General features: G+C 40.1%; 2 protein-coding genes across 2 annotated transcripts; both read right to left on the reverse strand.

The window, feature by feature from the left end:
- Positions 1-3,295: 3,295 nt before the first annotated feature.
- On the reverse strand, positions 3,296-3,907 carry LOC110907980 (uncharacterized mitochondrial protein AtMg00810-like). Its single transcript, XM_022152911.1, has 2 exons — positions 3,611-3,907; positions 3,296-3,559 (listed from the first exon to the last, which is right to left on the reverse strand). Exons 1-2 carry the CDS (start codon positions 3,905-3,907, stop codon positions 3,296-3,298), a joined length of 561 nt encoding a protein of 186 aa, XP_022008603.1.
- Positions 3,908-12,351: 8,444 nt separating this feature from the next.
- Positions 12,352-14,496, reverse strand: LOC110936967 (BTB/POZ domain-containing protein At5g03250). Its single transcript, XM_022179376.2, has 4 exons — positions 14,414-14,496; positions 14,259-14,328; positions 12,996-14,168; positions 12,352-12,763 (listed from the first exon to the last, which is right to left on the reverse strand). Exons 1-4 carry the CDS (start codon positions 14,470-14,472, stop codon positions 12,377-12,379), a joined length of 1,689 nt encoding a protein of 562 aa, XP_022035068.1. The 5' UTR covers positions 14,473-14,496; the 3' UTR covers positions 12,352-12,376.
- Positions 14,497-72,089: the final 57,593 nt, after the last annotated feature.

Raw genomic sequence — 72,089 nt, forward strand, 5'->3', positions numbered from 1 at the left:
TATTTGTATTATATTTATATTTATATTTATATTTATATTTATATTTATTAATATTCATACTAATATTAATATATATGAAAAATCTATTACTAATTTTTTATCATTAATATATTATTATTATTATTAAGTCAATTATATTTTTGTCGTTTTTAATACGGTTGTGTTTCGTTAATTCATCTTTTTTTGTTTATCAAATTGTACAAAGTAATAATTCATTCTATTCACATATGAGTAACCAAACATCACAAGGGAATGGAATGATCCATTTCATTCCGTTGTCCATTCCATTACCTCGTCCATTCCATTCTCTCATCTATTCCATTACCCCATACCAAACAGACCCTAACTAAATAGTTGGAGATTTTGTGTTATGATAAAACTCTTATGAGGATTAATCCTTATTTGTTCTCTGAATATTCTGAATTTTATAGTTCTTATATTGATTTTTGCTATTTTAAGGCATCATAACAACCTCAAAACCTAATTTTATTCAACTAAAATCATGATAAATATATTTGGACATAAAATAAATATTAAGATTACAAAAACTTTCTGTTTTAAAATTTATTATTTATTTTGAAAATTATTCATTTATATAGTATTTACCTATTATTATAAAAAGCTAGTTACAATGACGTAAAATAAATACTTAACACCTTATGCAACACGTGTCGTTTTCACCCTACCAACCTTTCATGTCGCCAATGCACCACTTGTGGAAGGTTTGGTCATCTTGCCCCTACTTGTCGTGGCATGGCAAGGCCTCAAGGCAACCTGATCCAAACTAGTACACAAAATCTGGTCACTCTTGTTAATGGCTGCCATGCTTTAATTGTGGCGACCCAAACAACATGCGCCCTTAGTGCCCTCGTTTTCTCAATGCTAATCAGGTAGCGAGAGGTCGAGCTTTTGTCCTCAATGCAACCGAAGCCCAAGCCAATAATGACTTGGTGAATGGTACGTTTCTGGTTAATAATCTTTTTGCTTCCATTCTTTTTTATACTAGTGCGGACAAAACTTTTGTGTCCCTTGCTTTTGAACCCATGAAGTTGCAGATGGGAAACCCATCTCCGTTGATTCTGTTATTCGCGATTGCACTCTCAATCTTAACGAGCATACTTTTCCTACCGACCTCATACCTATGCAGTTAGGTAGCTTTGACATCATAGTAGGCATGGATTGGCTTGCCCAACACCGTGCTGAAGTCGTTTGTTTCGAGAAGTATACACGTATCCCTCTTCCATCCGGCGATGTTTTGCAAATCTATGGCGAAAAGCCATCCAGTAGACTCAAGCTCTTGTCATGCACTCAATCTCAAAAGTACTTACGAAAGAGGTACATGGCCTTTTTATCCCACATAGTGGAGAAGAAGGACAAAGAGAAGAGTGTCAAAGACATCCCCATCATCCGTGATTTTCCTAAAGTTTTTCTAGAAGATCTGCCCGATCTTCCTCCTACTCATTCGGTCGAGTTCCGTATTGATCTTGTACCCAGTGCTACACCCGTTGCTAAAACCCCTTACCTTCCCGCTCCCTCTAAAATGCAAGAACTTTCCATCCAACTCCAAGAATTGGCCGACAAGGGATTCATTCGTGCTAGTTAATCCCCTTGGGGTGCTCCAGTCCTCTTTGTTAAAAAGAAGGACGGTTCTTTCCGAATGTGCATTAACTATCGTGAGCTCAACAAATTCACAATCAAGAATCGTTATCCTTTACTCCGTATCGATGACCTCTTTGATCAACTCCAAGGTGCAACTTGCTTCTCCAAGATTGACCTTCGTTCCGGTTACCATCAACTTCGAGTACACGAGGATGACATAGCGAAAACTGTTTTTCGCACTCGCTATGGATATTACGAATTCATGGTTATGCCCTTCGGATTAACCAATGCACCCGCTGTTTTCATGGATCTTATGAGCCGTGTGTGTAAACCATACCTCAACAAATTCGTCATTGTTTTCATTGACGACATCCTCATCTACTCGAAATCCATATCCAACCACGAACAACACCTTTGCTTGATTCTGGATCTATTAAGAAAAGAACAATTGTATGTCAAATTCTCTAAGTGTGAATTTTTGCGAAAAGAAGTTCAATTCTTAGGACACATTGTCTATGAGAAGGGAATCCATGTGGATCCAGCCAAAATTGTAGCCGTCCAAAATTGGATTGCTCCAAAGTCTAAAGTCTCCTACCAAGTTTGCTCGTTCCTCAGACTATCGATCTATTACCGTCGTTTCATTTCCAACTTTCAAAAATCGTCGTTCCTCTTATATCTTTGACTCAAAAGGGAAAACGCTACAGATATGCACAAAATACAACATATAAATCATATCAAATGAGGTATAAAAACAACCCCTTTTTTAGTACTAATGTTGGAAAAAGTGTGTTTCTTTGTTTACTTTTGATTTTCAGGATTAAAAGAGGTTAAACAGACAAAAGGAACAAATTAACGACGAAACCAACATAAATACGAAGAAAAGAAGTTGGCACACTATACCGACCCTCCAAGCTTCAGCCCAAAGACAAAAATAACAAGACCAGAAGCCAAGCACGGGGCCTTGCTAGCTGGGCATGGGCCGTGCCCCCATCTAAGATTCCCAGAGAATAAAGATAAACAGAAAACGACAAGGGACACGGGTCGTGCCTCCTAAGCACAGGTCATGGTTAACTCTCAGATTCGCAAATCTGGGTTCGTACAACAAGTACAGAGGACACAGGGCCGTGCCGTTGACACACGGGGCCATGTATGCAAAAGAACTGACACCAGCATTAAATGAAGACAGAGAAGGGAAGGACACGGGGCCGTGTGAAGCTACTCTTTTCAGCTATAAAAGGAGGTGCTTGGCTCATTTGCAAACCATCCCTTGGCTAGCCATCCCTTGGCAAACCACTTCTCTCACACCTACCACCACTCCACCACCACTCCACCACCACTCAAAATACTTGGGCTTGGGCCGGCCCTGGCTACAAATGAGTACATAATGCATTAAGGTTGTATAACATCCCCCCTCAAGCGGAACGATGGCGGGCGAAGACCTAGTCGATCACGAAAAAATTCAAACTGAGATCGATGAAGGCTTTTAGTAAAGATGTCCGCAACCTGAAGCTTGGTCGGAACAAACCGAGTATACAACTTTCCTGAGTAAACAAGCTCACGAACAAAGTGATAATCCAAGTCAACGTGTTTAGCACGTTTGTGAGAGACTGGATTTTGTGTCATAAATAAAGCACTTTCATTGTCACGTTGGGCGATCAGGAGGAAAGGGATGGAATTCACGAAGAAGGTGAGTTATCTAGATGATTTCAGCAGCGGTGTTAGCCATTGCACGATACTCAGATTCACAGCTTGCGCGAGCAACATTAGGTTGCTTCTTGGGACTCCAAGAAACAAGATTACCACCCCAGAATATTGAGTAACCGTATGTGGAACGACGAGTGTCAATGCAGCGAGCCCAGTCCACATCAGAAAAACCAAGAATGGTAGTGCAGACAAGTTTGGTAAGGGTGAGGCCGTATGCGCATGTTCTTTTAATATAGCAAAGAATACGCTTGACATGCTGAAAGTGCAAGACAACATGAGCCTATAAGAACTATCTGACTTGATTTACATCATAAGAGACGTCTGGTCTAGTAATTGTGAGATATTGAAGTGCTAATGACCTGTAGGTGGTAGGATCATGATAATGATCCCCTGTTAAAGTAAAAGATTCATTAGCAGTGAGAGGAGTGTGCACTGGTTTAGCATCAAGAAGATCAACACGAGCAAGAATGTCGTCTGCATACTTGGACTGACATAAGAAAAGACCATTAGTGGTGCGAGTGACTTCAAAACCAAGAAAGTAGTTGAGGTCGCCCAAGTCTTTGATGGCAAATTCGTTGTTGTGGTGAGTGATGAAGCTAGCCATGATACTTTCATCATTCCTTGTTAAGATTAAATCATCCACATAAACTAGAAGATATAAAACGTGAGAGTCACGTTTGAAGATGAACAGTGATGGGTTTGCCCTGCTGCATACAACACCATTATTTAGTAAAACGAGCTTAGTCTATGAAACCAAGCGCGAGGTGCCTTTTTAAGTCCATAGAGAGCTTTGTTTAAAAGACACACATGATCTGGAAAATGAGGGTTAGTGAACCAGGTGGTTGTTCCATGAACACCCTCTCAGAGATATGGCCATGTAAAAAGGCATTGTTCACATTGAGTTGGTGAAGTTTCCAGTTATATATTCCAACCAAGGAAAAGACCACATTAATGGTTAAAGTTTTCACAACCGGGCTAAAGGTATCAGAGTAGTCCAAGCCAGGCATTTGACTGAACCCCTGAGCCTACAAGGCGAGCTTTATATCTATCAATGATGCCATCGGATCGGTATTTGGTGCGATATAACCATTTGGACCCAACAACATTTTGATCTTGTGTACGCGAGACAAGAGTCCATGTTCTATTATTTTCAAGTGCTAATGGTTCTTTGTTCATAGCATCAAGCCAGTGAGGGTGTTTTATGGTAGATTTGAACCCTTTGGGTTTAGTATTGGAGAACTAGGCTAGGTAGAGCGAATGAGATTGAATATGGGAGAGGTTAGCCTGATGTTTGGGTTTTAAAATACCCGCTTTAGCACGAGTGACCATCGAATGGACATTGGAAGGTGGTGGAATGACATTTTGGGTTTGGGGTTTTGGGATTGGGTTCGTTGAGCAGATTGGGTTTGGGCCGAAGGGTTAATGGGGTGTGGTGGTTGGCCTGCTGAGTTGAGAGGAAGAGGCGAGGCAAGTGGGTTGGCTTGGGCTTACGTGGTACTGTCTAAGTGGGCCGAGGATACTGGTGTAAGATTAAATATATTACGTATTAATATTTAATCTATAGCCATTATAATCATTTACATGATAGAGATCAAAATATATTAGAACCTATTAAATAATTAGTTGGTAATTGTTGATGGGCCCAATTACCCTTATTAACTAATTAGGGTTTCCTCCTGGGTGCTTATATAAGGAGAATTATATAGAGGTTAAGGGGTTACACAATCAGACACCCTATTAGCCATAACATCATAATGTTCGACCTCCCTCTCCTACGGCCGATACCCTTTTCGGTTTTCTTAGCCACCATCATCAGTCAGCACCCTAAGGAGGAACCAGACCAAACTGACAACTATGTCAAACACTATTGCTGCATCTACATCTGGATTCTCTGCTGGCCAGGGCTGATGCAATCAAAGGTATGTTTTCATGTTTTCCATTATGTCTAAATAGAACTGATCCAACATGTGGTATCAGAGCATATGTTGATTAGTCAGTTCTGTTTTCGTATCCATAATTCTGGGATTGAAACTTGGAAAACGGATTTTTTGTAACTTTAAAACGGTGACAGCCGGTTTCGAGTCATGAAGATCGACTCGAGATCTCTGTTTTCGGGAAAAAGGATTAATTATATGTTCACTCGATTTCAACTGGGTTATGTTTTGACCGAAATCTGTTTAGAAAAACTATTAAAATTCAGGTTTCGGGTTCCAGAATTTATGTTTTATGTTTTTTAGGGTTCATCATGTTCTTAGGAAAATTCGAAAATTCTATTATGTTTTGGAATGTTTTAGGATTAATGAGTGTTTTTTCCATGTTTGATCCAATTTTATTTTTTAAGTTTATTCGAAAACTGTTATTAGATAAACAGTTATAATTTTCGAAATATGCTGATAAAATTAGATCATCTTAAAACAGGAAATAATATCTCATAATCCCTTAGAATTCGAATTTTCAGTTATGCTTTCACATTCACAGCTGTTAACAGGAAGCTTCGAGATCATCAGATTACGACTCGAGACCAACAGATCTCGACTCGAGACCATAAGGTCTCGACTCGAAATCATAAGGGCTCAAAGGTCTACAACTCGAGACAAAGGTCTCGACTCGAGACCATAACGTCATAACTCGAGACCATAAGGTTGTGACTCGAGACCATAACGTCATAACTCGAGACCATAAGGTTGCGACTCGAGACCGTGGTTGCGACTCGAGACCTCATCATGACTCGAGATCTCATAAGATATAGTAGTCGAGACCATGGTTCCGACTCGTGACAACAAGGTTGCGACTCGAGACCTCATAACTGACTCGAGATCTCATAACTCAGTCGAAACCTGACTCGAAACCTCATTATTTTAGGTTGTTTAATGTGAACTAAGATTTAGCTCGGGGCTCCGCCCCGAACCCCGTGCGGGGGCACGCTGTCCCCCTGCACCCCCCAGCGAACTCACCGCGGAGTTCGATCTGCGCTAACGGGTGGTTTGCTATTAAATGATTGGTTTTTGTAATTACTTAGTTAATTAATGAGGATCAAATTAATGTTTTACAAAACCAAAATGGCTTAACTTGAATGAGTTTTTGATATATCATTTCTGGCCAAAGCTGACTTGATACATCTACTTATCGTTCAAGTATTACGAAAGCTATGTTAAGTGTGCATCATAAGCATGAATGTTTTAATATCTGGCCAAAGCTGATTTAATTCCTTCATAGATGGCATACTTAACAAGTGCATAACTAAAGCGATTGTCTCAATTTCTGGCCAAAGCTGATTTGTTACAACCACTTTGCACATATGCTTAAAATGATTACACTTCTGGCCAAAGCTGTTTTGTCTTCGTTTAAGTAGAACTTTAAGTAGTCTATTATTTTGATGTTAGTAATAGACATATCACAACCTCTTCACATAATGATCCTTATATTAATGATCCTCAATTAATTTTTGTGATCATTTTGTCTGCCTTATTCTTAGTACCCATAATTTTTACTCACTATAATTTTCTTCTATAAATCTATATCTCATCCACTCTAATTCTTTTTGCTTTATTTAAAGTTTCTATAAGAATTAGCTCTTAAATTAAATCCTTGATTATCTCTTAAGACACGATAACCCTATTGCTCTCTTCTGATAAGGCACTACAGAAGAAAAGTAGAGCATGATGATTAGGATAAATCGAACATGATGTCTCTTATGATAATCAAGAACTCTCTAACATAATTGCTATCACTAAAGTTATTCCAGATTAAGTTTTTCCTAAGACTAATCTATAATTGTGGAATAATCACTAGAACTCCTAAGGTGCATGTCTTCATTTAAAATTATAAATTATAAGGTTAAGTGGTATATGTGAATATATTATAATGCACAATACCATGACCCATAAAGTTAAGGGCTTACGCATGGAAATAAGTACATTTTCCAGTACATTACATACTAAGTTTTCATTTGTACAATTTGATGCATTATAAATCAGCTATAACACTCAAAAGTACCAAAGTATAATGAGTGTGTTGATAAGCAACATATGTACAAAGAAATAAATGTTTGAAACTGGAAAATAAGATGTTATTCACCTTACAACCACTAAAACCTTAAGAGAGGATTGTTCTAAGGTCCATAGACAAATTACAAGTGCTAATCCCAACGTTAAGGTTCTTCAAGGGAAAATCTCACTGCATAATTATATCATTAGACTAGGCATAAGCAACGAGACTATCCATTATTCTAAAGAACAGTTGGATAAATTAATTAGATAGTAACTTACTAATGATATTTAAGTCTGATAATTTTAATATTCCAATTAACACATGATTAGTTGACTCTAGTTCCATACGTTTCCTTACCAGAATTCGACAAATAACTAACATGAGAGTTAGTGACAAAATTAATTGTTAAGGCTATAAGAGCCATAATAAGCAGTCTTCAAACAACGCTTTTCGATACCTTATATATTCTGATTAATCAGAATATAGTATCATAATTAAGCAAAGATATGAAGATTGTGAGGTTTGCATAGTCAACATAAAGTCACATTTACCGTAAACTCTCATTTTATTTGTTCTAAATATCTGGATAGAAACATTACTAAGATGAAACTAGATGATATCTTACTTTTCACAACTTTTGTCATCATGCAAATGAGAATTTGACAAAAGGAAAATGAGACTTATAAATTTCATCCATTAGAACCAAAATTCATGAGAAATCATAACATGGTTAATGAGGATGATTTTTTTTTCATCTAATCTCATTTTAAGTGATTTTAAATCATGACGTTAAAGCCCTAAAATATGACTTGGCTTAAGGAATAAGCATGGGTCCATCATAAGTTATTCATCGACATTCGTGGAACTTATTCCAAATGGAATATTCAGACATAATTCATTTATCATTTGAAAGACTATCAACTTGTATCCAAATTTTGTCGCATATGGCCCACGGTCTTAGAAGAACTCTATTCATATATGTAGTTAATCAGATTTCTATTAAATATGTCCCTAAAGTTTCTTATGATATCTGGACATTAAAGAAATCAAATAAAGTCTAACGTATATGTGATAGGTTCCCACGTCACGTAGCTCATTGAAACTTCTCTTGTAGCATTCTAGAGATATTAAGATCAGTGGGAGCATTAAGTGTCTTAATAATAACTTGCAATAGTTGCAAGAGGTGGGGGAGTGAAAATTTTAAATTTACACCTCTTGTACAAGACATCGCTCCATCACGACACTGTTCTATCAAACCTTATCTCCTTAAATCTAATGCTACTCTTACAAAAGTTTCATTGTTGCCTAATTGTGGGCGCACTTAGATTTCTTACCTAAAATAACATAATCCTCAACAAGAGAAACTACAACGACTAACGTCATTAATTTGTTTTCTCTATTAGAATTTGTTGGTCGTTACACATTGACCCTACGCATGCTGAGTTCCTAAAGATTTCTAAGCTCGGTGGGAGCAGTCAAAGTCCTTATCATGATTTGCAAGGAATACAAGAGGCGGGGGGAAGAGTGTCATTAAATTTCACTCCGAATTTAACTCCGATTACACATCTTGTACACCATACTGCACCAACCCTTACAAACTTAGAATGAAAACGATAGCAACCTAACCAAGAGCTAATCCATAAAACTGAAACTTCTAATGAACCCAATAATCAACTCAGGAGGTCATCTAGGTTTAAAAGCCTACTAACTTTGATGATTACATAACCTCCCTAATGAAGTTGAAATGGATTTTGGAAATGTTTAATGATCCTATCTCTTAAAATCAAGCCATTAGCGTAAATCAATCATCTGAATGGAATAAAACAGTTTTCTAGTAAAACTGATTTTATGTGTTTGTGTAACGTTTGGGATTTGATTGAATTACCTAAGAGTGTTCATAACTAAACCAAATCCTGATATAAGCGTTAAGACACTAAGAAGCATGATTGATTGTAAAAGGTTATACTCAGGAAGAGATAAATTATTAAAGAATCTTTATTACATATCTAACAAAAGATTTCTTTGAGGATCATCACTGTTCTAGTAGCTTATAATAGTTTTAAGCTACATTACATGAGCATTAAAACGATTTTCCCTAACAAATGGCTGACACACTTACATGTTCATTAGATAACAACCTAAAGTTTCAAACTGAAGGTTAAAGAACACTTTATTTGTAAGCCAATAATATCCATGTATGGGTTAATGCAAACATCATAATGTGATGAAAAGCTAACGTAATTATTTTCATCAAGAATCAAGTGGATTAATAAACCTACCTCAAAATAAGTGGGAGCAACTAAGATAAACTTGCCTATATGGATGATATTCTTTTGACAAGTATATGTTACATAAGTCAAAGCATTGTTAACACAAACTTTGATATAATAGTTCTCTGAGATATCTCTTACGTGATTGATATCATAACATACCGAGATAGACCCAATGGGACATTAGTTCTGTTCCATAAGTTTAACGTTAAATGGGTCCTTACATATGTAACAAACAATACTGCTCTTCTTTAAGAGGATAATAGGATAAATGAGATTGTTTTCCTTATGCTTCATTAATTGGAAGCCTTATGTGAGTTTAAGTCTATACTCGTTTAGATATTACTCACATTGCAACACACTAGATATGTCTAGATTAATGTGAAGCATCTAATGGAGTATTAGAATATCTTTAAAAGAAACGAGAGATTATACTTTAAAGAAGAAGTGAGAATTAAAACCGGTTTATTACTCTAACTTTGTGATATTCAAAGATTATAGAATGTAATTTCGGGTATATCTTTATGTCAGCAGACAAAACATATTTCATGGAGGAGTCATAATGCACTGATATTAACAACCTAAGTTATAACGACATAATATAGTCACTAATATTGTTGGAAATTTATCAGTGGACTCATAAGTTATATACTCCATATAATTAATGTTTTGAAGAATTAGTGTGATAAAGTCAGCTACCATAACTCCTTGAACAGTAACAGTTCAAGAGGTGCTGCATTAAGTTTCGATACGCAATTAATTATTCGTTTATGAACGAATTGAGGAAACTAAGTTTTGTATCGAATACATTCATGATATGCTTAAGGATCCTATAACTGAAGAGCTATTACCCATAAGTCTTATTAAGAGAGCTCATAGACGGGTATTAATTAATAGTCGTGCGCAATTGCATATCGTACTATGAATGACTAAGTATTAGTTAATTTTCCTCATCAGTTTGATTTTGTATGTCTCTAAGAATATGTCAAGCTAGCATAATGACATATAGACAAATATAGTCACAAATCAAACAAAGGGCTTACGCGTATTTTGATCATGACGATTAGGTCTTAAATTAAGGCTATAGTATGATTAATGGGGGTCCTGAGTCGCATAATGATTCAACGACTGTATTTTTCTGCTATAGTACTTGTTTAAGGCTAAAATGAGTGTTAACTCCTGATCAGGCTTATCTAATACTCATAGTAAATGATTACTCGGCTAAGTGGGAGAATGTAAGATTAAATATATTACGTATTAATATTTAATCTATAGCCATTATAATCATTTACATGATAGAGATCAAAATATATTAGAACCTATTAAATAATTAGTTGGTAATTGTTGATGAGCCCAATTACCCTTATTAACTAATTAGGGTTTCCTCCTGGGTGCTTATATAAGGAGAATTATATGGAGGTTAAGGGTTACTCAGTTACACAATCAGACACCCTATTAGCCATAACATCATAATGTTCGACCTCCCTCTCCTACGGCCGATACCCTTTTCGGTTTTCTTAGCCACCATCATCAGTCAGCACCCTAAGGAGGAACCAGACCAAACTGACAACTATGTCAAACACTATTGCTGCATCTACATCTGGATTCTCTGCTGGCCAGAGCTGATGCAATCAAATGTATGTTTTCATGTTTTCCATTATGTCTAAATAGAACTGATCCAACAACTGGGTCAGTGGATGAGGGACTGCAGGGAGGGGACAAGGTATGTTGGGTGGTTCGGGTGTGGGGCTGGGGTATGGGGGCAAGTGGCCTGGTTTGGGCTTGATGGAAGAGTTGATGGAGGGTCAGCAGTGTTTGGGGTGTGGGAAGGTGCTGGGGGAGTGGTGAAGAGCAGATCAAGGCATTTAGGGCAAGGGGTGTTATGTGATTGTGTTGGATTAGGATTTTTGCTGGATTGTTCTGAAATATGGGGGCTGGTGTCCCGTGTCCGAATATGTATGCCATGAGAGACTAGACAAATTGGATGGTGAACGGTCCCCCTTTAATCGTAAGGTGGTTTCGTCAAAATGAGCATGTCTCGTAATAAAGATACGAGAGATGGTTAGTTGAAGGTATTTAAAACCTTTATATTGGGTGCAATAACCAAGGAAGATGCATGGTAAGCTTCGCGGTGCCAACTTATGTGCCTAGCAGTCGCATAGATATCATATACAGCATGTTACAGTCTTCACTAAGATGGCAACCTACCTTTTAACAAACCCAGCTTTGAAATCTGAAAAAGGATCATGCATCAATCTTGGAATAATTAAAAAATGAAAAAAGCAAAAGCTGAATGGTGACTCCATAAATTCACAACAATCATGCTTCAATTTCATCACTTTGGTTCAAATACTTATCTTATTTTAAGAAATACTTATATAAATAGCCATTTCATAAATCTCTAGGCTTTAGAATATGAACTCCAAAGATGCTGCCATCAATTCATGTTCATAATTAGACGAAAATAGATAGTATACGACACATCGTCGATTTTGGGTGAAAGTTCCATCATCAGTTGTACTTTTTCCAAATCGCACGGACATCACCTCCATCGGATAGACACAGAGAAGAGATAGAGAGAGAGACGCGGTGGAAAGTCCAGAGAATCAGAATGAGAGGTTGTATTTAGACGTTGGTTGACACCATTTTTTGGTCCACACAAACAGCCCCCTCAAAACAACCTCCATTAGAAATCGACTCCTTTAGAAAGATCTTGTTAGTGCAAAAACAATTCAACAAAAGTTAGTTATCGTATAAATGAACAAAAAAAAAAACAAGAGCAAAACAAATTATCAAAAATGACGAAACTGAAACTAATAACGCCGATGCCTCCTCCGCTTGCAGAAAAAGATCCAACTCTTTTTGGTCTTCACTTCCCGAATCTCGAACTTCATCTTCTCACACTCCCTTTCAAGCTCAAGAACCCGCTCCCGCATCTCACTCATTCTCCGCGGCGCCTGTGCACGAACCACCTCACCCTCATTTTTGTTGCTCATTTGATCTTCATTTTCCGACACGAAAAACCACCCAGCAATCGATGTACGCAGCCTCAGCTGTTCAAAGAAAAGCACCTGAACAATGACCCTAAGCGGAAGCCTCTCGTTTTGAGCCGCATGTGTGCTCGCATCCAACGATAGCTTCTGAATATTCATTAATCTGCATATTTGCTCCCGCTCACAGTCTGCAAGCCATGGATGTGCCTGCAATATCATTGTCATTATTAGTATTATTAGTATTATTATTATTATCATTATTATCAAAACTACTATCGAGCTGGGGGTCCCACTGAAAACAACCTCTCTATTCCTATGGGGTAGAGGTAAGGCTGTCTACATCTTACCCTCCTCAGACCCTACCTTAGCTTTGCTATTGGAGGGATTTGCTGAGGATGATGATGACGATGATTATTATCAAAAGTTTGGACTAGTTTACCTTTAAAAAGATATCAATCGCACGATAAATGCCATCGGATTGAGGGCGAGCATAGTCGGGAACACCAGCAGCAACAGATTGAAATTTACTTAACTTTAAGTTAACATCAGCAGCCACATCAGCAAGAAACAAATCAACCAGATTGGCGACTGAAGTTACAGACGTCAAAGATTGGGGTACATCCTCCTCGAACGGCCCTTCTTCGACGATACAGGGAGAATTATGGATACTAGAAGACTCCATAGACATGAAATAATCAAGCATTCTTTGAAAACAATCGACATCATACAACGTATCTATCGAATTAAAACCTTGGTTGGGTATCAACACATCATCTACGTGGGCCGAGTCTAACTGGGCTCCAACGCGTCTCTCAAGATTTTCCTTACATGATGGGCTCACGTGTAACACCATGGCGGATCGAAGCAGCCTTATGAGAAACTTAGTGCCCACAATCTTTTTCCGGTTTGGAAGTAACCCGACGATTTCTTCCAGAAGTGCCCTTTGATCAGCTTCTGATGGTGTGTAGACCGGTTTAGAATGGCTTGCATCGTTAAAACTCGATTGTCGGTTCATTAATGGTATGTATTTCTTTGCATAGCCCACGATTGACCCGGATATTATCTCAGGTCTCATCCCGTTTGCTTCCATTGCTTGAATTACGCGTTTGTATAAATGTAGATTAAGAAACGATACATCTTTATACCACCAGTTGTCAGTTAAAGATTGTGGTTTAGCTGCTGATGCGGCACTCGTATTATGCATGATGTACGCACTAGGACCCGCGCAGGCTTTCACCGCTAAAGAATCTATGCACCTTGAGATAAGATCAAGTTCCTCTGCATCTGAATAAACTTCCTCGCAGCTTTCGAGAGCATTCATGGTGTCTGACCATGTGGTAAACGCTTCGTTAAGAAAGATCTCGGTTTGTGTAATTAGGTTTTCGTCTCCATAATCATCCGTCATTTGGAGGTACTCTGCAGCACACCGAAGGCTGATAACGTTGTGGGATGTGACCTCTAACTTTACATCATAACAGAATTTGGCTATAAGCTCGAATACTTTAGCTCCACCAGGTATGTCATTAAGATGTATAGCGCAAATCGGTCCATCTTCATTCGGGCTGTCACCTATTAGCTTTGACAATAGCCCACTTCTTGAAATCAAAGGAAACTGTATGTATGTATGTATGTATGTATAATGAGATCACTTCACAATATGAAACATATATTGTGGAGTTAAATAAACTAGACAATTACGCACCTTGTGGAGATTAAATGACGTTCCTCCAATCTCGATTGTGACATCGCTTGGAAGACCGCCTATACATTGCCTGATCAAAAGGAACACCAGTGAATGTTAGACTATGTGTAGTGGTTTTGACTACACGCATGCGTCTGTAAACAGGAATTTCGTACCAGGTATGGTCGTCAAGACGAAAGGCATCAGGTTTTGTACCCAGCTTCAAACAAGCCATGTATAAATGTCGATGTTATTCGTCTGAACTCGAAGAAATATACATGAAGGATTATTGTATGATTTTTCTGGTAACAATCTTCATGTAAACTATACAGTATTAATAAGGTTCCAAAGACGGGAAATAAAAGGAAACGTTCCAAGTTAGGTAAAAATGAATTGATGTATAATTCCTACTTTCATGTTCATAAATCATAACAATCTACAAGTGTTTTCTTCACTAAACGACAAGAGTATACAAACAGAATTGTGAAAAATACACAAAAGGCAGTTGTTGATTTGATTTGATCGATGATCTGAGGTTTTTTGTTCGTAATTTCACGTTTGAGAATATTATTGTTGTTTACTACATGCATGTGGATAGATAGAGATAGAGAGAGATGTATATGTATACCTGTGTGAATTGCAATTGGATGATTAGGGTTTATTATCAAATCAATTTTTGATAGCTCTGTTTGATCCAGTCGTTTGTGCTCCGAAGCAGTTTGTGATTTGTATCCTGAGTTCCAAAGTTTCTGTTATATTTTGTAATAAAATAATATTATTATATAATATATATATATATATAGAGAGAGAGAGAGAAGGTGTACTGTACAATTGACCTTAACATACGAGCGTACGCAATGAGAATTCCGCACGTTATAAACCTCAAAAACCACAAATCCGCATATTGGAAACCTTCCAAATTTGTGAGTTCACATGGTGAACCTTCTGAGTTTGTGAAGTTTCCAAGTTTGTACGTTAAAATCCGTATGTTTTTCATCGCGTACGCACCGTACGTTAAGACAAATTGTATATTAACTAACATATATATATATATATATATATATATATATATATATATAGGTAAAGAGTAAAATACAAATGCGCTTATCGTACGATACGTACGCGATCATCCCAGCCGTTCGATCAGGTGCAGATCTGGTGCGAATTCAATACATATCGCATGTGAAAAAATGGTTAGCATGGGGTAATGTGAAAAATGGCATGGGGTGTGTAGATGGACAAAATCGCATGTGGAAGATTTGAATATCGCATGTGAAAAAATGGCATGGGGTAATGTGAAAAATGGCATGGGGTGTGTAGAATCGCTTATGGAAGATTGAATATCGCATGTGAAAAAATGGCTAGCATGGGGTAATGTGAAAAATAGCATGGGGTGTGTAGAATCGCATGTGGAAAATTGAATATCGCATGTGAAAAAATGGCATGGGGTAATGTGAAAAATGGCATGGGGTGTGTAGAATCGCATGTGGAAAATTGAATATCGCATGTGAAAAAATGGCATGGGGTAATGTGAAAAATGGCATGGGGTGTGTAGAATCGCATGTGGAAAATTGAATATCGCATGTGAAAAAATGGCTAGCATGGGGTAATGTGAAAAATGGCATGGGGTGTGTAGAATCGCATGTGGAAAATTGAATATCGCATGTGAAAAATCTCTGTGTGTGTTACTGTTCATCTTCTTCGATTGTTGGTCGATCATTGTCAGTCTTCTTCCGTTTGACCCTTACAACTCCCAAATTAGTAGTTCTTATTATAGATATCGCACTAAAAGGAACGAAGGGAGGTTGGGGAAGAAGATTTTCAGGTTTTTGAATTTGATTTAGGGTTTGATTTTGAACTATCATCGGTAAATTACAGAGATTTATGACCTCGCAATGACGTTTGATCGATTGATCGATTGAAGATCGTACGGCTGAGGGCATCGCGTACATAATGTATAATAAGAGGTATTGTACGTTAACCGACCTATATATATATATATATATATATATATATATATATATATATATATATAGGGGACCGTTAAAATAGAAACCAATCCCCAGTTGTGAGAACCACTCTCCACCAATCAGACTTTGCGACGTATGCACTGTTATTTTATATCTTAAAAGGTATTTTGATCATTTACTCCAAATGTCTAATATATGTCTTTGTCTGTCTCTTTAAAGCCTTCAGACCCATCATCTCTCATCAAAATTCAAACCCCCTCTTCTTTCATCTCTCTCTCTCTCTCTTGAAAATCAAACCTGCAACCACAAATCATCTCTCTCTATTGAAACCCCTCATCTCTCAACTTCAAGAAACCACAAATCATCTTCAAGACCGTGGTAGGGAGGTGGTTGGTGGGGGAAGACGGTGGTGGGAGGTGGCGGAAGATGGTGGTGGGAGGTGGTTTGGACGGAAGACGGTAGTGGGGATGTGGTTGGTGGGGAAGACGGTGGTGGAAGACGGTCGGCACTTTCTCTCTGTCTTGCTCGAAACAGGGGATGACCCCATCGTTTCCCCGGCGACACCACCGCCGCCGCCAATGTTGATGGTGACCCCATCGTTTCTCTGGCGACACCATGGCGACCCCATCGTTTCTCCGGCCACTGTTTTGACGGCGGTGGTGGGTTTTGATGGCGACGGTGCCGGTGAAGGGTGTCGGTGAGGATTGACGGCGACGGTGAGGGGGTGGGTTTTGATCTTTGATTTGGCTGGTTTTTAGCTGGTTTTGATCTTTGATTGACGGCGACGGTGAGGGGGTGGGTAAGCTGTTTGAAAAAGTGAGTTTTGATCTTTATTTTGGCTGGTTTTTTGTTCCTTCTGTTTAAATATTTGATCCCTCTGTTTTTGTATATTAGATATTTTGGGTTTAAATTAAAGATATGGGGATTTTGAGTTGGCAGTGATAGGGCGAAAATTTTTTTCCCAACAACTTGATGACGATGGCATGGCAAGGACGGAGAAGGGTATGTTCTTGACCTGCAACCCCACTTTTGCAACCATCATTATTAGAAACTTTAAGCCAAACCCCGTTTTTTTCAAGATCCCACAATCGATTTTTGAGTTTGTTGTTTTTTTATTTTTTTGTTGGGTTTTTGATTTTTTGTTGTTGGTTTTTTGGATATTTTGTTGTTTGGAAAAAAGTTTTTTTTAAAATGTTTGTTTATAACTGTAATTTTTATTTTTGTAAAAAAATGTTTTTTTACAAACGTAAATTTTTTTTTACAACTGTATTTTTTTTTGTAAAAAAAGGTTTTTTTACAACCGCAAAATTTTTTTGTGAAAAATGTTTATTTTTTACAACCATAAAAAAGTGTTTGTAAAAAATGTTTTTTTACAGCCGTGAAAAAATTTTTGTAAAAAAAATGTTTTTTTTGTAAAAAAATATATTTTTTACAACCGTAAAAAATTGTTTTTCTGTAAAAAACTGTTTTTGGTAAAAAAAAAAAACTGTTTTTTTGTAAAAAAGTTTAAACCCGTAAAAAAAATTGTTTTAAAAAAAGTTTAAACCCGTAAAAAGTTTTCGTAAATGTTTAGTTTTCCGTAAAAAAGTTTTCCATAATAAAAAGTTTTTTTTGTAAAAAAAAACTGCATCATAAAAAAAAGTTTTCGTAAAAAAAGTATTTCATAAAAAAAAACTTTTCGAAAAAAAAGTTTTTCGTAAAAAACGGATTGTAAAAAAACATGGCGTGTAAAAAAACGGCGAGTAAAAACGGGGCATAAAAAACGCCACGTAAAAAAAATGGCGCGTTAAAAAACAGGGCGTAAAAAGTGAGGCATAAAAAACGGCGCGTAAAAACGGCTCATTAAAAAACGGCACGTAAAAAGACCGGGTATAAAAACGGCGCCTAAAAACGGGTCGAAAAAATGGGGCGTAAAAAACGGTGCGTAAAAAAGGACGCGTAAAAAACGGAACGTAAAAACGTTTTTTTGTAAAAAAATCCTGAAAAAATTGTTTCTTTGGTAAAAACAATCAGATTTTAAAATGTTTTTTTAATTAAAGAATCAGATTTTAATAAAAAAACAATTAATTTAATAATACAAAAAAAGAAATAAAAAACAATAAATACAATAAGACAAAATAAACAAATTTACTAAACTACCCTTTTGACATTAAAATATTAAAAACATAATAAGACAAAAAGAATTTGTTATTGTTTTTATCACTTTTAATCTCATCCATCCATCTTCAAAGATCAATGGTTGGAAAGTGGTTCTCATGGTTTTCGCAACTAGAGGTGGTTTTCATTTTAACGCTCCCCTATATATATATATATATATATATATATATATATATATATATATATATATATATATATATATATATATATATATATATATATATATATATAGGGGAGGGTTTAAATAAGAACGCTAAATATTTGTGAGAACCGTGAGAACAAATGAAAAAACCATGAAAACTTGGTCAAAAACAATTCAAATTCAAAAATTTTTTCTACACTTATCATTATTATTCGAATACAATGTTAGAAATTCAATGTACACGTTTAAATTTACGTGAATTCATAAATAAAGAAAATTTACACATGTGTAAGTTTGCCATTTACACATGTGTAAATCTGCTATATTTACACATGTGTAAAAAATCTAAAAAGAATGATTTCGAAATGAGAAATGAATTATTTGATGTTATAAATTCTTGTTTTGATGTTGTATCTTAATTACAATGAGTTTTGTATAAAAAAATTGGTTTTGATTGATTTTTTCATTCGTTCTCACGGTTCTCGCAATATTTAGCGTTCTCAAGATAACCCTCCCCTATATATATAGTGGAAAGTTCAAATGAGAAGAAACTTTTTGTAAGAATAAAAAAGAAGAAATTTCAACCAATAAGAATCCTTTATTTTACTTCATTTAATAAAAGTATTTAATGTTACTATAAGGGTAATATGGTAAACCTACAAAGATCATTAATTAGTAGTATTCCTCTTTAATAGCTAACTTATTTTCGTAATATATATTTTTTCAAAAAAATAAAATAAACTAATTTAAAGTGTAGGATAAATTACAATGTGTATATGATAAATTACGGGTCGTGTAGGATAAATTTCAACATGTGTAGGGTAAATTTCGAAAGGTGTACGGTAACTTTTGATGTGTGTAGTAAAAAATCATTAGTGTGAAGGATGATAGTTTTTATGACTAATTAATTAGTCAAAGATGATAATAAATGAGATAAGTGAAAAAGTATTTAATGTTTTACAATTGTACCCTTTCTTCTTTTTCTTCTCAATAAAATTTTCTTCTCAAATGAACCTTCCCCTATATATATATATATATATATATATATATGGGGGGGGGTGGAGTTATTGTAAAAAAGACCAAAAGTGTGAGAAAGGTAAGAAAGAATCTCAACCGTTAGATCTAAATTAATTGAAAAGGGTATAGCTGTAAATGCAGTAACAAATTCAAATATGGTAATCCTTGATTTAAGAATTTGGAGAGAGAAAATCCTTGATTTAAGGACTTATAACCGTCCATAAATATAACACCATTCAGAGCATGTTCATGACATGGTGTTTTAAAATATAACACCATTCAGAAAATATAACACAATTCAGCACAAATATAACACCATTCAGCACAAAAAAAAAAAAACACCATTCACACAAAAATAACATCATTCAGCACAAACATAACACCATTCAGCACAAAAAAAACACCATTCACACAAAAATAACATCATTCAGCACAAAATATAACACCATTCAGCACAAAAAAAAACCATTCACACAAAAATAACATCATTCAGCACAAAAATAACACCATTCAGCACAAAAAAACACCATTCAGCAGTAAAATAAAATAAACACCATTCAGTATAAGAATATAACACCATTCAGTAAAAGAAATATAACACCATTCAGAAAAAGAAAAAAACACCATTCAGAAAAGGAAAAAACACCATTCAGAAAAGGAAAAAACACCATTCAGAAAAGAAAAAAAACACCATTTAGAACACAAAATAACACCATTCAGTACAAGATATAACACCATTCACTAAAGGAAAATATAACACCTATGTATCATCTTCTCCACTTCCGGCACCACCACTGCCGCACCACCGTTGCCGATCCCCACCACCACTCCGGTTATGCAGCCTTGTAATCGCATCCGGAGAGTCGATGACAACGGAGCTAAGGTTTCGAACCAGATAATCTGTTAGCTGTTGCTTCCAATCCTCACTTGTTAACTTGTGAATCACGCAATCGAAAGGACCTTAGTTCACTAGTGGCGTGTCGGTATCAATTCGAACGGGATCGATACTGCGTGCTTTCGCGGAATTCAGTAACGAACACTAAATAAAACTCCTCTGTTTTTTCTATAACAATGCGTAACCGACACTGAACCGCTTCGGTTTCATTGTTTTCATTTCCGCCATTGTTGAACAAGTTTCTCCAATTTCTTAAATAATTGAGAAAAAAAGATCATAACAGATTTTGTTTATGGAATCACCATTAATGAAATGACGTTGTTATGAGATCTTTGATCGTAGATGGAGATCATCTGGAGAGAGAGAGAGAGAGAGAAAGATATTGTAGGGATTTTGATTTATAGTTTCTAATTTTGAATGGGTATAAAGACTTTATTACCCCTAGAATTTTCAATTCAGTCCAAAAAAATAAACCTAATTTTACAATTTGGTCCCTATTAATCTCAACCATTAGATCAAAGATCTAATGGTTTAGATTCTTTCTTACCCTTCTCACACTTTTAGTCTTTTTACAGGATCCTAACTCTATATATGGGACCGCTAAAATGAAAACCACCTCCAGTTGTAAGAACCGCACGAACCACTTTCTAGCCATTAGATCAAGATGATGGATGGATGAGATTAAAGGTATTTAAAAATAATATTAAGTATTTTTTGTCTTATTATGTCTTTAATATTTTAATTCAAAAGGGTATTTAAGTAAAATTACTTTTTTTGTCTTTTTATATATATTATATTTAATTGCCTTTTTGTCTTATTCACTAATTACTTTTTATTAAAAAACAGAATTTTTTGTTAAACAATATTTTTATAATCAGATTTTTATGATATTTTTTTAAGATTTTCAAAATGGATGGATGAGATTAAAACATTTTTAAGAGCCGTTCTTTACGAGCGTTTTTTTACGGAACGTTTTACAACTTGTTTTTACGCTCCGTTTTTTCGCTTGGTTTTTCGACCGGTTTTTTACGCACCGTTTTTTACGTTTTACGCTAAAAAAATTTTACATAAAAGAGTACGTTTTACATTTCTGCGTTAAAAAGTTTACGATTTACGATTTAATTTTTAAGGCGCCGTTTTTCTCAATCGGCGTTTTTTTAACGCGCCGTTTTTTACACGTTTTTTAACGCCCCGATTTTTTCACATTTTTTAACGCGTCGTTTTTTACACGTTTTTGACGCGCCGTTTTTTTCACGTTTTTTAATGCGCCGTTTTTTACACGTTTTTTACGCGCCGTTTTTACGTTGACGTTTTTTTACGTTTTACGCGCCGGTTTTTTACGTTAACGTTTTTTACGTTTTACGCGCCAGTTTTTTACGGTAACGTTTTTTAAATTTTTACGCGCCAGTTTTTTACGTTAACGTTTTTTACATTTTACGCGCCGGTTTTTTACGTTAACATTTTTAAATTTAGGTTTTTTACGTTAACGTTTTTTTTTACGTTTTACGTAAACTTTTTACGTTCAACGTTTTACATAAAACTTTTTACGTTTTACGTTAAAAAGTATACGTTTTACGTTAAAAAGTTTACGGGATGAGGTTCAGAAATTGGAAAACGAGTACTATGACCTGAAGATGGTTGGATCTGAGGTCGAAGCGTATGTAAAGCGATCGTATGAATTGGCCGACATGTGCCCGAACTTGTCTCGGCCTATGTCTCGGAGAATCGAGTTGTTCATCAAGGGGCTGCCTCCGCGTGTGAAGAGTTTGGTCACTGCAGCCCATCTCAATGATTTGACACAGATTGTTCGATTAACCCACAAAATTGTGGATCAAGAGGTGGAGAGTAACTCGTTACCACCGCGTGTTTCCGCCACTACCACTGGTGCTACACCCACTGCCACTGCGTCCGGTAACGATAACAAAAGGAAGTGGAGTGACTATGATAAAGCATCTAGTGCGGGCCAGACTCAGAAAAGGCCAGACAACAACAGCAATCGCAGCATCAGCCAGTCGTTTTCCGTCAATCAAGGCCAGGGGAGTGGCCAAAGTCAAGGTTCGTATGCAGGTAGGAAGCCACGATGTAACAAATGCGGCTATCACCATTTCGGGCAGTGTGGACGGACATGTAACAGGTGTGGTAAGGCGGGCCATGAGGCCAGGGATTGTAGGGCCTCCTAGCCCAAACACCAGCAGCAACAGAACCAGCACAACCAGAGACAACAGGGACAACCGCCCCAGCAGAACCAGGGTTTTAGGAAGGGGTGCTATCAGTGTGGGGATGAGGGTCACTTTAAGCGGGACTGCCCTCAGCTAAACCAGAACGCTAACGACAATAACCGCCCGAATAATAACAACGCTGGAAACAACAACAACAACAACGGCAATAATGGGGGAAATGGTGCTCGAGGCAGAGTGTTCCAGCTTGGAGCAGGGGATGCCAGGAATGACGACAACGTTGTAACTAGTACGTTTCCTGTTAACAATCGTATTGCTTCTGTATTATTTGATTCGGGTGCCGATTGGAGTTATGTGTCCCTAGAGTTTAGTCAACGATTAGGGATAACCCCAACACCTTTAGAAGTTAAACAAGTAGTAGAATTAGCAGACGGTAAAACTACAGAAGCCTCGAATGTCCTTTTTGGATGCAAACTAGATCTCGTGGGTCAGGTGTTTGATATTGACCTCCTTCCCGTTACGCTCAGTAGTTTTGACATAGTGGTAGGCATGGATTGGTTGTCTAAGCATCAAGCAGAAATTTTGTGTAAAGAGAAGATCGTGTGTATCCCTCTCCCTGATGGGGAGACATTATTAGTTCAAGGGCATCGTAGTGGGACGATGGTTGGTATTATCTCGGCCATGCGCGCACAACAATATCTGCAAAAGGGGTATCCTGCAATGTTAGCGTTAGTTACCAACGCTCAGTCTGAAGAGAGTAAGATCGAGGATCTACCAGTGGTGCGAGAATTCGCTGATGTATTTCCAGAGGAGCTACCAGGGTTACCTCCTCACCGTCAAGTAGAATTTCAGATTGATCTTGCACCGGGAGCGGCTCCAATTGCTCGGGCTCCTTACCGATTAGCACCTGGAGAGTTACAGGAGCTGTCCAATCAACTACAGGAGTTGTTGGATAGGGGTTTCATTCGACCCAGTTCTTCGCCTTGGGGAGCCCCAGTTCTGTTCGTAAAGAAGAAAGACGGGTCATTCCGTATGTGTATCGACTATCGAGAGCTCAACAAGGTGACCATTAAGAACCGCTATCCGTTACCACGCATCGACGACTTGTTTGACCAGTTGCAAGGGTCAAGCTTCTATTCCAAGATCGACTTAAGATCGGGGTATCACCAGGTAAGGGTTAGGGAAGAGGATGTTCCCAAGACGGCTTTTCGAACGCGCTATGGACACTACGAGTTTTTGGTTATGCCGTTTGGATTGACTAATGCACCAGCGGTTTTCATGGATCTCATGAACCGCGTATGTAAGCCTTATCTCGACGAGTTCGTTATAGTGTTTATTGACGACATCCTAGTCTATTCCAAGAACAGGGAGGATCACGAGCGCCACCTACGTCTCATCTTGGAACTTTTGAGAAGGGAACAGCTGTATGCGAAATTTTCTGAGTGCGACTTTTGGATTCGAGAAGTGCATTTCCTTGGGCACGTTGTTAACGAGAAAGGGATACATGTGGATCCTGCGAAGGTGGATGCAGTTAAGAATTGGGCGGCACCAAAGACTCCGTCTGAGGTGCGACAATTTCTTGGTCTCGCAGGGTATTATCGAAGGTTCATTAAAGATTTCTCGAAGATCGCGCAACCCCTCACCTCACTGACACAGAAGAACACGACGTACTCTTGGGGAACGAAGCAGGAAGAGGCCTTCCAGTTGTTAAAACAGAAACTTTGCAGTGCACCGATCTTGTCGTTACCAGAGGGTACCGAAGATTTTGTGGTTTATTGTGATGCTTCGATTCAGGGTCTCGGTTGCGTGTTGATGCAACGCGAGAAGGTGATAGCTTATGCTTCTCGTCAGCTAAAGGTGCACGAGAAGAACTACACGACACACGACTTGGAGTTAGGAGCGGTGGTATTTGCGTTGAAGATTTGGAGGCACTATCTGTACGGTACCAAATGCACCATCTACACCGACCGTAGGAGTCTCCAGCACATCTTCGACCAGAAAGAGTTAAATATGCGACAACGACGATGGGTGGAATTATTGAACGATTATGAATGCGCCATCAAGTATCATCCGGGCAAGGCAAACGTTGTAGCTGACGCCCTCAGCAGAAAGGATAATGCACCTAGGCGTGTGCGAGCATTGCAACTCACGATCCAGTCCAATCTTCCTTCCCAGATACGAGACGCTCAGTTAGAAGCATTGAAACCAGAGAACGTTCAAGCTGAAGCTTTACGTGGCTCGAGGCAACGACTAGAACGAAAGGGAGACGATGCTTACTACGTAACTGGACGCATTTGGGTCCCATTCTTTGGCAACTTACGAGAACTTGTAATGGAAGAGGCACATAAATCACGTTACTCTGTACATCCTGGATCAGATAAGATGTACCACGACTTGAAAACTACCTACTGGTGGCCCAGCATGAAGGCTCATATAGCAACCTACTTCAGCAAATGTTTGACTTGTGCTAAAGTCAAAGCCGAACATCAAAAGCCCTCAGGTCTACTGCAGCAACCAGAGATACCCACATGGAAGTGGGAACAGATCGCCATGGATTTCGTGACAGGACTACCAAGAACTCAGGCTGGGAATGACACCATTTGGGTGATTGTTGATCGCCTCACGAAGTCAGCACATTTCCTGGAAATTAAGGAAACAGAAAAATCCTCTCAGCTGGCAGCAGTGTATCTTAAGGAGGTGGTTTCTAGGCATGGGGTGCCAACTTCTATCATTTCAGACCGAGATCCGCGTTTCACTTCAGAGTTATGGCAGTCAATGCATAAGTCGTTCGGTTCCCAACTCGACATGAGTACCGCTTATCACCCGCAGACGGATGGTCAAAGCGAGCACACCATCCAAACACTTGAAGACATGCTACGGGCATGTGTAATCGACTTTGGGAAAGGATGGGAGAAGCACTTACCATTGAGAGAATTCTCCTACAACAACAGCTACCATACAAGTATTAAGGCAGCTCCATTCGAAGCATTGTACGGACGGAAATGTCGTTCACCTCTCTGCTGGCTTGAGGTGGGTGATAGTCTGATTACAGGCCCTGAGTTTGTGCTTGAGGCATCAGAAAGCATTGTGCAGATCCGAAACCGTATGGCCGCAGCTCGCGATCGCCAGAAAAGCTACGCTGACAAGCGTAGTAAACCGCTGGAATTTGAAGTTAATGACCGCGTTATGTTAAAGGTTTCACCCTGGAAGGGTGTGGTGCGTTTTGGGAAACGCGGCAAACTAAACCCTCGTTATGTAGGACCATTCAAAATTTTAGAACGGATTGGAAAGGTGGCCTACAGGTTGGAATTACCGGCTGAGTTGGGTAATGTCCATGATGTATTTCACGTATCGCAGCTAAAGAAGTGTTTGGTTGATGAAACACTAGTTGTACCATTTCAAGAGCTGAAGATAGACGACAAATTGCAGTTTGTCGAAGAACCAATTGAGATTATGGATCGGGAAGTTAAAGTTCGTAAGCACAGCCGTGTACCGATTGTGAGAGTTCGTTGGAACTCAAGACGTGGTCCAGAGTTCACGTGGGAACGCGAGGACCAGATGAAACAGAAGTATCCACATTTGTTCCCCAAAGACCAGACAAAACCTAGTGAACCTAACGTCAATGCAACTAGTGAATTTCGGGACGAAATTCCCATTCAAGTGGGGGATGATGTGACACCCCAGGAAAACCAGTGAGTGAACGATATAACTTACCTAGCTTCCTCAGTGAGTGCATACCAAATTTCGGGACGAAATTTCTTTCTAGTTGGGGATACTGTGACAACTCGTAATTCGAACCTACTTCTGTGTAATGTTACGTGCTTATGTGAACTACTACGATTATTAAACGTTATGATTTTGTGTTTTATGTAATGCAATGTATGTATGTATTGGCTCAAACGCACAACATGAACCAACCGCACAATCATCACTCGAACGCACAAGGCCATTGGGCCGTATTGTTTGTACTCGGACCATAGGGCAGCCCAAGTTTGGGGTTCGGCCCATACCCTTAGCCGATTAACACTAGGGTGCTTGCACTTATCTCACATTGCTACCAAATCACACAAAAACCCTACTTGCTCTCTTCTCTCTCTCTCGAAGCCGGCGACACCAAAGACTCTCGTTTGGATCAACTCTTGTTCCAATCCTCTTATTCGGTTAGTGTATTGCTAATTGTTTCATGATTTCTGTTGTATTTGTGTGTTAGATGATATTATGATTCCTATGTACTGCATGATGAACTAGTAATATTGTATGATCGATTGTGATAAAACCGGCTCACATGTGCACTTTATCGGATGTTACCATTAAGAACCGAATAGATGATTAACCTATGTTATGTTATGCAATTCGGATTGTTAGCTGGTTGATATCGGGATATGTATGAAATCGGCTTGCATGAGGTTGTTATGTCTTAAAGTTGATCCGATTGATTATGGGTAGGATGTGTTCTTGAAAGCATGATTAGGGTTCATATGGATTAGGTGATAAAAACTATGATTTGATCGATTATGGTAGAGGTAGAAACTGTTGATGTTGTTGATTGACTTGGTGTAATATGGAAACTATTAAATGGATTGTAACTGAATAGCATGATTTCCGGAATGATAAGATCAATCGCACAAGACTCCTGGTCGTACAAGGAGTCCCGTCGCACAAGCTGATTCAATCGCACAAGTTGAATCAGGTCCTTTCCGTTGGGCCACACGCACACACAAACGCACAAACTGATTGGGCCGGACAGCCCAAGTGTCCAGTCGCACAAGGTTAACCGGGCCGCACAAGATTTCTGTTTATTTGTTGTTTGGGCTACATGTTTACCTGTTGGGCTTCTAATCTTTGGGCCGAGTTTATGATAAATCGCACAACCCAAGCAGATCGCACAAGTCTGCTTGGATCGCACAATGTCACTCGTATGTTATAAGTTGGGCCAGGGGGGATTATGCTTGGGCCGAGACCTTTATGTTGGGCTAATTATGTGTTGGGCCGGTTCATATTGGATCGCACAACATGTTGTGGATCGCACAACATGTTGGGCCGGAAACTTTGGGCTTATTAAATCATGCAAGTTTGGATATGTTATGACTGTTAACCTGTATTGCCTAACTGTTAAGTGTTGCCATGATCCATACGTGTTTGTAACGTGTTAACTCTGTGCAATCGTACGTGCTTTACTTGAACCAAACCTGACTTGTACGGTAACCCTGTTAGGACGTGGTTGACCACCTTTAATTCAAGAACCTTTTGTGTATCTTACCGAGCAAACCAAGGTGAGTTCATTGCATTTCTCTAAGCATGCGTCCCGGTGGTTTGGGACAACTGGTAAACATTTGGAAGGGAAACTCTGGGTAAACGATTAACTTGGATATTGGTTATTGTACATGGGATCGATCATTACCAAGGCTCGGTTAGGGGCATTGGAGTTGTTAAGGGGCACACTCCCCGGATACATATGGGCACACTCCCTAGGGTATCTAGCATGAGCAACATCGTAACGAAACATTGAATCGCATTAACATACATCTGGTAACAAAACACGTTAACAAAACCTTGAACTCACCAGCGTAGTCTGACACACTTGTTTGCATGCTTGTAGGTCATTAACGTTTGGAACATGGACTTGCTATCTGGGAGTGCTGGAGTGGTCATGGATCGAGGCTCTTGGATTAACTTACATTTGATACATTGGTTTTAAGCATTATTATGAAACATTTGCTAAACGATTATTTACATGCTTCCGCTACACAACACTTTGGAATTTGATATTATGTTTTATTTAAGTATTACCATCGGTTCAATGTGATTGGTGGCTCGAACTCTGATGCGTAACACGCCTCGCGGGATTTTCGCAGGTGGGAATTTTGGGGGTGTTACACGTAAACCTACGTATGCTTATACTACTTACTGTCCTCGGTTGTGCAGGACACATGCGTAAAGCTCACACATGCATATGCTTCTTACTGTCCTCGGTTGTGCAGGACCCCTACGTAAAATCTACGTATACTTATACTTACTACTATCCTCGGTTGTGAAGGATACTCACGTAAAACCTACGTGTATTTATACTTACTACTATCCTCGGTTGTGAAGGATACTTACGTAAACCTACGTAAAGCTTGTACGTACTACTGTTCTCGGTTGTGAAGAACACTTATGGTTACGAATAGTCTAGTGGTTATACAACATGGGAAGCCCCCACCAATAGAACGTACTATCGGCCCAGTAGAGCCACATGTTACAAACGAATATACTATTACGCATTTACTTTCTGTGAACTCGCTCAACTAGTTGTTGATCCTCTGTTACATGCCTTGCAGGTCGTTAGATACATGGAACTTGCACAGGGAGGAGCTGGTCGTTGTGGGCTTGGATCGTGATAGTTTTGTTAAACACTTATGACATTTGATACTTCATTATGATGGGTTTTATTTATACGCTTCCGCTAAACAATGATAACTTACTTATGTTTTGGGACACCTTTCATAAGGATTTGGTTTGGTTTAATGGCAATTACTTTTACTATATATATTGTTCTATGTGATTGGTGGCTTGATCCTGGTCAGTCACGCTTCCAAGCGGTGATACTCCGCAGGTGGATTTTGGGGGTGTGACAGATTGGTATCAGAGCCATTGGTTATAGAGAACTTGGTTTTAATATGGGGAAAACGTTTTTATTAAAACCAGACTATAACCAGAACAGTGCTCTCAACGAGCCACAACGACGCTTCGCTCCACGTGCAAGACTCAACATCCTAGGTAATAAGGTTTATGTTTATTGCCTACATGCTAGATATGCATAGAACTTTGCTCGTGGTATACTTAGATTACATTGCTCATTACTTGTTATTGCTTGAAACGCTTGTGTGCTTACACTCTTCTGTCATCGCACTATTCGCGAACCTTTCTCACTTATGTTGCCTTTGATGTGAAGATCAATGGCTGGACGTATTAACATGACACAAGCCCAGTTGACGGCTTTCGTTAATGAACAAGTTGCTGCGGCACTTGCAGCTGCTCAAGCAGGTCAACACGCTCAGCAGCCCGTCTGCATTTTCAAGAACTTTATGGATTGTCGTCCTAGCACATTTAGTGGCACTGAAGGAGCGGTTGGACTCCTCCACTGGTTTGAAAAGCTCGAGTCTGTGTTCGAGATGTGTGAATGCCCTGAGGCTCGCAGGGTCAAGTATGCCACTGGTACTTTAGAGGGGATTGCTCTAACTTGGTGGAACGCGCAAGTGCAGATCTTAGGGTTGGCAGCTGCTAACGCCACCCCTTGGAATGACATCAAGGAACTGATTAAACGTGAATACTGCAATCGGGAAGACATCCACAAGCTGGAGGATGAGTTTTATCATTTGAAAATGACTGGGTCAGAAATCGAAACTTACACTAAACGGTCGAACGAACTGGCTGTGCTGTGTCCAACTATGGTGGACCCTCCAATCAAGCACATTGAGTTGTACCTCAAGGGACTAGCGCCAGAGATACAGAGCCATGTGACATCGGCTAATCTTGACAACATTCAGGCTATTCAGCGCCTCGCTCATCGTATCACAGATCAGGCAGTGGATCAGAATAGACTGCCTAAACGTATCAGCGCTACTACTACCGCTACCACTGCTACTACACTTGCTACTCCCAGCGACAACAAGAGAAAATGGGATGGGGATTCTAGCAAGGGGTCAGCTTCAGTTCAGTCACAGGTTCAGCAGCGAAAGACTGACAGTTACCAGAGTCCCAGTCAGCATTCTTCAGGCAGTCACAGGCAGGGGGGATATCGAGGGAACCTCCCAAAGTGTAACAACTGCAACAGACACCACAGTGGCCAGTGTAACAAGGGTCGTTGTCAAAGATGCCTCAAGATGGGTCATGAGGCCAAGGATTGTAGAAGCCCTCTGCCTGCGAACCAGAATCAGCAGCAGCCTCAAGCGCAGCAGAATCAACAACAGGGCAACAAGGGGTGTTTTCAGTGCGGTGCTGAAGGCCACTTCAAAAGGCACTGCCCTCAGCTAAACAGGAACCAGAACAACAACAACAACAACAATAACAACAATCAGGGCAATGGCAACAACAACAATGGTGGGAACAACAACGGCAATGAAGCAAGGGGTCGTGCATTTGTGTTGGGGCAGGGTGATGCCAGAAATGATCCCAACGTCGTTATGGGTAAGTTTCTTCTCGACGATATATATGTTACTGTTTTGTTTGATTCGGGTGCGGATACGAGTTATATGTCTTTGAAAATGAGTAAATTGTTAAAACGTACACCAACACCCCTAAGCACCAAACATGTAGTAGAACTAGCAAATGGTAAAAGTGTAGAAGCCACGCATGTAGTCAAGGGTTGTAACATCGTTCTAGCGGGTCAGACCTTCTCGATTGATCTTATTCCAATAGTTCTGGGTAGTTTCGACATCGTCATCGGCATGGATTGGTTATCCAAGCAACAGGCAGAGATCCTATGTAAAGAGAAGATCATTCGCATTCCTCGTCCTGGTCGAGAACCTCTTGAAGTTCAAGGCGACAAGAGTGGTGCTGTGGTTGGCATCATCTCTTTCTTGAAGGCGCAGAAATGTTTACGAAAGGGGCACACCGCCATTTTGGCACTTGTCACTGACGCAGCAGCGAAAGAGAAAAGAATAGAGGATATTCCAGTTGTACGCGAATTTCCTCAAGTGTTTCCAGAAGATTTACCTGGTCTACCGCCTCATCGCCAGGTCGAGTTTCAAGTCGAGCTAGCTCCAGGAGCAGCACCTATAGCTCGCGCACCGTATCGTTTGGCTCCAACTAAACTGGAAGAACTGTCTAAGCAACTACAAGAGCTCTTGGATAAGGGCTTCATTCGTCCAAGCTCTTCGCCTTGGGGAGCTCCAGTATTATTCGTGAAAAAGAAGGATGGCACTTTCAGGATGTGCATCGATTACCGCGATCTGAACAAGGTCACAGTGAAGAACCGCTATCCTCTTCCTCGTATTGACGACTTATTCGACCAGTTGCAAGGGTCGAGCTACTACTCCAAGATTGATCTAAGGTCAGGGTATCATCAGCTGAGAGTCCGGGATGAGGACGTCTCCAAGACAGCATTCAGAACTCGCTACGGTCACTACGAGTTTCTTGTCATGCCATTTGGGTTAACGAACGCGCCTGCCGTATTTATGGATCTAATGAACAGAGTGTGCAAACCCTATCTTGACAAGTTCGTCATTGTTTTCATCGACGACATTCTGATCTACTCCAAGAGTCAGGAGGAACACGAGCAGCACTTACGTCTTATCTTGGAACTTCTTCGAAAGGAACAACTGTACGCCAAGTTTTCAAAATGCGACTTCTGGCTTCGTGAAGTCCACTTCTTAGGCCATGTGGTGAACAGGGATGGGATTCATGTCGATCCATCCAAGGTAGATTCGATCAGGAACTGGCCTGCACCACGTACACCAACGGAAATACGCCAATTCTTGGGTTGGCGGGGTATTACAGACGATTTATTAAAGACTTCTCCAAGATCGCACAGCCGCTCACTATGTTGACACAGAAAGGTGTCACCTACCGTTGGGGAGATTCCCAGGAAACCGCTTTTCAGTACTTAAAGGATAGGCTTTGCAGCGCACCTATTCTCTCACTGCCAGAGGGCACGGATGATTTTGTGGTCTATTGTGACGCATCGATACAGGGCTTGGTTGTGTATTGATGCAGCGGGATAAAGTTATTGCCTACGCTTCTCGTCAACTCAAAGTTCATGAACGGAACTACACAACGCACGATTTAGAGCTGGGAGCTGTTGTTTTTGCACTTAAGATATGGCGACACTACCTGTACGGTACCAAGTGCACAATTTACACCGATCACAGGAGTCTCGAGCATATCTTCAAGCAGAAGGAATTGAATATGCGTCAACGACGATGGGTCGAGCTACTTAATGATTACGAATGTGCCATCAAGTACCATCCACGCAAGGCCAATGTTGTGGCTGACGCTCTCAGTCGAAAAGACACTCTACCTAGGCGTGTACGCGCCTTGCAGCTCACTATTCAGTCCAATCTTCCTGCACAAATAGGAAATGCTCAGGTGGAAGCATTGAAACCAGAAAACGTCAGGGCTGAAGCCTTACGCGGCTCAAGGCAACGGTTAGAACAAAAGGAAGACGACGCCTACTATGTAACAGGGCGTATTTGGGTTCCACTATATGGCGGTTTACGAGAACTTGTGATGGATGAAGCTCACAAGTCTCGCTACTCAGTACATCCAGGTTCGGATAAAATGTACCACGATCTCAAAACAACATATTGGTGGCCTAGCATGAAAGCCCACATCGCGACTTACGTCGGCAAGTGTTTGACATGTGCAAAAGTCAAAGTGGAGTATTAGAAACCAGCGGGCCTACTGCAACAACCCAGGATACCACAGTGGAAATGGGAAGAAATTTCCATGGATTTTGTTACTGGCCTGCCTAGATCCCAGCGTGGGAATGATACTATCTGGGTGATCGTAGATCGACTCACAAAGTCTGCTCATTTCCTGGCTATTAAGGAAACAGATAAGTTCTCTACCTTAGCAGACGTCTACTTGAAAGAAGTTGTTTCGAGGCACGGAGTGCCAACCTCTATTATTTCGGATCGGGATGCACGATTCACGTCAGAGCTATGGCAAGCGATGCACAAATCTTTCGGCTCACGGTTAGACATGAGCACAGCGTATCATCCTCAGACGGATGGGCAGTCTGAGCGAATGATCCAAACTCTTGAAGACATGCTTCGGGCATGTGTTATTGATTTCGGCAACGGCTGGGAAAAGCACCTCCCTTTGGTGGAGTTCTCATACAATAACAGCTATCACACCAGCATACAAGCCGCTCCATTCGAGGCATTGTACGGGCGTAAATGCCGGTCACCTCTCTGTTGGGCAGAGGTGGGGGATAGTCAGATCACGGGTCCGAAGATTGTAGTGGACGCCACAGAAAAGATTGCACAAATACGACAACGCATGGCGGCAGCACGCGACCGTCAGAAAGCCTACGCGGACAAGCGTAGGAAGCCTTTGGAATTTCAGGTCGGGGACCGGGTTTTACTTAAAGTCTCACCCTGGAAGGGTGTGGTTCGTTTTGGCAAACGGGGCAAACTAAATCCGCGGTATGTCGGACCGTTCGAGATCATTGAGAAAATAGGCAAAGTGGCCTACAAGCTAAACCTACCAGCTGAACTCGGTGCAGTTCACAATGTATTTCACGTGTCGAATCTGAAGAAGTGCCTGTCAGATGAGACCCTCATAGTTCCTTTTAAGGAACTCACTATCGACGAGCGGTTGCAGTTCGTCGAGGAGCCAGTTGAAATCACGGACCGGGATGTTAAGGTCCTCAAAACAAGAGAATCCCTCTTGTTCGAGTTCGTTGGAACTCCAAACGTGGCCCAGAGTACACCTGGGAACGCGAAGACCAGACGAAAGAAAAGTACCCCCAGTTATTCGGAACCAATGCAACCACTACTGAGGCTGAAGCTACTACTATTGAATTTCAGGACGAAATTCCAAATCAACGGGGGGACGATGTGACACCCCAGGAAAACCAGTGAACAATACAGCTTACCTAGCTTCCCCAGTGAGTGCGTACCAAATTTCGGGACGAAATTTCTTTCAAGTTGGGGATAATGTGACAACTCGAATTTCCAAGATTCCTATTTTGCATTTATTGCACGTTCATGTACTGTTTAGTTGTTTATTTGCACAATTGATTGCTATGGAATTGTATACGTTTTAATACAATGAAGTGTATTGTGTGATTATGCATGGTTATGTGTTAATTGTGATAGACTTGTCAAATGCATAAACTTAGTGGTGAAACTGTGAAACTGTTTGAGATGGTGTACTATTGTAAAATATATTAATTAAGGGTGTAGAGAGCTATTAGTGAAACTTAAGCTATACTTAACCCTAATCCCTTGTTCACTAATCATTTTCACAAAACCAAAGCACGTACTATACTCTCTAATCCCCTAGCAATCATCATCACCAAATCATTGGCAAGACATTCATCACTTTCGATTCCGCATTTTCTCTAAGAATCAACAGAAGGTAAATGATTATTGATTGTTTGATTGTATCAATTCTTGATTCTTGTGAATTCTTGAAAACCCTAGCTCTCATATGATGCTTATGTGATTTTGATTGATTTTTGAATTATTGATGTTGATGATTAGTTGTATGCTTGATAGATTGTTCCTGTAATAATTGTTGTTGTTGATCATAGGTTGATGATTGATTATGATTCTGCTGTCAATATGTATGAAATTAGGGTTAGAAACCAAGAAAACGTAACTGTTATGATGCAAAGAACGAATGATTGAATTGTTTCTCAGAGTTTTGTGAATGAATATGTATGTCTGAGTTTCGTAACCCTAATGTAGTTGTCTGAGTTTTGTAACTATGATTGATTGTCTGAGTTTTCAAAGCATGCTTGATCCGAGTTTCATAGTTACCCTAGTCCGAATTTTATTGCATGTAACCCTAATGTCCGAACTTTATTAACATATGCATGTGTCCGATCTTTAATAAACTTATTTGTCCGAATTTTTGTGACTTTGAGATGTTGTCCGACTTTTATGATCTGTTATATTATATCCGAATTTTATATATATCATGCATAAGATCCGACCTTTAGTAGATGATAAAGGTCCGACCTTTACATATAACCTAGTGTCCGATCTTTACAAACATCAAAAAGGTCCGACCTTTAAGCCCTTATGGTCCGAATTTCTTTGCTTGAGAACCTTGGGTCCGACTTTTATGCAAAGAGGGGATGTCCGAGTTTCTTAGGGGATGTTATGGTCCGAGTTTAACCCCCCCAAGCCCCTGTCCGACTTTTACCCCCTCACCTATGTTGTCCGACCTTTAACACCCACACCCCATGTCCGAGTTTCATAAGGGGGTGGGTTATTGACCGAGTTTTGCTACATCATAATCATATGGTCCGAGCTTTTGTGTGTTATGTTTTGATCTGAGTTTTAAGAACAAGTGTTTGGTCCGAATTTCGTTATCTGTTAAGTGACATGCCCTGAGTTCTGCTTATACGTGAAAAGACTGTGTACTATGATGTCAAGTGCAGTAACCTGTATGAGGAATAATATGCTACTAAACCTTACCTGTGTGAGATTATATGATACTTTACTTAACTGGATGATACCGTATGCACGAACAACCTTTATCATATCATTTTATACACAAATATCACACGGATCACAACTGCTTGATATCATAGACTTGTAAACCCTAATTGTGCGTAAAACACTCACATCAAGCTTATGTGCAATGTACCTTAGATTGTGAGCAACGGACTTAAACACTAATTAACCCTAGAAGCAATAACATACCGAGCAAACCAAGGTGAGTTCACACCCTTACTAAGGCATGGGATTCCCAGGGTTGGGAATGGGATTGAAGGAATAAGGTTGAATAGATTCATACTGACACTACCACTAGACTACCATACCAGCGTCCTCGGTTGTGCAGGACACATACGTAAACCTACGTATGCTTATACTACTTACTGTCCTCGGTTGTGCAGGACACATGCGTAAAGCTCACATATGCATATGCTTCTTACTGTCCTCGGTTGTGCAGGACCCCTACGTAAAATCTACGTATACTTATACTTACTACTATCCTCGGTTCTGAAGGATACTCACATAAAACCTACGTGTATTTATACTTACTACTATCCTCGGTTGTGAAGGATACTTACGTAAACCTACGTAAAGCTTGTACGTACTACTGTTCTCGGTTATGAAGAACACTTATGGTTACGAATAGTCTAGTGGTTATACAACATGGGAAGCCCCCACCAATAGAACGTACTATCGGCCCAGTAGAGCCACATGTTACAAACGAATATACTATTACGCATTTACTTTCTGTGAACTCGCTCAACTAGTTGTTGATCTTCTGTTACATGCCTTGCAGGTCGTTTGATACATGGAGCTTGCACAGGGAGGAGCTGGTTGTTGTGGGCTTGGATCGTGATAGTTTTGTTAAACACTTATGACATTTGATACTTCATTATGATGGGTTTTATTTATACTCTTCCGCTAAACAATGATAACTTACTTATGTTTTGGGACACCTTTCATATGGATTTGGTTTGGTTTAATGGCAATTACTTTTACTATATAGTATATATATTGTTCTATGTGATTGGTGGCTTGATCCTGGTCAGTCACGCTCCCAAGCGGTGATACTCCGCAGGTGGATTTTGGGGGTGTGACAGCATCCGCACCCGGCGGGAATACCACTAATACCGGACAACAACTCAACTACGGTCAGTCATGTCCATCGTTAGTAACCCAGACAATAACTCCCCCAATCACTCAGGGTTCGCCTGTTTTAATCCCAATAAACAAAGAAGATGAGTTGACTAGGCCATACAAGCCGACTGAGGTCACTTTTAGATCAAAGTTTTCCAGACGTATAGCGGAAACTCCTATTAAAGAAAAACCGAAGATGCCACCTACTGTGGGAAAGTATGATGGAACTAGTGATCTGGATGATCATATTAACCTGTTTAGGAGTGTAGGGGAAGTAGGCTTGTGGCCAATGCCCCTATGGTGCAAGATGTTTGTTCAAACTTTGGTAGGGGCAGCTTGTGTATGGTGGGACAGTCTCCATGTCGGTGGAATCAATAGCTTTGAGGAGTTTGTAACAAAGTTTTCACAACAGTTCAGCCAATAACGGAGACACACCAAGGATAGGAATGGAGTGTTGCACATATGCCGACGGGAAAACGAAACAGTAGAGAACTTTTTGACAAGATTTAACAAAGAAAGCATCGCCATTCCTGGCCTAACCCAAGCTTTGGCGTGTGGCGCCTTTTTACAAGGCGTAAACGATAATGAACTCCTCAGAAGGATGCATGACAGGAACGGTGTTCCGAATACCATCGAAGAAATTACGAGAATTTCCAAGGTCTACGTACGCCAAGAAAAATCTATCATAGCCAGTCATGTGGCAAACAAGAAAAAAGAGTTATAACGAGCATCGGAAGAAACCGACCGTCGCCGGGTTAAGATCAAGAGTTAGAGCAGAAGGTTTTCAAGGGGAAGTCAAACTAAATCCCAAGGGAGATACGAAAAACCCCGAAGCACGTCGTCAAAGAGTGAATACTTTTCTAGTGGAGCCAAGTCAGATTTTCCCATTCTGAGTAAAACGCCCTCGGAAATACTTTCTTCTAAAAATCTCAAGCTTAACCCGCCTAAACCTTTAAAGGATTTAGCCGGGAAGGATTCTTCCAAGTACTGTGAATATTATAAAGGGCGTGGGCATGATACCAACGATTGTTATTAGTTAAAGAAGCAGACTGAGTATTATGTAAAATCTGGGAAGTTGGCCCATTTGGTCAAAGATATTAAGCAAGGCCCTCCATCGGTGAAGGATGAAGATGGTAATGTGGGTAAAAAAACAGCGCGAGATGAATATGGTTTATGTCGAAGACATGAGAGGAACTAAGCGGGGATTTGAGATCCTTGAACCGTGGATGTCGGTCGACATGCACGCGGGTTCTCGACAGCGGGATACCCATCTTAGCACGGATCCCCTCATAATCACCATAGCGGTGGGTGACTATAATATGAGAAGAATCCTGGTAAGCACGGGAAGCTTAGAAGGAAGATCAAGAGCTCCTCAAGCTAGTCCACGCCCCCATTAGGGGTTTTACAGGGGAAAAGGAAGCCCAGACTTTAAACGGTAGGCTGGTAGCCATTAACAGGTTCTTAGCCAAATACGCCGAACGATCGCTACCTTTTATATAGATGTTGAAGGATTGCCTAAATAAAAACAACTTGTGGTGGACGGTAGAAGCAAACGAGGCATTGCTAGAGATGAAACGTTTCTGGCACATTTGCCAACGTTAATAGCCCCGAAGCTAAACGAAACATTGAAGATGTATTTATCCACGACCTATCATGCAGTCAGTGCGGTCCTCATAGTAGAACGCGGCGGAGTGCAAATGCCGATTTACTACGTCAGCAGAGTACTAGCGAATCCAGAAACCTGGTACCCCACACTGGAAAAGTTGTTGTTAGCACTGGTCCACGATTCTCGGCGACTTCAAAGATATTTCCAGGGGCATAAAGTTCAGGTTTTGACAAATTATTCCCTACAACAGGTTTTGAACAAACCAGAAATTTCAGGTCGGCTCGTGAAATGGGAAATTGAATTGGGAGCATTGGACATCGAATACCATAAAAGAAAAACGATAAAAGGGCAGGTGGTGGCAGATTTCATTGCCGAAATACTAGAGGGAGAGCAGATTCGGGAAACAAACTCTGAGAAACCAGAAACAAGTACCACCAACGAAACTTGAAAGTTGTATACAGATGGTTCCTCCAGCAGTAAAGGAGCGGGGCGGGCCTAATGCTCATAAGCCCGGAAGGGGTTAAGCTGATGTACGCCCTAAAATTCGAATTTGAGTGCTCACAATGAGTCAGAATATGAAGCATTTCTGGCGGGGTTACGAATGGCGCATGCCATGGGAGCTACCCAGGCTGATGCATACGTGGATTCATTGTTGGTAAACAACCAAATTAATGAGACCTACGAAGTGTGCGACGAAACAATGGCCAAGTATCTAGCTAAAGCAAAACGCCTCATCGCCTTGTTTAATAATGTGAGCTTGACGCATGTGCATAGGAGAAAAAACCAAATCGCTGACGTGCTTAGTAAACTAGCAACATCAGGAATGGAGCACGATGTAAGAATAGAGACGCTGCACACCCCATCAACAGCGGAAGTGGAAGTGTCAGCTACGAGTACTGCATAAGAATGTTGGAAGACACCCCTTGTAAAGTACCTGACAAAAGGGGAATTGCCAGCGTCAAAAGGTGCATCAAAGAAGATACAGGCCAAAGCCCTACAATACGAAATGCAGGGAGGAACGTTGTATCGAAAATCTTACTTGGGTCCGCTTTTATGCTATGTTTCTCCAACGGAGGCGGAATATTTGATTAAAGAAATACATGAAGGAATTTGTGGCATCCACATTAGGCCCCATTCGGTAGTGGCCAAGATAACAAATGTTGGGTACTATTGGCCCGGGATGCATAAGGACACGGTAAAGGACCTATGTAAATGCATGAGCTGCCAACACTACGCACCGCAGAGTGCCCAAAGAACAACATGATACTAGCAATAGCGAGATGGCCTTTCCAAAAATGGGTCGTTGATATCGTGGGTCCTTTCCCCCAGCCCCGGGTAAAGTCAAATTCCTCATCGTTGCAATAGACTATTTCACTTAGCGGACTGAGGCTAAACCCATGGCAAAGATTGGGGCGGATAACATAAAGAAGTTTCTAGGGGAACACATAGTTTGCCATTTCGGCTTACCATTGTACTTGGTCAGTGATAACGGAATCCAGTTCGCGGATAGGACGATCCAGCAATGGTGCAAAGATCTAGACATACAACAAATTTTCACCTCAGTGGCCCACCCCTAGGGAAATGGCTAGGTGGAGAGGGCTAATAGGAATTTGCTTGATGGAGTCAAAAAACGCCTTGATCGAGAAGGTAGATGCTGGGTGGACGAGCCACCAACAGTCTTATGGGCTCATCGAACATCGCCCTAAATCAGGCAACAAAGAGACACCGTTTAGCCTAACATATGGCACAGAAGCAATGATTCCGGTGGACGTCAGACTCCTGTCTTTAAGGCGCTTGACGAGCAAAGACGATAATGATTAGCGCCTCTGGGAAAACCTTGATCTCTTGGAGGAACGCCGCGAAGCAGCGGCTATCAGCGAGGCGCGATACAAACAAGCAATGGCCAGTTATTACAACAAGAGGGCAACCGCTATCATCATCCAGGTGAGCGACTATGTCCAAAGGGACAACAAAGCCAGTAGGGCGGAGAATACCGAAAAAATGGGTCCCACCTAGGAAGAGCCTTATCAAATCAAGGAAGTTCTAGGGAAAGGCCGTGTACATTGGAACACCTAGATGGTACATTGATCCCGCGGTCCTGGAACGTCGCCCAACTCAAGAAATGCTATATGTGATACTCACCAAGCATGACAGAAAAGATTATTTCAATTTTTCTTGTTTTTACAATATGGCGTTGTTCCATTTGTAATTTCGACCTTTGGATCAATTTTTGTCAGATACTTCTATTCCATTTGAAATAAAACTTCGAACCTTTGATTTAAAGTTATCATAACAAACATTCATGCATAATACATTTAAACCTTTTACTTAATACATTAAGTCATAAGGAGTATACAACACACCAACCTCAAAACAAACGACTTACATGTCATTTCTGACCAAAGAAATTACAGCGCTAATAGATGGGTACCTTTGTAATAGGTACATTAATTATCTACTATTAGGCTAACATGGAACTTATACGTTCTCATCATAGTAGGGAATAACAAAAGAAAGCTCTTTTAGATACTTGCTAATCGACACTCGACAACATCTCCATCACCTCTACAGGGGTATGGAGTATGCCAGTGTCCAATACAACTAGGTCTGGAAACACAACCAGGCCATCCTCTAAGGTAACAGGATGGACCACATTGTCGTCCTCATCCAATGATGTTTTTCTTCACTAAGGGGAACCCCTCTGGTGACGAACATAGGAAAGAACAAAACGACGAGCCTCAGGATCATCGACAACTTTCCTTGTTATTGCATAACGCTTCCCCCGTGGACCTTTGGGAAACGGAGGATATAATCCAGGCATAATGGGGAGCAATCCACCATGATTAAGCCAGGGTTCCCCTGTAGCAGTCTCGGTTAATGGACGTTGGTCGAAAGAAGGAACACTAGTGCTCTCCGGCATCCTGTGAAGGTTCAGTAAGGCCTCGGCGGCCTCACAAGCGTCTAGCACCTCCGACACACGACGACGACGGTAGAAGTTACTCATGAAGTTAAAAAATGGTCAACAGGTGTTTCCATTGATCATACTTATATAATGGTCAGATTAATTAATCGGATTGACGGTTGACAGTCACATCGCCCCCATGTCAGGAGGTGAAATCAGAGCAATCATGACAAGTCATTAAACACACAAGAGGTGATTACATCACAACATCATAACTAAACAAAAAGGAAATAGTATTTTCCATGCACAATTATTTCAAATTGATCCCAACACGACATGTGTTAACAAAGTTCTAATTAGCATCAACATGGGGAGAGGAAGAGTCAAGCAGTTGGCGTACTATCTCCGGGTCTGGGTTCTCCGCCGCATCTCGGATCTGCTGGAATTCAGGGAGCGGGTCATTGGCCACAGCGGATAAAGTCTCTGCCATGCGGTTGGAGGCAAAAGCATCCGTGGCCCGGAACTCTTTAGTTATAAGTTTCTGGCGGCTATAGCTCAGATACACGACATGCATACCATGGTGCTGCCCAGTCTCATATGCCGTGATCGCGATGTCATCCAGTAAACCACTAAAGTGGGGTGATCGCCTAAGATACTCAAAGCAGGAGACAACGCCGTGGGAGCTCCACCATATCTTCTCCTCCTTCATTACGGCCACTTTGGTGGTAAGCTCGCTCATTTCAGCCAATGCTTGGTTTGTGACACTTTCACTTTCCACACGGCTAGACCTTTCAGCGTCCAAATCATGCTGCAAACAAGTCCGCTGAACCATCAGCTTTGGGTGGCCTGTTCATATCGTGCCTGAGTATCCTCCATCTCCACCATCAAAGTGATTTGGCACTCCTACACCTGTGATACAAACTCATGATCAATACGTAACCTTGCCACTTGTGAGGATAGGGCACGTACCTTTTCTGCCTCCATCACAGCTTTCCTCTCAAGCTCCTTTTGAGTCTTTAACGCGTGAGATATCAGCCTTTCTTTCTCTTAACAATCACAAGCCCATACCACACGCTCCTCAGCAAGATTTGCGGTTACCCGTTTTAGGTCTTCCTCCGCCTTCTGTTTCTCTACCAGCAGGCGAGACTCCCTCACATTGGCAGCGTCCAACAAGCTATCTCGTCGCTGGAGCTCATCTATCATCTTCTGCATAGCTTGGCAGGCTTGATGAAGCTCACGATTGTCTTAACCCCAATGACGCTTTATCTCGGCAATCCTTTTAACCCCAGACACAGCGTATATCAAATTCGAATCCAACAGTTGGCCACAGTCTTGACCCTCCACATAAGAAACTTCTGCTGGGGGGAAGGCATGATCCACCAAATGACAGACCACATGAGGATATATAAGACGTGTTGATTCAGCAATCTTCCATCGTGATTTATAGGGTCTTTCAGTCATACGGGGGTCCTAGGAAATGGTAGGCAGATATAAACCTTCAATGTGATTGCCTTCATCATGTACCCCTCCACTTGACCCACTGCTTCATCAAAGCTGACTTCCCTATCACTGGAAAGTTCCAAGGAATATGATGCATAGTGACAGGCATGACACTGGTGGATGGGATCGTTGCTACAACAGTCTTTTTCTGACTTGTCGCGGAAGGCGGATCAGGTAACAACCTAAGCGTCTCCGACACAGTGGTAGAAGGGGGCTACTGAAGTGGTCACAGTGGTGACCTCGGTAAAAAGTAGGGTGGCAATCTCTACCGTAGTAACAGGAGCCCCAGAACTAACCCCAACTAGCATATCCACAACTTCAATTGTATCGGCAACACATACGTCGCTAGCAACGACAGTTGCCATCTCACTTCCCGAAGATCCGATAGGAGAAGGCAAGACGGTGATGCTTGACGACGCCGCAGTTGTAGGACCTACAGAAATATTGAAGGTTTAGTAAAAAATGTGATACAAGGGGCGATAGGGAGAGCCTAAGGGACTTACCAAGGACTGCTAACATTGCACGCCTCTTTGCATCAAACTGGGCTAACAGCGGCACATAAGTCTTAGGTTTCTTCAACGGTGGCCCCAATGTTACAGCCACTATAGTCGTCGCCAAATTAGTGACCAGGACATCCACCACCTCGACAGTCGCGGTTGAGGTAGCAGTGCTGGCACTCTTGGAAGCTTGCCCTTTAGTGCTGCTTTCTCCCCCACTCTTTCGGAGACGGACAGTTCTCCTTGGGGCAGTTACAACATCCCCACTTTCCACTGTGTTCCCGCTTACGGGAAAGCCTTGAAGCACAACATCAAGATAGGAGGGGGAAATGAGAAAGTTTTCTACATGCATCCGTAGGATATTCTGCTTGCCAGTTTGATGCAGGCGATCAGCTGCCAGAATGGATGAAGACTTCTCGGGGTATAAGAAGTCCGCCAAGGCATAGGGAGCTGCAAGAAACTCCCATTATAACTATCATAGGGAAAAGAGAAGAAATATTGGTGATCAAACAACTTACCTCCATCAGTGGTTTTGAAAGTAGGGTAGGTCTGAACATCACACCAACATAGGCTCATCCCTACTAACGCCAACGCCCCCTCAAGGATAACAAGACACTCAGAGGGTTAAGCAATCAACGCCTTGAACAATGCATTATCTTGATATTCTGCCTTGGGCGGTACAGCATCCTTCACTTTCTCTTTCGCCGCCATAACTCTCCAATGCATCTCCCCAGGAATAACATTGGCATCTACAAAGAAGAATTTCTTCTTCCAATCCTTGTCTCGACAGCTCGAAGGCATAAATCGCAGACATGCTTCATCGGTGCTGCGGCGGTCGAATCTAAAGAAGGGCGTTTTCCAAGCCAATGTATATAATGCACGAAACACTAGGGATTCCAGCAAAAACCCCAAACTCAAATAGGCAAACTCGAAATGATGAAGTTTTGCAAGACCAAGTGAGTGCATTTGAGATATGTGCACAACATATTCGTCAAGCATCGACTTACGAAATTTGGTAATTGGAAGCCGGAAGTTGCAAAACTTGAAGAAGTATGCAAACAGAGTGATCTGGCCATCCCTTAGGGGAAAGGCGGTATCCTTCTTCGATGGCATTACCGGATGCCATTCCGGCCTGATACAATAAGTCTGTAGCAGCGAATTGAAGGAGGTTTTGTTCCATTTGAAATACAAGGCTTCATCATGTGGGGATGATTCAGAGGTTTTCAGAGCCATGGAAGGAGCAACTTGAACGTGGAAATGACGATCGGGATATTTGGGGGAAAAGTTTTGACCTTATGAGGTTAAACCCCTATTTATACCCCCATCTCCACGTTCTCGAAATTAAAAAATGGAGCCGAAATCGACGCGTAGCGGTACAGGTACTCATGAGCAAGTCACATGATGTGACAATTGAAGCCGCCATTCGCCTCTTCGGGTACCCGACATCAGAGGACTTTGTACACATGGGTTTTTCTTGTCCTTTATTTATTTGTTTACTTTTTGGTGCTTTGCACTTTTCTAAGTCCGACCCCATGCACAACCTCATAGCATCGGACTGGGGGGGGGGACATGTGGATGAATGATCTGGCCCGGTCATTCCGGGTCGAATAGCCATCATTAAATATATGATAATAAATAAATATGGAAGATATCCCCATGCAAATATAAGTACGGAATAATCTCCGACAAAGTAGGAGATGTCGCCTAACCGACTTCCCGACTTAAGGGGAAACCCTAAGTCACTGTTGGTACATATTTGTGACAACAGCTTAGATTTGGTCTTTGGATATCTTGTAATTAGTTAAACGATAAACGGTTAGCGGGTTTAGCTTTGTATTAGTGAGATAATTGAGTTTGGGCTAAACTAAACCCAGATTGGGTGATGGGGGCGAATTGGGCCTGTCCAATTCGCAGTCCAAGAGTGTTTAACCTAGCCCAGTTGTAATCCTTGTGTTATATAAACAAGCTTAAACTTTAGGGTTTAGGTTAATCAGCCAAAACAGTTTATGTGAGAAATTCGTGAGAGTCTCTAGGCTTGGGCGAATTTGAGAGAGGATTAGGGTTTTGATTGATTGTAATTCTTGTGATTGATAATCAATAGAAACCCAGTTTGAAAGTGAATTGCTGATTTCTGTTCCTACACGTTTTTCTGCTATATTCTGATCAAGAGGATTCCGCACTCTTGATCGGATTGACAATTATGTGAAAGATCCATAACAATCAAAGGGACCTACAATAAGCAAAAAGTGATTTAACAAAAAGAGAATTTATAAGAAAAAATATTGTTTTAGATGTCACACCAAAGGACATGTGGCGAGCTGTTGTCCTTTGAAGAAAAATAAAGTTGATGAAGTTAAAGAAGGGAACAGGGTTAGTTTAAATAATAATGTGCAACCACATTGTCAACGTAATCAACCAAGGTTTCAATCTAAAACTTCAACACCAAGATGCTTTGATAGACCAAGAAACAATTTTTCACATTTTAGTCATTTCAATGGTAAATCAAATCGGTTTCAAAATCAAAATAGAAATTTTGGATATCAAAATCGATACCAGAGTTTTGCTAATCGAAATTTTCAAAGAAGAAACGAACATAGGGGTTTCAGTAACTCAAATGTTCAACATAATCCAAAAATTTTCCAAAATTCATGGTTTGATAATGGGAGAAGAAGGTATCAAGATAATAATTTTCAAAGGTCGGAAAATCCGAGAGTTTATTGGAACTCTCGTGATCAAAGACCTAGTGGAAGTTACAAATCTTGTTCAACAATGAGTACAACATCCAAGACACCAGTAAGGTGTGATGGATATCGGTTAGAAGCCTCTTATGTGGATTTACATGGTCAACCCAAAACTGGTCAGGTTTGGGTTGTTAAGTCTAACTAAGTTGAGTGTGTGCAGGATGACCAAGAAGGACTGTTGATGTGTTCGACAGTGGTTGTTCCTGTAAAGTGTCTGAGGTGAATAGTAGGTTAACATGGGTAACAAACTATTTACTTCAGTGATTGATTGATGCTTTAAAAGTGAAAAACTTGTTGTCAGATTAAAGTGGGAGTCTGTTTGTGTTTAAATTTCTGTTTTCAAAACTTGCTCCATAAAAACAAAAATTTAGGGGGAGAAATTTCCCTAAGCCAAAAAGAGTTTAGTTAGTGCGTGTGTTTAGGGGGAGTAAGTTATAAAAATTAAAAAAAATACAAAAAAATTGAAAAATCAAAAACATAAAAAAATAGAAAATCAAAAATGAGTTATCACTGTGTGAAAAAGGAGAAATGATAGTACATCAGCAAGTTAGACTGTCACACTGATATTGAACCAAAATTGCTTAAGTGTGATAGCAGCTTCATCATACGATGTACCCGTAGGCAAAAAGCATGAAATAATCAACTTACCAATGTGATATAAACATAAATGAACTGAATATGAGTGGGGAACACATCAGTGGTGTATGGTTTAATGACCTTAAATCTTGCGTTGATAGATTGCCAAAATCTGAAGTTTTGGGTCTTTCTACTGTTATTTCATCTGGGGATATCAGGGGTGTCCTTCTGCTGCATCCAGATACATGCTGACCTAGACACACCCAGGATACTTAAAAGAGCAAAAAATGCCAAAACCCTGAAAATGAAGAAGCTCTCATAGAGAGTCATTCAAAAAGTGCAAAAAGCATAAATCGTACCAAAAAATGGTATTTGTCTTAGCCCTCGATAAGATATTTTGGTCTCTCTGCTGTACGAAAGTACTGACCTGTTCACCAATTATCTATCGTTGAAAATAAAACGGATGAATTCAGTATACTCACCTACTACGATGAATCTTTGTGCATACCTTGATCGCGGGGGTATATCCTGTTGTGGGACACACTAGTATTTCAGTATAATAAAATTACCTTAATGTATCATACGGTAATGGAAATTGAAATGTTCATGCATTTTGTTTAAGTGCACAAACATACTGGTAATCGTCTTGAACTGCTTTTCACTAAAAAATTACATAAAGAATTATCTAAATTGTGTGAAACAGTTTGATTGTGCTGATATGATCTTCTTACCAGTGATTCTCACAAAAATAGAGTGTTTATTGTTTTCGTTATTTACTTGCTTTTAGAAAAAATACAAAAATACAAAAAAGTGTCTTTTTCTGTTTAAAATTCTTAACGTACGGAAAACTGTTATTTGTGGAGGAATTGTTACTGATAGGGGGAGACGGTGTTAGAAAGTGAGTTCAAAATTTTAAATCAGACAGGTTCTTGTGTGTTGAACAAAAAGTTTTGCGTGTTGGTGATAAGTTGAAAATGTTTAATCTGTTATACAGTTTAACTAATCTCTTGAAAAATAATAATTTATTTAACTTATGTTGAAAAAATTCTTATGGTTTCTCGAGATGTTTGTTTTATAGTATACAGTTTGAAGCAGTATGTTGCTGAGAAATTGCTGTGAAGTGTGAAGATGAGAGTTTGATTGGATGCATGGTAGAACCTCCTTTCTATATTGCAGACAAGATTGAAGAGTTTGAAGATTGCTGTGCAAATGCTGAACTGGAGTTTACTCAAGTGTTAACGTGTTGAAGATTTGGTGATTGGATGCATCAGCTTAGGGGGAGTCTGCTGCTGACAGAACCTATTGAAGCTGAAGCTATCCAAAGACCAAAGACAGTGCAAGACTACGTGAAGATTGCAAGAAGACTGAAGACAAAGTTTAAGAAGACTGAAGACAAAGTTTTTATGAAGCTATTGTCAAGGGGGAGTTTGTTGGTACATATTTGTGACAACAGCTTAGATTTGGTCTTTGGATATCTTGTAATTAGTTAAACAATAAACGGTTAGCGGGTTTAGCTTTGTATTAGTGAGATAATTGAGTTTAGGCTAAACTAAACCCAGATTGGGTGATGGGGGCGAATTGGGCCTGTCCAATTCGCAGTCCAAGAGTGTTTAACCTAGCCCAGTTGTAACCCTTGTGTTATATAAACAAGGTTAAACTTTAGGGTTTAGGTTAATCAGCCAAAAACAGTTGTGTGAGAGAGCAAATTTCGTGAGAGCTTAGTCTTGGACGAAATTAGGGTTGTTAGGGTTTTGGATTGATTGTAATTCGTGAGATTGATAATCAATAGAAAACCCAGATTGAAAGTGAATTGCTGTTTCTGTTTCCACACGATTTCTGCTTATTCTGGTCAAGAGGATTCCGCACTCTTGATCGGATTGACAATTATGTGAAGATCCATACACATCAAGGGGACTTACAGCACCCATAAGTATAAATAGGAGATGCCATCGTGAAGGTAAAACACACAATTATCTCTCATTACATTCTCTTTTACTCCCACAACGAATTCTTATTCTCACGCTGGAGGGTGGTTACAGGAATAACCCCATTCCTGTAACGAGTCCTAACGGTGTTCTGTTTTGCAGATTGGAGATCGGATCACTCTTTATCGGATCAATCAGTTAAGGGACGTGTTTTAGGTGACGTTCTAACACCAGATAAACTCTTCAATCACATAAGTCATTACAAGATCACATAAGTTCTTACAAGATCACATAAGTTCTTAGAAGGTCACATAAGTTATTACAAGGTCACATAAGTTCTTACAAGGTAAATTTGGACTTCATATGCACACGTCCAATAAATTCGGACATTCATCATCCCATATCAAATTCGGCACCCCCTTTTCCCTTCTTAAACTCAGACTACCCACACGTATACATATAAATTCGGACTACAGCCATGCATACATGTAAATTCGGACTCTCATAAGCAACACACAAATTCGAACCCTCATATATCAACAAGTTCGGACATAACATATTACACATATAAGGACTCATAAAAGGAAATAACAAACTCGGACATCCTCAAACTTAACAAATTTGGATGTCCTCAACTTAAATAAACTTGGATTCATCACATAACAACTAAATTCAAATATGTAAATTCGGACAACCATATGTAAGTTCGGATCCTTATACTTAATCACAAACCCTGACCCTTGTGACCTCACAAGGTCGGACTAACATGTTTTTCTGAAATCAACCGCGCAATGTAACAGTTCTACGCAAAAACCCTGAAATCAATCACATCAGCGGTTTTATCATAACTAGAGCATTCCTAACATGTCAGTCGCAACACCAACGTTCAGTAGTAATCATCCATTCATTTATTCTAACACAATCACGCATTCATCATGGCATGAAAACTAATCACAGTTTGTTTGGGTGTCTTGGGTTTGCATAAAATCAAAATAACAAGAACAACATAGTATAACACAAAGCACTTACCTTTGACGGATTTAGGGTTTGATCTTGGGGAATGAAAGGTTGATGATTTGAGAGTTGTGTTGCAAAGCCAAAATGAGTAGAGAATGATTTGAGAAAAATGAACTGTCGTACAGTGATTATGGGAGGTTTTAGGGTTGAGAGTAGTTTTTTAGAGTTTCACAAATACTCTAAGCACCCCCTAACTATACAACTTTCACACAAGAAGCACATAATTACATGTAATTAACAATTAAAGCATGTAGTTCACGTATTTGTCATGCGGCACATAGGTTTTGTATAAACCATCCGTTTATAATTATTATTCGTGTTAGTAATCACATTCGAGAATTATCATGCATATGTTCCGGTAATTCCTCGAATTACCAAAGTAGACTCATTTAGCTAACCCTAGTTAAATGTAGTGTTATGAATGTATGTCTAAATTAACTGTGGTTAAGTTAAAATAGTAACCTGAAGTTGCGGGTTGTCACATCCATGTTGCAATTTCTGGTTCAAGAAGGTGTGAAACACTCACCAAGATCTGAAACAAAAAAAAAAATCAGAGGTGGTTTTGTCGGTGTGGTTAGGGCTTTAAGGAGATGAAGCTGTATGGTTTTTCCGATGTGGTTAGGGCTTTAAGGAGATGAAGTTGTGTGGTTTTTGCCGGCTTCGATGGTGCGATTTTTGGTTCATGAAGATGTGAATCAGTCACCAAGATCTGAAAAAAAAAAAGTTTTGGTGTGGTGGTTTAGCGACCAAGATCTGAAATCGGGCAACCACCGTCAGGATCAAGTATGTTTTTAGGTTTAAGAAAATATTGTTTAAGAGATCTAGTTTTCTTATATTTATTTGTTTAAAATTTTAATTTTGTATCACTTTTTTTGGTTGATTTATTTTTTGGTGTTTTATGATGGCTTGAAATGGCAAAAGAAGAAAAGTACATTAACTTGCTTTTAATTAGCTGGATGTTAATGGATAAAAACATACTTTAATTTGATTATTTTGAAGTTATGAACCTGCAAGATCTGGTATTTTTTATGTAAGACTACGTAACCATGTGTTAGAAATGTAACAATCGAAGCAAAAATGTTTGTTACATTTTGTGTGTTACCGAAATAAAGTGCGTTGTTACATTTTTCAGATTATTGTAAAAATAGAGTGCATTGTTACATTTTTGTGTTATTACAGAAATAAAGTGCATTGTTATATGTTATCAGTTTTTTTTGCAAAATTTAAATGTTTGTTACAGAAATAAAGTACGTTGTTACATTTTTTGTATTACAGAAATAAATTGTATCTAATCATTTTATGTAACATAAATGACACAGTTAATATATTCTTTTTTGTGTAAGTTATATGTAAATATAAAAAATAAAGTAATTGGATTTACATAAAAAACGAAAAAGCAAAGTACATCAAAAGTAAAAAGTAGGTTTTGTTGTTGTTGTTACACAACTACCTATAATGTTCCAGAAACAAATTGTATTAATAAACAACTAATTTATTTCCTTTTTTACATATTCCTTTATATTCATTTTGTTTTGTTTCTAATTTTAATCTATGTTGTTCTTATTAATTTTATTTTTTCACCATCATTTAACTTCACCATTTTTGTAGTTTTGTATTGGTTTCGATTTTTGCAACCTTCTCATCTCATTTTCCAGCACTGGTGTCAAGGTTTGAATCGCTGGATGAAGGATTTTATAACTGTTTCATATGTTAGCTCACTTGTTACATAAAATAAAGTTTGTTGTTACATTTGTAATTTAGCTTGTTACAAAAGCAACTAGATAAGGGATTTTTTTTATTGTTAGGGACAAAAATGAAAATTTTGTAGATGCATGTCACATTTTTTATCATGTAAAAAGTGGGTTTTGATGTTGTTATTACACAACTACCAAGCATGTTACAGAAATAAGATATTCTTTGTTGTTGTTACATATATGATGGTCTGTTACAAAAATTAAAGTGTGTTTGTTACATATGTTGACGTTACTTTGATCATGTAAAAAGTGAGTTTTGTTGTTATTGTTACACAAGTGATATATGTAACTTTTTTGTGTAAACTATTTATGCAACTTTTTTGTGTAAACTATTTATGTAACTTTTTTGGGTCAATTTACATGTAATATTTTTTTGCATTTACATCTAAATTTTGAAATAAATGATAAAAAGAATTAGAAGTATAAAGAAAAAAAGGAAAAAAGTTAGAGAGAGGAGAGAGAATAAAAAGTATAAAAAGTTAGAGAGATGAGAGAGAATAGACAATGGGCTTCTAGATGGCTATGTGATTTGATGTGGATGGCAAAAAGCATGTCAAAAAGCTTTTCTATCTAACCATGCACATTTGTCAAAAAAGCATTAAATGGGGTGGATGTCACTTTATGCATGCATGTTACATTTTTCAAAGAGATCAAAAATTACATTCATCCCCATAATACTCCTCTCTTGTACCTTTTGTTAGTATTGTATTAAAAGTATTATCAACTTTACAACCAAATTGATCACAATCATTGATCATAATTTATCAATGGTTGATATAGAGTTTTTCGGGTTTCTTTAACTCAAGAGGGTTTCCAATTTATCCTTCCCATATATATATATACTCATGATGGAAACGAGGGGTGGCGGAGCACCCCGATAATGATAGCTGCAGTTTTGAGTTCTCAAAACAACAAGATCGACATTTTGAGATTTAAAAACAATGGTGTAGCATTTCTGTTTTTATGTCTCAAAACAGCTTTCTTTGCCGTCTGTTGTCAGAGTACAAGGGACTCTGACAGCTTGTTGAGGGAACAAAAGAATTCTATGGACATCTTGACTTAAGACAGAAGGATTTCTTTCAATATCAATATAGGGTACCATTTGAAACATGTTGAAAAACTGTTTAAAAGGTCGTAAATCATCAATAAATAAGTAATACATCATAATTAAATACCACCCCCAGAACACAGAACAAATTCAAGCCATCCCGAGGGTCAAACTCTACTTTGATCCACCACCGGTATCCCTTTAGGAGTAGTATTTGAAGCTTTTTCAGGCCGTTAAAAGTTGGTTTGTTACCAACCCGCCTACGATTGAATTGAAAAAACCTCTCTGGGCAATGGAGGAAGGGGAACCCTTTCGAGCGATCTTCTCTACCGTAGGATACTCCCGAAGGGGTATTCGGTTAAGCCAGCCCTTTCCAAAAAATCAGGAATTTTTCCTTACCATTAGGAAGGGAAAAGAGCGCTTCTGTCCCTTATCCTAGACTACTCCTATTGCGCTTATGATACTATTTGGAGCCATTAATCTTCGTCCGACATGCGCAAGAGCACTTTGCTCTCCTAAGATCGTCCACCAAAAAATGACGCGCGACCAGGAAAGTTAGGAAGCCACTCCAATTTCCTGATCAATACCCGCCTTCTTGTCCTTAGTTGTTCCCTTTGTTCCATCTACCTCTTGCTGGGGTAGTCCGAACTATAATGCTTATAAAAATTAAAGGGTAACCAATCTTAAAGCTTTTTACAAAAATGTCTACTCCTACTTATGATCCACAAAGTCGCCTAGAATCCATTCATGAGATGAAAAGAGATCCCTTATATTTTTAGAAAAGACTTTATAACCAGTCTAAATATAAGTACGGTGACTTGTACCCGGTCAGAGACTACTCCCTGGTTGTCTAAGCGTCCTTGAGCATTATCAAAAGGTAGACACGGTCCGGACATTAAGGAGCTCCCCACTCGAAGCATGTACTAGACAAGGATGGGGCCCGCGAAACTTAAAACTTGGATAAAGCTTTATCCAAAGTTGAATCCGCCACTTTATGAATTGTATCCCCGCAAAATACAACCCCCTTGTGAATCTCTACCGAGATCCCATCTGTGTCCACCCGGATGATAGAGTTGGCTCCGTCTCCCGTCATGCAAAAAAAACCGCTTCATTTTGGTAATGTTTAAAGTACTTACTGACGGTAGCTGAGTTACTTCCCATGAGTTTCGCATTGAATCTTGTTCAAGCCCCAAACAGATGATTTTTAGGATTGATGCTAACGGGCGACTAACCCCGCTAGAATCTCTAAAGCTACTGGATCGCGAATTATGGAGTAGATACTGGTTTTAGAGGTTCCAGACACTTTTGATACTCACTCTAAGATCACACTCTAGCGATTTCGGGTATCATCTACGAAATTACGAGTTTCTAGTTTTATAAAACTAGATAACTGCTACAATTTCTCTGAGGAGGGGCGACTCTTTCTAGAGCTAAAAGCAGTGAGTTGCGAGGGCCGCTATTCCTAACTTTAACCCTTTTATGTGCTTTCTCTCTTCTGATATGTTATTTTGGAATTTCAACTAAAAGTAAAAACTGATCGATGTGTTATCTCTCTTCTGTCATGTACTTTCTCTCTTCTGTCATGTTATTTTGGGATTTCAACTAAAAGTATAAACGCCCGATCTTTTTTTAGGGAAGGGAGACGTACCCTCAACTGAAGTTTTGAGTTCTCAAAACAACAAGATCGACATTTGAGATTTAAAAACAATGGTGTTGCATTTCTGTTTTTATGTCTCAAACAACTTTCTTTGTCGTCTGCTGTCATAGTACAAGGGACTCTGACAGCTTGTTGAGGGAACAAAAGAATTCTATGAACATCTTGACTTAAGACAGAAGGATTTCTTTCAATATCAATATAGGGTACCATTTGAGACCTGTTGAAAAACTGTTTGAAAGGCCGTAAATCATCAATAAATAAGTAATACATCACAATTAAATACCAACTCCGGAACACAGAACCAATTCAAGCCATCCCGAGGGTCAAACTCTGCTTTGAGACACCACCAATATACCTCTAGGAGTAGTCTTTAAAGCTTTTTTAGGCCGTTGTGTGACAACTCGTATTTTAGAACCGTCTCTTATAATACGTGTTAACTTGTATGAACGTTACGTGATTAGTTGATGTGTGATTTCGTTGAATGTTATGAATTTTTACTATGTTACGTGTTATGAAATTTGGACTGCCCACCTTTCTCTCGGCCCAACCTCACTCGCAAACCATGTACCCAACTCGAGACCTCAAGGGCGGCCCAATGATGGGTTCGGCCCACTCCAATTACACGCATAACACTAGGAGTAGGGGTATACTCCTCATACTTGCAAAACACTTTACACATACACAAACCCTAGGAGCTCTCTTTCTCTCGCTCGTTTTCCCTTGGAACCCGACGGCAACCTCCCAACTCTCGAAGATCCTTGTGTTTGGATCATCCTCGTTACACACTCCAATCCGGTTAGTGTTTATGGTTGGTTGTTTTATACATGATGTTGTGATATTTATACATGCTCTACATGATAAAAGTGTTATAAATTGTTAATGTTGATGTGCTTGAAATCGGCTCATGTATGTATAAATCGGATAGTGTTTGTATAACTCGAATGGATTGAAAAACATGATTTCAGAATTGATATACACATAAACTAGGGTGCATGCTAGTTTAGAATCGGTTGGTTTAAGGATCTGATTGTATGTTTCGTATGATGTTTTGGTTGATGGGTATTGCTTAGATCATGATTAGGGTTGATAAATGATTATGATTTGCTGTTTTGATTCGTTTGAAAACATGATAGAAACCGTTGATTGATCTGATTATGAAACTGCCAAAGTTGTTTGCTAATATTTCGGAATCAATGAGCTGCATAGTAGGAAACTATTACACTGCATAGTCTCGACAAGGGTTGCGAGTCGAGAACCCACAGTCTCAACTCGAGGCCGTAGCGCCGACACAAACAGCACAACCCGAGACCACGGTTGTGGGTCCTGGTTGCGACTCGAGACCGTGTAGTCTCGACTAGTACATGACGACTCGAGACCTCTTTGGTTGCGACTCGAGACCTTGAGGCCAGCACAACTCGAGACCGCCTAGTCTCAACTCGAGATCTCTAGTCTCGACTCGAGACCATGAACACGTGCACACTGTTTTGGACTTTGCACACTGTTACGAGCCCAACCATTTGGGCCGCATACTTGGACATTGTTTACGTGACTGTACTGTTGTTGATCTGCCATGATTATACGTGTAGAACATACGTGCACTACTTGAATACGAACCTAACTTGTATGGTAACCATGGTAGGACGTGGTTGACCACCATATAGCTTAATTGAACTTTTCTGTGTATCTGCCGAGCAAAACCAAGGTGAGTTCACACCCTTACTAAGGCATGGGTTCCCAGGGTCGGGAATGGGTTTTTGGATGATTACATGTACCTAAGTTATTATCGGTATTACGTACTATGGGCCTCGGGAGAGGAGGATTATTGATAGACACTGCTAGACTAGTGATACAAATATTTCTCTTCGCACACACGCCGGGAATGGCTGCGATAATAGAACTAATCTTCGCATTAGGGGTGTGCATGGGTCGGTTTGGTTCGGTTTTTACTATTAACCAAAACCATAACCGCTAGTTCGGTTATGGAGTTTTGGTAACCATAACCATAACCAAACTTCGGTTATGGTTAATCGGTTATGAAGTCGGTTATGGTTCGGTTTTGGTTAATTTCGGTTAAGTAACCAAACAAGGTTTGAAATAAATAGGTTTGTGCACGATTTGATCTTAGCTTGAGCCTATTTTATAAGATAACGGAGACTAAACTTTTTGGTTAAACTACCGATTTGGGGTTCTTTTTAATAAGGTAATTCTCAAAAAAAAAAAAAATTATGGACATCACACCTTAGTTCTTTATTAAAATAAATGGCATCTACATCAAGATCATTTTGTTGCTAACATACTTTTATCTTAGTAAAAACCTTCTATATGGTTTTGTAAAACACAAATCCATTATATAAAGTTAGCATTACAAGTTTGGTTCGGTTTCGGTTATATCGGTTAAACAAAGCTTCATAACCATAACCATAACCGATTGAGCGGTTATAGAAAGTTTCATAACCATAACCATTGGTTATATTGGTTATCGGTTGTTAGTGGTTCGGTTATGTCGGTTATGGTTCCATTAACGGTTATGGTGGTTAATTTGCTCACCCCTACTTCACATACATGCCTGGAATGGCCGCGAACCATACGCTAAACTTCGCACACATGCCGGGTGGGCTGCGATACAAATATACCTAGTCTAGAATACTTGGGGAACCCCCACTAAACTTCGCACACATGCCTAGAGGGCTGCGATACAAATGCATACGATACTTGGATTACGAAACGAACATACGATTTACAATACGATTACTATAACTGAACAAACCAACTGTGAACTCGCTCAACTAGTTGTTGACTCTCTGTTACATGCCTTGCAGGACCTTAGGTATACATGGAGCTTGCACGGGAGGCACAGTCGTTGTGGACATGGATCGTGGATGTTTTGCTAAACCCTTATGACAGTTAAAAATTTATTAATTACGTTGGATTTTATACTATGCTTCCGCTACTTAAACTACGTTATTTGAACACCATTCATATTGGGGTTGACACATTTACATTTACATTACTATTTACTATTTACTTATATGTTCGATATGATTGGTGGCTTGATCCTGGTCACGTCACGCCTCCAAGCGGTGGTACTCCGCGTGTGGACTTTTGGGGGTTTGACAGATTGGTATCAGAGCCATTGGTTATAGAGAACTCGGTTTTAATAAGGGAAAAACGTTTTTATTAAAACCAGACTATAACCAGAACCGTGCTCAACGATCCACAACGACGCCTCGCTCCACGTGCAAGACTCAACATTCTAGGTAATATGGTACATGTTATATTGCCTACTTGCTAGATTACATAGAACTTTGCTTGTAGTATGCTTAGATACACATGACACTATTACTTGAGAACACGTGTGTGCTTACTCTTTTCTGTCATCGCACTTTTCGCGAACCCCTCTTACTATGTTACCTTTACTATGAAGATCATGTCTGGACGCGTTAACATGACTCAAGCCCAGTTAACGGCTCTCATTAACGAACAAGTTGCTGCGGCACTTGCAGCTGCACACGCAGGAGGTATACCCTGTAGTCGTAACTCACACTAGGGTCTTTAGATCCTACACTTTTAGACCAACTCTTGTGTTTAACTTTGCCCTATTCGTACACACTAGGTCAACACGTACCGCAACCAGTTTGCACTTTCAAATACTTCATGGACTGTCGTCCAAGCACGTTTAGTGGCACGGAAGGAGCGGTTGGACTCCTCCACTGGTTTGAGAAGCTCGAGTCGGTATTTGAGATGTGCGAATGCCCGAAGGCTCGCAGGGTGAAATACGCCACTGGTACTTTGGAAGGAATTGCGCTGACTTGGTGGAACGCGTAAGTTTAGATTTTAGGGTTGGCAGCTGCTAACGCCACCCCTTGGAACGATTTTAAGGAATTGATCAAGCGAGAATACTGCACGCGTGATGACATCCACAAGTTGGAAGTGGAGCTTTATCATCTGAAGATGACAGGATCGGAAATCGAGGCTTATACGAAACGGTCGAACGAACTGGCCATCTTGTGTCCAACTATGGTGGACCCTCCAATTAAGCGCATTGAGTTGTATCTCAAGGGTCTAGCGCCAGAAATCAAGAGCCACGTGACATCGGCTAATCTCGACAACATCCAGGATATTCAGCGACTTGCTCATCGCCTCACGGATCAGGCAGTGGAACAGGATAAGCTGCCTAAACGTATCAGCACTACTGCTATCACTACCACTTCTGCTACTCCTGCTACTCCCAGTGACAACAAGCAGAAATGGGATGGGGATTCCAGCAAGGGTTCAGCTACCGTTCAGTCTCAAGCACAGCAGCAACGCAAGAATAGTGAATACCAGAGCCCGGGTCAGCAAACTTCTGGTGGTTAGGGACAGGGTGGATATCGGGGAGTTCACCCACTGTGTAACAGGTGCAACATACACCACAGTGGTCAGTGCCGCAAGGGCCGCTGTCAGAGATGTCTCAAGATAGGGCACGAAGCTAAAGATTGCAGAAGCTCACGACCTGCGAATCAGAACCAACAACAACCACCAGCGCCTCAAAACCACCAGCAGCAGCAACAACGAGGCAACATGGGATGCTTCCCGTGTGGGGCTGAAGGCCATTTCAAGCGGGATTGCCCCCAGTTAAACCAGAATCGCAACAACAACAACAATCAGGGGAATGGTAACAACAACGGTGGAAACAATAATGGCAACGAAGCTAGGGGACGTGCTTTCGTGCTGGGGCAGGGAGAAGCAAGGAATGATCCCAACGTAGTCATGGGTAAGTTTCTTCTCGACGACTTTTATGTTAATGTTTTGTTTGATTCGGGTGCGGATACAAGTTATATGCCTTTGAAAGTTAACCAAATGTTAAGACGTGCACCAACTCCCTTAAACACCAAGCATGTCGTAGAGTTAGCTAACGGTAAGAGTCTAGAGGCCACGCACATAGTTCAGGGTTGTAATCTTATCCTCGCGGGTCAGACTTTCTCTATCGATCTCATTCCCATAGTTTTGGGTAGTTTCGACATCGTCATTGGTATGGACTGGTTATCCCAACATCGCGCAGAGTTCTTGTGCAAAGAGAAGATTGTTCGTATCCCTCGTTCTGGTCAGGAACCTCTCGAAGTTCAAGGCGACAAGAGTGGTGCAGTGGTTGGCATCATCTCCTTTCTAAAGGCTCAGAAGTGTTTGCGTAAGGGCCACACTGCCATTCTGGCACTTGTTACCGATGCATCAGCAAAGGAAAAGAAATTGGAGGATATTCCAGTTGTTCGTGACTTTCTTCAGGTGTTCCCAGAGGAATTACCTGGTCTACCGCCTCATCGCCAGGTCGAGTTTCAAATCGAGCTAGCTCCTGGAGCACCACCTATAGCTCGTGCACCGTATCGCTTAGCTCCATCAGAGTTGGAAGAACTCTCTACCCAGCTACAAGAGCACTTGGATAAGGGCTTTATTCGACCTAGCTCTTCGCCTTGGGGAGCTCCAGTATTATTCGTGAAAAAGAAGGATGGTACCTTCCGTATGTGTATTGACTACCGTGAACTGAACAAGGTGACGGTGAAGAACCGTTATCCTCTTCCGCGTATAGACGACTTATTCGACCAGTTGCAAGGGTCGAGCTACTACTCCAAGATAGACTTGAGGTCAGGTTACCATCAGCTGAGAGTCCGGGATGAGGACGTCTCCAAAACCGCATTCAGAACTCGCTACGGCCATTACGAATTTCTAGTTCTGCCATTTGGGCTAACGAACGCACCGGCAGTTTTCATGGATCTTATGAACAGGGTGTGCAAACCCTATCTAGAAAAGTTTGTGATTGTATTCATCGACGACATTCTGATCTACTCCAAGAGTCAGGAGGAGCACGAGCAGCATCTACGACTTATCTTGGAACTTCTTCGAAAGGAACAACTGTACGCCAAGTTTTCCAAATGCGACTTCTAGCTTCGTGAAGTCCACTTTCTAGGCCACGTGGTAAACAAGGATGGGATCCATGTCGATCCATCCAAGGTAGATTCGATCAGGAACTGGCCTGTACCGCGTACACCAACGGAAATACGCCAATTCTTGGGTTTAGCGGGTTATTACAGGCGATTCATTAAAGATTTCACAAAGATTGCACAGCCGCTTACACTACTGACACAGAAGGGTGTCACCTACCGTTGGGGTAATACTCAGGAAACCGCTTTTCAGCACTTAAAGGATAGACTTTGTAGTGCACCTATCCTCTCATTGCCAGAGGGCACGGACGATTTCGTGGTTTATTGTGATGCATCCATTCAGGGTCTTGGATGTGTGTTAATGCAGCGCGACAAGGTCATTGCTTATGCTTCGCGCCAACTTAAAGTTCATGAATGGAACTACACGACGCACGATTTAGAGCTGGGAGCTGTTGTTTTCGCGCTCAAGATATGGCGACACTACCTGTACGGTACCAAGTGCACTATCTACACCGATCACAGGAGTCTCGAGCATATCTTCAAGCAGAAGGAATTGAACATGCGTCAACGTCGATGGGTTGAACTACTTAACGATTACGAATGCGCCATCAAGTAACATCCAGGCAAAGCCAACGTTGTGGCTGACGTTCTCAGTCGAAAGGACACTCTACCTAGACGCGTACGAGCCCTACAGCTCATTATTCAATCCAGTCTTCCTGCACAGATTCGAGATGCTCAGGTGGAAGCATTGAAACCAGAGAACGTAAGGGCTGAAGCCTTACGCGGCTCAAGGCAACGATTAGAACGGAAAGAAGACGATGCCTACTATGTAACGGGGCGTATTTGGGTCCCACTATATGGCGGGTTACGAGAACTTGTGATGGATGAAGCACACAAGTCTCGCTACTCGGTACATCCAGGTTCAGATAAGATGTACCACGATATCAGGACGACGTATTGGTGGCCTAGCATGAAGGCCCACATTGCAACTTATGTCGGCAAATGCTTGACCTGTGCGAGAGTCAAGGCGGAATATCAGAAACTGTCAGGCCTACTTCAGCAACCCAAGATACCACAGTGGAAATGGGAGGAAATTTCCATGGATTTTTGTTACTGGCCTGCCTAGATCCCAACGTGGGAATGATACTATTTGGGTGATCGTGGATCGACTCACCATGTCTGCACACTTCCTGGCTATTAAGGAAACGGATAAGTTCTCTACCTTAGCAGACGTCTACCTGAAAGAAGTTGTTTCGAGGCACGGAGTGCCAACCTCTATTATTTCGGATCGGGATGCACGATTCACTTCAGAACTATGGCAAGCAATGCACAAAGATTTTGGCTCACAGCTAGACATGAGCACAGCATATCACCCTCAGACGGATGGGCAGTCTGAGCGCACGATTCAAACCCTAGAAGACATGCTTCGGGCATGTGTTATCGATTTCGGCAACAGCTGGGAAAAACACCTCCCTTTAGTGGAGTTTTCGTACAATAACAGTTACCACACCAGCATTCAAGCCGCTCCATTCGAGGCATTGTACGGACGCAAATGCCGGTCACCTCTCTGTTGGGCAGAGGTGGGGGATAGCCAAATCACAGGTCCAGAAATGGTAGTTGATGCTACTGAACGGATTGCTCAGATACGGCAACGCATGGCGGCAGCTCGTGACCGTCAGAAAAGTTACGCTGATAAGCGCAGGAAACCACTTGAGTTCCAAGTTGGGGATCGAGTGCTACTCAAAGTCTCACCCTGGAAGGGTGTGGTTCGTTTTGGCAAACGGGGCAAGCTCAATCCGCAGTATGTCGGACCGTTCGAAATCATGGAAAGAATAGGCAAAGTAGCCTACAGACTAAACCTACCAGCTGAACTCGGTGCAGTTCACAACGTTTTTCACGTGTCGAATCTGAAGAAGTGTCTATCAGATGAGACCCTCATAGTTCCTCTGAAGGAACTCACTATCGACGAGCAATTGCGATTCGTCGAGGAACCAGTAGAAATCACGGACCGGGATGTTAAGGTCCTCAAGAATAAGAGAATCCCTCTTGTTCGAGTTCGTTGGAACTCCCGTCGTGGCCCAGAGTTCACCTGGGAACGTGAAGATCAGATGAAAGAAAAGTACCCCCAAATGTTCGCGAACAGTACAACCACTACTGAGGCTGAAGCTACCACAGAATTTCGGGATGAAATTCCAGATCAACGGGGGAAGGATGTGACACCCCAGGAAAATCAGTAAACGATACAACTTACCTAGCTTCCTCAGCACCGACACAAACAGCACAACCCGAGACCACGGTTGCGGGTCCTGGTTGCGACTCGAGACCGTGTAGTCTCGACTAGTACATGATGACTCGAGACCTCTTTGGTTGCGACTTGAGACCTTGAGGCCAGCACAACTCGAGACCGCCTAGTCTCGCCTCGAGATCTCTAGTCTCGACTCGAGACCATGAACACGTGCACACTGTTTTGGACTTTGCACACTGTTACGAGCCCAACCATTTGGGCCGCATACTTGGACATTGTTTACGTGACTGTACTGTTGTTGATCTGCCATGATTATACGTGTAGAACATACGTGCACTACTTGAATACGAACCTAACTTGTATGGTAACCATGGTAGGACGTGGTTGACCACCATATAGCTTAATTGAACTTTTCTGTGTATCTGCCGAGCAAAACCAAGGTGAGTTCACACCCTTACTAAGGCATGGGTTCCCAAGGTCGGGAATGGGTTTTTGGATGATTACTTGTACCTAAGTTATTATCGGGATTACGTACTATGGGCCTCGGGAGAGGGAGGATTATTGATAGACACTGCTAGACTAGTGATACAAATATTTCTCTTCGCACACACGCCGGGAATGGCTGCGATAATAGAACTAATCTTCGCATAAATGCCTGGAATGGTCGCGAACCATACGCTAAACTTCGCACACATGCCGGGTGGGCTGCGATACAAATATACCTAGTCTAGAATACTTGGGGAACCCCCACTAAACTTCGCACACATGCCTAGAGGGTTGCGTTACAAATGCATACGATACTTGGATTACGAAACGAACATACGATTTACAATACGATTACTATAACTGAACAAACCAACTGTGAACTCGCTCAACTAGTTGTTGACTCTCTGTTACATGCCTTGCAGGACCTTAGGTATACATGGAGCTTGCACGGGAGGCACAGTCGTTGTGGACATGGATCGTGGATGTTTTGTTAAACCCTTATGACAGTTGAAAATTTATTAATTACGTTGGATTTTATACTATGCTTCCGCTACTTAAACTACGTTATTTGAACACCATTCATATTGGGGTTGACACATTTACATTTACATTGCTATTTACTATTTACTTATATGTTCGATATGATTGGTGGCTTGATCCTGGTCACGTCACGCCTCCAAGCGGTGGTACTCCGCGTGTGGACTTTTGGGGGTGTGACACGTAGGAAGCTGGTTTGTTACCAGCCCGCTTACGATTGAATTGAAAAAACCTCTCCGGGCAAGGGAGGAAGGGGAACCCTTCCGAGCGATCTTCTCTGCCGTAGAATACTCCCAAAGGGGTATTCGGTTAAGGCAGCCCTTTCCAAAAAAAATCAAGACTTTTTTCCTTACCATTAGGAAGGGAAAAGAGCGCTTTTGTCCCTTCTCCTAGACTACTCCTATTGGGTTTATGATACCGTTTGGAGCCACCAGTCTTCGTCCGACATGCGCAAGAGCACTTTGCTCTCCTAAGATCGTCCACCGTAAAACGATGCGTGACCAGGAAGGTTAGGAAGCCACTCCACTTTCCTGATCAATACCCGCCTTCTTGTCCTTATAGTTGTTCCCTTTGTTCCATCTACCTCTCGCTGGGTAGTCCGAACTATAATGCTTATAAAAAGTAAAGGGTAACCGATCTTAAAGCTTTTTACAAAAATGTCTACTCCTACTCAGGATCTACGAAGTCGCCTAGAATCCATTCATGAGATGAAAAGAGATCCCTTATACTTTTAGGAAGGACTATATATATATATATATATAGAGAGAGAGAGAGAGATAGAGAAACGGGATCATGAGAAAACATCCGAAAGTGTGAGAACAGTGAGAACGTATCCTGGCCCAACACGTGGCGCGGCACATGATCAGGGTCCGAGGGGTTTTTTGTCTTTTTGGTATTCTTCCCCTTTCCCGATTTTCGCGTTTGAGATGCTGCTTCATTTTTGGTTTGCAAGATAATTTTGGCGTTATCTAGAATCATTAATTACTTGGCGTTTTACTGTTTTTTCCAGATTTCTTCTTGTTGAATTAATTCTTTTTGTGTCACATAGTTAATTTTTTTGGCGTTATGGCGTTTTCCATGTCATTTTTTTGGCGTTCTGGGTCTTTTTGTTAATAATTGATTACCATAGATTAATATTTTATAAAATTACAATAATACGAAATCAAAAGAAACTTATAGTCTTCCGTGGATGGTATTACATCAGAGATGTACCCATCGCTTTGTTCATCACTTTTTTTAGATTCATCATCATCAAATTTTAGATTGGCGTATAACACCATTAGCTCGTCTCTTCTTTGCTGCAGCCTATTTTTGAATATCACTGCATCCTTGGATTTTGGATCATTCGAACGTGCTAAATCACAGAGTTGTTCAATGAGAAATAGCCTCCCTATCTTCAACATTTCCTCCATTGGCAATGAATATTGCACCCCGTGTTTATAAGTCACTTCAACCGTTCCTTCTTCTTTCATGCGTCACCCAACTGCTAAGTGTTGGTAGAGGTGTATCGTCAATATCATCATCATCTTCTGCCGGAAATTTTCTCTTCAGTCTTTTTGTTACAGTTCGGGTTCTTTCACAATCGTTGGCCATTGGAACCCTAAGGGCCAGGATATCCCTCTGAACCCCTTCATTCATACCAAGCATGGCTTTGAATGTCCTTACCTTCTCCCTTCTCCTATCAGAGAACTTTATGATGAATCGTTTCTCTTTCCTTTCAAACCTCCATGCAATAACCTTAGCCATTTTTAAAGTTTTTGGCGTTTTGGACAATATGTGGCGCTTTTAGTCAATGTTTTTGGCGTGTTTGAGCTTGTGTTCTCATGGTCTTCCTTTGTATTGACTTTTTTTTCTCGCGCGTGACAGGTAATTATGGCATTTTGAAAAAGATAAATAAATTCAATTCCCCGAGTATTTGGCTTTCAATATAACAAATGTTAGTAATTATGTTTCCGTCGTTTCATTTTACTTTGCAGTTACCATGTTTTGTTTCCAGACTCAACTGTTTTTATGGTGTAACACGTCTAATCTTGACAGCTGTAATTATGACGTTTTGTTTTCCAATGGCGTTTAGATAACAATGGGACTGTTTTGTTTTATTTTCTTTGCACATTGTTTTAAGCTTTTTTTATAATAGTACTTATTCAAAGTAATTATATTATACTTTGGTAGTTTTTTGGGGGTATTTTTATGGCATGATGGCGTTTTACAAGCATTTGCTCGTTTTGGCGTTTTATTATATTTTTCATTATAGGATTAATGTACTTTTGTCGTTTCTTTGTTCATGTGTTGAAGTGTCTTTGTGGATGTTGGAGACATAGATCGACCCTGTGTGGGTGGATGCTATCTGCCCGTCATCTTCATTATAATCATCGAGGCCAAAGTAGCATTTACACTGAGATTGGTCTCTTCTAATCATCCAACCCTTCTTCAAGAACAAAGATGACAGAATGACATATGGGTGTCATCAGTCCCTCCTTTTTGAATTTTGTCCATCTCATGCAACAAAATCTTACTACACTCACGTAACAAATCATTCAGCGAAACTTCATACAGAACATTACTGAGTATCAAAGAAAAGATGTTTGCCATTGTTGTATTTTTTGGTGTTTTACATTGAGTTGTATTTTTTTAGGAAACACTGTGTTTTTTGTGTGTGTGTGTTTTTTTTGTGTGATAAACGAAAGGTGGTGAGACGTTTCTATTTATAGGATTTTTTTGGCTCGTAGTTTAGGGGGGATATTATATTTATAACAAAAAATGTAATTAACATTTATCCGGATGTAAGGCTTGGCGTTATATATTATGGCGTTTCACATATTGTGGCGTTTTTGTAGCCTGAGAGCTTAAATAAAAACACAGAAAAAAGTACGCAGTGATAAAATTGGCGTTTTGTATTTATTTGGCGTTTTATATTCCAACGGCGTTTTATGTGAGAAATGATGTTTTACCTTTTTTACCCGTAATGAAGCGCGTCCACGTAATAAAATTGATTTTATTTACGAAAACGCCACCGCGCCAATCTAGTCCATATATTGTTTTGATCGGACGATCCATAACCGTTCTCACCGTTCTCACACTTTCTAACGTTTTCTCTATATATATATATAGGGTAGGGTTCATGCAAAAAGAACCACGGGAACCAATGTGAACACAACAAAATAAACCCACTACACCACCAAAAACCTAAAAACTTAACCTTCTCCCCCCCCCCCCTCAAAAAAAATAAAAAAATAAAAAAACCTAACCCCCCCCCCCCCCCCCCCGCCTCACCCACGCTATATGCTAAAAACTAAACCCCCAAAAAATCTAAAAAAAACACAAATTTTTTTTATGTTTAAATCGCTAATTTTAGTAGCAAAAAAAATTTTCTTTTTAAAAAAAATTAATAACGAAACCAACAACTTTTCAATAAAAAATATTAAAAAATTGGTGTGTGTTTTTTAGATTTTTTTAGGTATTTTCGGTTGTGTTCACATTGGTTCTCGCGGTTCTCGCAATAAAGGGTGGTTCCTAAATGATCTTTCTTCTTTCTCGCAATAAAGGGTGGTTCCTAAATGATCCTTCTCCTAGGGGGTTAGGTTTTCTTTTAGGTTTTTGAGGGGGTTTAGTTTTTAGCATTTAGCTTGTGGGAGGGGGGGTTAGTTTTTTTTTAGGGTGGGGGGGTTAGGTTTTTGTGGTGTAGTGGATTTATTTTGTTGTCTTCACATTGGTTCTCGCAATAAAGGTGGTTCTCGCATGAACCCTACCATATATATATATATATGGTAGGGTTCATACGAAAATCGCGAGAACCACTGTGAACACAACAAAATAACCTAAAAAACCTAACCCCCCTCCCTCGCCCAAAAACCTAAACCTTAAAACAACCTTCACCCCAACCCCACACCCCCCACCCTCTACCCAAGCTAAATGCTAAAAACTAAACCCCCAAAAAACCTAAAAAAAATCTAAAAACTCACCAAATTTTTTTTTAATATTTTTTATGTAAAAATCGCTACTTTTAGTAGCCAAAAATAAATTTAAAAAAAATTAATAACAAAATACAACGATTTTTAATTAAGAAATATTAAAAAAATGTATGTTTTTAGCTATTTTTGATTGTGTTCACATTGGTTCTCGCAATAAATGGTGGTTCCTAACGGATTCTTATCATATATATATATATATATATATATATATATATATATATAGAGAGAGAGAGAGAGAGGCCAGTTAACGTACAATACGGCTTAACGTATCACGTACGACAGATAATTACGCACGTTCATTTGAAAATCACGCACGTTATAAACTAGAAAACCGAAATCACGCATGATGAAAACATTAATCACGCACGTTGTCGTACGTGATGTACGTTAAGCCATAATGTATTTTACGCTTTTTCTATATATATATATATATATATATATATATATGTGTGTGTTGGTGCATGCGTCTGTCGACTTCGTCTTGTATCGAGTCATGTTCTAAATATGTTAGATCAGGGCACGTAGTTCGAGAAATAGAGTTTAAGGTAATTCCGCTTGTAATGGGCTAATTCCGCTTGAAGTGTGTTGTTGTAATTCCGTGCGGAATTAGATTCCGCTTGGAATTCTAATTCCGCTCGAAGCTGTTTCACGCGGAATTACGAGCCTATATATACCATTCAAACGAAATCATTTGGAACATTCTGTGATTCCGGTATCGAAGTGCTGCCGACGTGCCGTTTGATTGTAAACTGTGTTAAATCAATAAACAAGGCAATTGAAAGTGAATTCAGCTGTTTTACAAGTCTGTTTCTTAGTTTCCGCCTCTGAAACAAACAAGAACTCTGCCAATTGACTCGTTTGGGTCACGAATCGATCCTACAAGTGGTATCAGAGCTCAGGAAGAAGAGTTATTGCCAAAATAGCCTGTTTTCATCACAATTTCTATCTTCTTCACCTTCTTTTTGAAATTGTATAATTTTTAATGGTCAATATGGTTTGAATTTCACATATAACATTCGAACAGTGTTTTAATGAATCCTTGAGAAATTTGGACCTTAATTCAACATAAAACTGATAAAATTGTTAATTCCGTTTGAACTTCAGAACGAAAAAAGATGACATCAGCCTAATTCCACTCGGAATTACTGATTGATTTAAAACGAAATTAACTAATTCCACTTCTGAGTATAATTTCGTTTGAACCTGTTCACACGAAATCACCTAATTCCGCGCGAGATTAACTATTTCTGCTTGAAATAGTTAATTCCGTTTCAAATTGGTATTCTGTGTAAAGTAATTCCGCGTGGAATTACTAATTCCGTGTGAAATTGGTATTCCGTGTGAGTAATTCCGTGTGAAGATTTAATCTCGTTTGAAGTTGTCTGTGCAGGTAATCTCGCTTGAGGAAGTAATTTCGTTTGAACTTGTAACTTTGTGAAAAAATTGCCGAAACATGGAGGAGGATTTCTACCATGCGTTTGCTACACCGATTGCTCCTGTTACTGCTGCTGAGACATTGTACAGTGAGAATGAGACAGGAACTTACCAAAAACCGCCTAAGCTAATGTTCATCGAAGATTTCAAAGGTTGGCAAAATCAGTTTGAGAACTGGGTGCAAGCATACAAGTTTGACGCATGGTGTGCTTTAACCAAAGATTACGAGAAACCGAAAAACGAACGTGGGCTTGAAAAAGCTTTTTGTGATTTTTCTGAGAGTGATAAATTGAAGTATACAAGTGAGAAAATGATGATTAGTCTTCTACAACAAGCAGTAAAGGAAGATATCTTTGTTCTGCTTCAACATGATAATACTGCTAGTTCGATTTGGAATGCACTGATTCAAAAGTTCAAAGGAAGCGCAGATATGATAAAAAACAAAAAGGCGTTATTGAATAAATCATTTGATATGTTTGTATCTTTTGATCATGAAACAACAAAAATGACAATTGACAGATATTGTCATCTGGTTTTGGAAATGGGAAGAATGGAAATTGTCAAGGATGATGATGAATGGGTTGACAAACTTGCTGATGCATTACCACAACAAAAATGGGGAACTTATTTGTTGATTATAAAACACATGAGAAAAACTGAAAATATGAATCTGGCACAATTCATTCAGAAGATTGAAGAGCATGAGTTGGATATCCAAAAAACGGCAATCATGAAGAATCCAAATGCTCAACAAGATGTTAGTCTGTATTACAGAGGGAACAAGTTTGAGGCTACCCCCAGCCCTAGCCCAAAGATTCAAACTGGTTTTAGTGCTGACAGTTCGTCTGGAACAAAGAATAGTAATGTAACTCAGAGTGGTGGATCTTCGTCTTCGTTTTCATGCTTTGATCCAAATCATACAACATCAAGTCCTCAAAGACAGAACTCAGCGAATCTTTAATGCAATGTTACCTTGAACATTCAGAATGGCCAAAATCTGTCTCCGGAAATGACTAAGCAACACATGGCATCACTTGTTGCTATGTTGGAATCATATGAATGTTTGATCGGTGGTAAAATTGGAAATCAAATGCTAATCAAAGAAGATTATGACCAAATTGATGCTGAAGAACTGGAATTGATGGATGTGAAGTGGTGCTTCGCCAGTGCTGTTAGGAGGGCAGAAAAGTTTTAGCAAATCACTAGTAGAGATGACTTTCGGGGAATGGCTACTTCTCCTTTGGGATTTGATAAATCAAAAGTTACCTATTTCCGTTGTAAAGGAAAGGGTCATTTTACGAGAGAATGTACAAGTAAAGAAGCAACCAGGAATCAAAAAAAGAATGACTATTATCAGAAGTCAATTTTTCATCAGATTACTCAACAAAAGGAACCACAAACTGCTCATGCTAGAATGATTGAAGATACAAATAAGAAAGCTTATTTTGGTATCATTGATCAAGACGATGAGAAAGTGGCTGAAGGTTTCAGCTGGGATAAATATATTCCACCTGGTTCAGGTCTTGTTGCTAGAATTCTGGGTGAAGATGAGGCTAGTCAGAAAAGAATTCCGATTTTTCCAGATCTTGGAAGTGATATTGATACTGATGATGAGGAAGAAGATCTTAAAAAAGCTAGAAAAGGCATAGATCCTGACAGTTTTAATTTGTTTTTTGCAGATAAAGTTGAGTTGCTGAATCAGAAGAAGATTGCCAGATTGAGGAGAGAGCTGGAAACAGCAAGAATGCTCGCTGATGAAAAGGCAAAGACAGAAGCTGGAGAAGCAAAGGTTGAAGCAGTAACTGAGAAAGTAGTAGAGAAAATCGTTGAAGTGGAGAAAGTGGTGGAGAAAATTGTTAAAATCGAAAAAAAAAGTCGAAGTTGAAAAACTTGTTGAAGTAGAAAAAATCGTTGAAGTTGAGAAACTCGTTGAAGTTGAAAAGAATGTTGAGGTTGAAAAGATAATTGAAAAAATGATTGAAGTTGAAAAACCATGTTTGAAGTGTTTAGAACCTTGCAAAGTTTGTGAGGAGAAAGATAAGAAGATTGCTGAATTAGAGAAGATTAAAGAAGATTTATTATCTGATGTGAAGTATGTGAAAGAGTCATACGATGTTTTGAATAGAACAGTTGATAGTCTGAAAAAGACAAACTCAGAAATTGATGCTGCTATGTCAAAAATGAGCTCAACATTAATAATGAAACAGAAGATCATCAATGAATATATTGAAGATTGTGCTAAGCTGAAGCAGGAGTTGGAACTTGAGAAGATTGAGAGTGAAAGGATTAAACGATTACTGTTGAGTTATACAACATGTGATTATTTGATTGATCGTGTTTATCCTACTGTTGCAGGTCTTGAGGCATTCAAGGAGGAAAAGATTGAAGATACTGATACTGGTAAGAAACAAAGTATCAAGTATAACAGATGTCCGCCCCCGATCTATGAAAGTTATTCTCCCAGAAAGCCAAATGAGGAACGTGTAATAAGGCTCTCAACATCAAGTTAAAGTCTGAAATCATTGATGAATTACCAGACAATATTGATGTCACATTCACAGCGTCTGACACTGATCATGAGTCTGATTTATTAAAGAAAGTGATCGATCAGGTGTTGGATACGGATGAAGAGTCAAAACTAGAGTCTATGTAACACCCCGTGTTCTCGAATGTCAAAGTCAAAGTCAAAGTCCAAGTCAACTTTGACTTTCTTTGACTGTAGATAGTCTATTTTATGTTTTAATTGTATTATGTGGAGTAAGTGTTGTAATCAGCAAGAATCGAAGTAATCGAATGTGTTAACGCGAACCGATCTACGACTGTGAATGGTAGGAAGTAACAATGCGATAAAGTTAACTAACCAGTAATCAAACCAATCTAACAATCATCGAACTCGAGACTCGAATTATGCGAATTGTGGTATTGCTATACGTGTGTGTGTGCCTAATGTGTTACTTATGCGTGTTTACTTATATGTTTGGTGTGGTATTCCAGTGAATCAATCGAAAATCAAATCGAAACTCGAAAAAGCAATCGAACACAATCGAAACCGACATCGAAACGTGACTTATAGAAGATTGTATGTTAGATATAGTGATTGGGACTGAAAGTAATTTGATTAGGAACTCTATCGTATTCGTATCATCATCCATCGAAATCGAAACATCGAAAATCGTCGCAAAATACTCGAAGTAGGTCGCGGATCGAACAGGAAGCACCCTGATCGAACAGGCCAGCCGATCGGCTAGCATCTTGCCAGCCGATCGAGCAGCCTACTCGATCGGAGCTCCTGGCCGATCGGCTGCCACTTTCCTCTTTTGGAAGCCTATAAATAGGGTTGTCCTTGTCTTCATTTCCACTTTTGGAAAGTTCTGACCGGCCAGCTCCTATTC

Source organism: Helianthus annuus, chromosome 1, assembly GCF_002127325.2.
Source record: "Helianthus annuus cultivar XRQ/B chromosome 1, HanXRQr2.0-SUNRISE, whole genome shotgun sequence".
NCBI classification, from domain to species: Eukaryota; Viridiplantae; Streptophyta; class Magnoliopsida; order Asterales; family Asteraceae; genus Helianthus; species Helianthus annuus.

What these genes read in the sequence shown, in the direction of transcription:
- LOC110907980 (XM_022152911.1), bottom strand. Translation starts at nt 3,907, where the DNA reads ATGGCTAGCTTCATCACTCACCACAACAACGAATTTGCCATCAAAGAC. An exon ending in GACCAGACGTCTCTTATGAT is followed by an intron (nt 3,560 to 3,610) that starts GTAAATCAAGTC and finishes TTGCACTTTCAG; the next exon opens with CATGTCAAGCGTATTCTTTG.
- LOC110936967 (XM_022179376.2), bottom strand. Translation starts at nt 14,472, where the DNA reads ATGGCTTGTTTGAAGCTGGGTACAAAACCTGATGCCTTTCGTCTTGAC. An exon ending in CGTCATTTAATCTCCACAAG is followed by an intron (nt 14,169 to 14,258) that starts GTGCGTAATTGT and finishes ACATACATACAG; the next exon opens with TTTCCTTTGATTTCAAGAAG. An exon ending in CGATTGATATCTTTTTAAAG is followed by an intron (nt 12,764 to 12,995) that starts GTAAACTAGTCC and finishes ATGATATTGCAG; the next exon opens with GCACATCCATGGCTTGCAGA.